We start from the raw sequence: 72089 nt of genomic DNA, 5'->3' as shown, positions 1-72089 counted from the left end.
TGCTTTGCATTTCCATCTGACTTAATTCCCCTCCCCCTGTCTGCACCCATACGAAACCAGATTAAGGTGGTTGAGGACCCTGGTGCAATTTCAAGAATATAGCACCCTTCTCCTAGAAAGGAATATATGAAATAAGGTATCACAAAATAAGTCTTGTTCTGTCTTTAAGACTAACACATTTCTTATAGAATAAGCTTTCATGGACTACAAAAAAATACTTTGAGCATACATATATATGATTACACTGCAACACTTATTGATGCAGATCTGTTTCATCCCACTCTTAAGTTCAGTTCTCCACATTAGTTTGCATTTAAAAAAAAGCTTCATGAAAATTCATCAGCATTCTAGTGCAAATTTCTCTTACTTTTGTATGCAATTTTGCCTAATGTACTCACTTTGGCAAAGCAGCTTCTTCTAATATAATGCAGTTGTGTATGTCATTTCCACATATATTATGCATTATGGTGCACACTTTACCCTCGTATATTCATTTGTGTACACATTACATGGCTGGAGACCTGCACTGTGAAATCTGGAGAACTGCCGATTTCAAAAGATGGCTGTGTTTTAGTTTGCATATTGTTCCAGAAAGTGTGAATTAGGTTGGTTCACATTAAAAATCCATGTCTCAATATCTTTGTCTTACATCGGTCACGAGAACATGAAAGGGAGCAAGGCATTGGCTTGGCTTTCACTGCAACTGGGGCTGAGAGCCGTGTGCTGTTATGGAACATCTGCTATTTTGGTAGGCACTCACTCCCCAGGTCTTAAACCATATCCTGCCCTGGACGGCTGAAGTAAACCAGGTGTAAGTGGTTTTGATGGCTGAGCCAAAACCACATCTTACTGAGAGAAACTGTCTTTGACATGAAGGCTCAGTTCTCAGTAGCCAGCGTACCCCTCCCCCATCCATGTTGTTGCTGGGAATGTTGACAAAGGCTGACAGCCCAGAAAGGTTGGATTCCAGATCTTGAAAGCCTCTTTCACAACATAAACCATCAAAGCTGGGTCAAAACCATCAACCAACATAATCTATTCTCAGCCATGGCAGCCATTCCTCCTCAATCACCATTTCATGTTTACTTATCCATTTTAAAGCAGGCAAAGAAAGACATGCCATTGACCTCAGGTGATGTGAATATATGTGTGCATCTATATCTTACATACCGCCCTTCATCCGAAAATCCCAGGATGGTTCACAAAATAAAAATACATAATAATAATAACAACAACAACAACAACAACAACAATAATAATAATAATAATAATAGACAAAACCAATAACCCACCTCCCACAAACACATTTAAAAAAGTCATAACCAAATGCTTGGTTGAAGAAAAATGCCTAAGGATATGTAATGAATGTGTTAGGTGAGTCTTCCTGGGAAGAGTATTCCACAAACAGGGAGCCACTGTAGAAAAGGCTCGTTCTTGTGTTGTTGCCCCTGGACTACTTATGGAGGAGGCATATGAAGAAGGGACTCAGAGGATGATAATGAGGTCTGGGTCAATTCATATGGAGAGAGGCAGCCTTGAGGTATTGTGGTCCTGAGCTGTATAGTGCTCTATAGGTCAAAACCATCACTTTGAATTTGGCCCAGACACTAATTAGTATTGTCATTTAAGATAAAAGCCAAGATCATCGTATTAATTTGCAAGGCCCTAAACAACATAGGCCTAAATCCTTAGGGACTGCTTAAATACCTATATCCCAGCTTAATCACTAAGATCATCTGATAGGAACATTGCTGGCACTCCCCCAGTTTGGTGAGGCTCATCTGACATTGGCATGAAACCAAGCCTTCAGTGTCATCAGCCTTGACCTCTGGGATGCTCTCCCAATTGAGATTCCACAGACAACTTCTGCTGTAATTGTTAAATGTTTGCTGAACATTTTTTATGCTTTGAGGCTTATGCAGACAGTTAAGAATAATAATTTCTGTAACCAGTTAGCTGGTGGTTTGTGATTTTAATTTGTGTGCGCGCGCTTTAATTTTGTGTGCATGTTGTAAACCACTTTGGTGTTTGTTTTTTAATAAAAATAAAAATAAAACTGCAATATATAAGTACTTTTAATACTGGAAAATAGGGACACTTGGAGGGTCTGTGATGCTTGGCTTTACTGATGCTACTTCCTTAATAATGTGTGCTTTCACTTGGCCTGCATTTGCTCCAGTTAATCCTGCTTCAAATGTGCTTCTCATTCTCTCATTACTGGATTGACTCTTCACCTACCAATGCTGGTTTTTCCTTGGTCCTCGTCCCATTTCTACCATCTGAATTGAATCTATGGTGGTTGAGCTTGGCCTTGACTACATCTTCATTGGTGCCCTTGTAGCAAACTTCTTGGATGCTGAGCACTGGTCCTTGTGAATTATGCCTGTGCACAATTGGACAGGGGTATTCCCCACTCATGGAAGTGAGAGCTGGACCATAAAGAAGGCTGATCGCCGAAGAATTGATGCTTTTGAATTATGGTGCTGGAGGAGACTCTTGAGAGTCCCATGGACTGCAAGAAGAACAAACCTATCCATTCTTAAGGAAATCAGCCCTGAGTGCTCACTGGAAGGACAGATCCTGAAGCTGAGGCTCCAATACTTTGGCCACCTCATGAGAAGAGAAGACTCCCTGGAAAAGACCCTGATGTTGGGAAAGATGGAGGGCACAAGGAGAAGGAGACGAAAGAGGATGAGATGGTTGGATAGTGTTCTCAAAGCTACCAGCATGAGTTTGACCAAACTGCGGGAGGCAGTGGAAGACAGAAGTGCCTGGTGTGCTCTGGTCCACAGGGTCATGAAGAGTCAGACACAACTAAACAACAACAACATTCCCCACTCACTCAACTTGAGACATACCTACGATTGTGCTGCTAATCTTGTTTTCAGATCTTGTCCTATGAAAAGCTGAAGGCAATAAAAGCCCCCTATCACTCAGCCTATGATGAATGTGTACTCTCCTTCTCTCAAGCACCCTTTTCTAGAGCAACTGAAACCCTTTAACTGAGATTTCATATTGCTGTGTGAAACTGAAGTTCTGAAACAAGTGTCCATCAATGAAAGCCTTTTGAAAACTGACTGCATTAAATTACAATTATTTGCACGTGACTCTCTAATCTGCATTCACAACCAGCCTGGTCCTATGCTAATATTATGCACACACAAAGCATAGTCAAGGATTCATAAATGCATCCCAGCATTTCAGTGGTCTCCAAATCTGGCACATCAAGGAAGATTTTCTCGTTGCATCTTGCAAAAGCCAACTTCCTTATCCTTGCAGTATGTGTGCAATAAAGAGCTCTTTTGTGATTCATTCTGTGTTCATTCACTCAGTAAATAGCCCCTTATTGCCTTTTTTTTTTTAATACTACAAAGCAAATGAGATTATTGCTTAAATTGTCCCATAGCCATCAGCTTCTGTCCTCTGGCTTGTTTTTGTTTTCAGCTTTTCTATTGTGGTTTGAAGGAAGGGAGAAAAACTTGTTTAAAATTACCTCTCCCAATAAATCACACTAACAATGAAGGGAGCGTTTCTGCAGGGTGACAGATTTGTGGCTTTTTATGCTTGTAATGATGATGATCTGCTTTCTTGCTGAAATTTCCTTTTGCTTTTATTCTCCAAAACTCCGAGCGCGGCGGCATTATAGAAAGCTCTACCAGGAGGAGACTTGGGAGGTTGTCCCAAAGACATGAAGTTATGCCTTGTCTTAGCCCAGACTGGCAATTCCTGCATCATACTGACAGCAAACTCATTCACTCAGTGCCAATCCATATAGCACCAAAGGCACTATCCATACAGGAGATTAGCAGGCTGGGTCTGCAGAAGTATAAAAAGGAACTGCTTCAGGGGAGAAATTAACATGGTTAGCCTGCTGGTACACTGACCAGGAGCTGTCCACACTACAACAGGGTGATGTTTGTTATTTGGCTGGTGGTTATTTAATCTGCATTTTTATTAGTGATTGTATTATATCTGTTTGAAACTTGCCTTCATGGCAACTTGTTCTGAAATTGCATTTGCAATGAAGAGTGGGTCAGAAATGTTTATTATTATTATTATTTATACCCCACTCATCCGACTGGGTTTCCCCAGCCACTCTGAGTGGCTTGCAGCATATCTAAAAACATAATGAAAACACCAAGCATTAAAAACCTCCCAATACGGGGCTGCCTTCAGATGTCTTCTAAAAGTTGTGTACAGTGGTACCTCAGGTTAAGTACTTAATTCGTTCCGGAGGTCCGTGCTTAACCTAAAACTGTTCTTAACCTGAAGCACCACTTTAGCTAATGGGGCCTCCTGCTGCTGCCGTGCCGCCAGAGCACGATTTCTGTTCTCATCCTGAAGCAAAGTTCTTAACCTGAAGCACTATCTCTGGTTTAGCAGAGTCTGTAACCTGAAGCGTATGTAACCTGAAGCATATGTAACCTGAGGTACCACTGTAATTTTTTTATCTCCTTGACATTTGAAGGGAGGGTGTTCAACAGGGAGGGTGCCACTACTGAGAAGGCCCAGTAAATAATGTTGTTGCAGGCCCCACTGGACTTTTATAACCATCATCAGCTTGACTCCTGGTTTTAATCATTTGACCTGGATTACGGTAGTGTTTGTAATAAAGCTCTGCATGGGAGGGTGGAGGTGTTCAAGCTCAGATGGAGAAGAAGCCCATTCCTGATGTACACTGATGTTTTCTCAGCAATGCCCTGGCAATCTCGGTGCTGTGTGTGCTGCCATCTTGCAGTGTCCTGGTTTTCCTCAGCCATGGCCATTTTAAAAGTAATCCCCGTGCTTGCATGGTGCATTAGCGATGGACACTAATGTAGCAGATAAAGAGCATTTTTCTTCCGTCTTTTCCAACTCTCTAATGTTAGCAAAATGTTTCAGTGATTATTTATCTATTTATTGAAAGCCAGCACTTGGTCAGTTCAATATTCAGGATGTGCCATTTTCTATGAATACCTGAATATTATGCAATTGCTTTTATGTTTCATTAGATGTGAATAGTTGTCTTCCAACTTTCCTTGAAGATGAAGATCCTTTAAAGTGGCAGAGGGTATGTTTCGAACTGGAAGGCAGAAATATTTTGAAAGCGAGTAATCTCTTTGAGCAATATAAACTGCAGTCCTCATCCCAAGTACCTGGAACTAAGCTCCATTGAATTCAATAGGACTTAATCGCTATAAGAAGAACCCTGTGAGGTAGTCAAAATAAAAAAATTCCTTCCAGTAGCACCTTAAAGACCAACTAAGTTAGTTCTTGGTATGAGCTTTCGTGTGCATGCACACTTCTTCAGATACACTTCAGATACATTCTTCAGTGTATCTGAAGAAGTGTGCTTGCACACGAAAGCTCATACCAAGAACTAACTTAGTTGGTCTTTAAGGTGCTACTGGAAGGAATTTTTTTATTTTGACTATGGCAGACCAACACGGCTACCTATCTGTACCTGTGAGGTAGGTTAATCTGAGAGCCAGGGACAGGCCCAAGGTCACCCAGTGAGCTTCACAGCTGAGCAGGCATTTGAACCCTGGCCTCCCAGGTCCTACTCTGAGACTCTAACCACTGCACTACACTGGCTTTTATAGTAGTTATACCTAAATGTGTATATATGTTAGGTTCCCCACTTCCGTTCTAGAACCAAAACAAGTTCTTGCCCTCCAGCAGCCATGGGCAGGAGTGCACTCTAGTGATGCTAATTAATGTTTACAGGGTGCTTTAATAATAATAATAATAATAATAATAATAATAATAATAATAATAATAATAATAATAATTTATTTGTACCCCGCCCATCTGGCTGGGTTTTCCCAGCCACTCTGGGGGGCTTCCAACAGAGATTAAAAAATACATCAAAACATCAGTCCTTTAAAACTTCCCTAAACATGATAAAAAATGCATGTTTCATCATGATATAGAATTGGAAGGTTTGGAAGGTTTTAGTGGAAAGAATTACTGGTTCAAATATTGCATTAAACAAATCACAATGCCCCCTGGCTCTTTATGTACTGTTGAACCTAATTTTTAAAACAAACAAACAACAAACAAACAAACAAACAAACAAACAAACAAAAATGTCTTAAGTAACTTCAAGATTCAATCAACTCCCTGTTTCTACCACCACACAAATGACAACAGGGTTGTGTCATTCCCCCCCCCCAAAAAAAAACCTTGAATGTATTCTGGACGGGCTACCTCCAACATCCTCCCCTTATTCAATCAGCAGCTTCAGGTCCTTCTCTTTTTGCTTCTTGCTTGAAAACCTGGCAGTGTCTGTCAATAAGCCATAAGTGCCAAGCTAAGAAGAACTGCTGTCATCAGACAGAAAGGCCTCTAAGTCCACTTCCCTAACAACCCATTTTAATAACAAGAGCAATAACGGGATTTATTATGCATGCGCTCTCCGCAATCATTTCTGAAGAGAAAATTAGTTTGAAGCCTTGGGCGACAGTTGAACTCTCCAAGGCGCTTAAAATAAAATAAGGAACGGGGAGGGAAATATATACATAAAAGAGGGGGGGGCGGGCGGGAATCACAATAACCACCGAGCTAAAGTGCAATGTGAATATTTATCGGGGCAAGCAGGATGCTAAACTTTATCTGTTACTTGAAATCCCCCCCTCTCTCTCCCTTCTACCCCAGCGCCCCCCAAACTGGTGAGGGAGAAGGACAGTTTGTCACTCTGAACTCTGGTCGGTTTACTCATGCTAAGCTGGTGCTTAATGCCCTTTGGCGCGGAAGACACCAAGGCGAGGATCATTGCACCGCATAAATTGTGTGGCGGGCAAGACCTGGCGTTCCAGTGTGCTGACGTGCAGATTTACTGCACAGGCCAAACTGCAATAAATTCTAGGTGCCTCTACACCAGAGCGTAAATCTCCGTTGTGTTGATAGGGAGTTAAGAGCGAAGGCAGGTCTCCGTGCTGCAAGCCAGGAGCAATGGATTAACTCTTTGCCAAGGCTGGCCCCCAGTAGGAACCAATATGTGGCTTTGTAAGGCCCTGTCATGCATGACTTAGGGCAAAGAACCAGATGTTCAGAAAATCACTGGCAGTCATAATTTGAGGTGGCTTTTCAAAGAAAGGGGACTTTCTGCAGGTTGTTGAGCTCTATTGCGGCTGACTGTAAGGGATGGGTTTCTATAATGTCACTCTTAATCTGAGGTTTTAAAAATCAACAGAAGTGCTCTAGGCTCTCTTCTTAACATTGTTTGGCCGTACGATCTTTCCCCGCCTTCAAGATCATCAAAGGACCAGGGGTTCAAAGACCTGCCTTTAAGATCTGTAAGACTGGCAGGGCCTCTTCGCTGGTGACCCCATAGCTGTGGAATTCCTGCCAAAGAAGCTACATATGACCTTCTCAGTGCTAGATTTTAAACAGCCCTCAAAAACATACTTGTTCCATGCTGCTTTGAATTAGGATGTTGAACTTTTTAATAGTGCTCTTAAAAAGCAGAGACATCACCTTGCCAACAAAGGTCCGTATAGTTAAAGCTATGGTTTTCCCAGTACTGATGTATGGAAGTGAGGGCTGGACCATAAAGAAGGCTGATCGCTAAAGAATTGATGCTTTTGAATTAAGGTGCCGGAGGAGACTCTTGAGAGTCCCATGGACTGCAAGAAGAACAAACCTATCCATTCTTAAGGAAATCAGCCCTGAGTACTCACTGGAAGGACAGATCCTGAAGCTGAGGTTCCAATACTTTGACCTCCTCATGAGAAGAGGACTCCCTGGAAAAGACCCTGATGTTGGGAAAGATGGAGGGCACAGGGAGAAGGGGACGACAGAGGACAAGATGGTTGGACAGAGTTCTCAAAGCTACCAGCATGAGTCTGACCAAACTGCGGGAGGCAGTGGAAGACAGGAGTGCCTGCGTGCTCTGGTCCATGGGGTCACGAAGAGTCAGACAGGACTAAACAACAACAACACTGCTTGAGCCCCACATTCGGCATAAGATTCCTGCATTGCAGGGGGTTGGACTAGATGAGCCTCGTGGTCCCTTCCAAACCTACAATTCTATGACTCTTGTTAGCTGTTGCTAAGGATGTGGGAGGCAGTGGCTTCGATTCTAACTTGCCTTTGTCACAATTAGTGCTGTTTCTGTTTCTATGCAGTCCATTTCCCACCCAATACTACATTGTTCATCTCACTCTTTGCTGTTAACATAATGTACATATTTTTTAATGTAATTAACATAAGTTATGAAATTAAAATAATTAATGATGTAATTATTTCCTTACCATTTCAGGGCAAAGGCAATTCATTTCATTGCAAAGCAAACACCTTTTAAATTGTGGAGGGAGGAGAGTAATAAATTACGTATCGTTTGCAGATTGAAAATAGCAACAACCATAAATAATGACTGGTAAAATGGGTTGTTGTTGTTGTTGTTTTTACAATCAAGTGGTGTATAAATTGTATATATATATTATAATAATGTTACTTAAACAACAGAGTGTGCTATATATCAGAATATGGAACACTGGTTGAAAGTCCATTTTGACTAATTAGTTTTTCATTCAGTCCCATACATTCAATGCAGCATTCTTGGGAAGAGTGCTAGCACCACACACCTGAGGAAATGAATCCAAGTCCTCCATGTGTAATACTAGTCAATAAACGTTATTTTGCTTGTTCAACTGCTTTTTCTGTTTGTAGATTGTTACTTGTAAGCTAACAACTTGCTATTTTGTGTGTGTGTGTGTGTGTGCGTGCGTGTGAATGAGAGAGAGAGAGAGAGAGAGGGAGGGAGAGGGAGAGGGAGAGGGAGAGAAGCATACAAACACCTTATAACAGTATACAATAAATACAATTGCCCAGGCAAAATGGAATAAACACCACTTCCATGAACTGTAATTTATACTAGCTGCATTTTTGTGATATCTATTTTCTCAGGGTTTAATACAAAACCATTTCCACCTTTTGGGTCTTGTTGTTTGTGTGTGAAGACCCCCCAAACCACCCCCAAATGAAGAACACAATAGGAACAGATTTTAGTTTAAGGTTTTTGGCATTCAGTTTTGGGCACAAATTTATTGATTACAGCATGTGAGCCGATGCTTAGGCATTGGCTCCAGACTACCTGTACCTGCACGGTGGCAGGAACAGGACTGACACTGGGCACTATCATATGTCAGTAAGGGAAAGCATTCTGGGGAGGCAAGAACTCCTTCGATCTCACAGCTCACCTCAGATGCTCCCAGGGGCTCTGGCACAAATCTGTGACAATTTGCTACATGGTAGGCAAAAACCAAGTGGCACCAGCCAATCAGCCAAATGGCAAAATTCCCACTGGGCCCCTATGCCAAAACAGACGACCCCTAGACAGGCATAGCAAGGCCATAAGAACAACCCTAAATATAGGGAGAGGAGGGTGGGTGATCCGCTGCACGTTTGAAGAAAGTGAAACTCTCCAGCGATGTGCAACAGCTTAAGTAGCCCCTCAGCAGCCATTAGCCAACTGAACTGACCAAATTTCTGCCCCAGCAACAGAGGGGCAACCAATGGGGTGTTGTGGCCATCCAAATGGTCCCGCCCCACAACAGGGAGGTAGTTTCTGGTGATTTCACTGCAACACGTGCCCTCAATGAAGGAGGACCCAACTTATGTACTATTATCTAGGAATCCTCATTGTTATTTATCCTTCATTCTTACTCTGTATAAGGCAACTTCCCATGATGAAATTTCAAGAGACCTTCAGCCTGGAGTTAAATGGAGGGAGGGTGAAACAAGGAAAGAGCAACACATTTGTAATAGTTTTTTCCATTTAATTTCATGTAGACATAGACTTGGATGGTATATTTTTCCAGGCAGCTTGTCCTGAACCACTGAAAACGCCGTAATAGTCCAACAATGAGACCATAAAAGCTGCTCTTGATTTAGTTTTGATGCTCTTTCCTTTTCGGAGTATGGTCCGAAGAACTCGTTTGAAAGCTGGGGATCCCTTGTAAAACATGTTCAGAAGCCAAAGAAAACAAAGTGTGGCTGTTGTTTAAAAAGGCACTTCAAACTTGAAATGCAGGACTACATAAAAAGGCCATCGAGAAAGCTGGGTTTGTGCCTAACTTCTCCCAGACTGTTGCCTAACCTGTTAAATCCCATAATAAAAGTCATGACATATAATGAGCTGGAATTTTGTGGCTGTTTGGTGGTGCCCCTATCTTTAATGTCAAACAGCATGTTCTTTCTCAACAGTTAGCTTTAATAAGATGGTTGATGTATACTATTTAAATACCAATTGATTATTTAAAGCTTTTTTATTTATAACTGCCCATTATAAAGTCTTCAGACACACACACGCCAATCAGAGCAAGAGGCTGGTGGATGAATATTCCTTCGCAGACCCATCATTTTATATGGAAAAAATGAGGTTCTCTGCTGCCACAGGATCAAGTTAACTATTTCTATGGGTCATTTCTTCCTTTGATTAATACTTCTGACTTTCCTTTACATTAATGAGATATATGGATCCTACTGGGCAAAAGAAAAACCACTTGGTCTTGATGGGTTCCGCTGACACTGGAGAACCATGACCTACAAATAGCTTGGTTGGTGTAAATCCCACACACACCAATTCTATTAAGCCAGAAGGCAACAGTTTCAGACTCGCACACTTGATTTGAAATCAGAAATGGCTGAAAGCAATGGGCACAAATGGAAGGGGTGAGTGGGAGCAAGGAAGAAGGAATAAAAAGCCTTGCCCTTGTCTTATATGGTAAGCTATCCCCATTTCCTGGAAGACAAATATCTGGCTATTGTGGGTAATGATAATACGAAAGCCTTTAGTTTAGACTCCTGTAATACACTGTGCATGAAGGTAAAGGTAAAGGGACTCCTGACCATTAGGTCCAGTCGTGACCGACTCTGGGGTTGCGGCGCTCATCTCGCTTTATTGGCCAAGGGAGCTGGCGTACAGCTTCCGCTGTTTAGCTTCCCGCCAGAGCGGTATCTATTTATCTACTTGCACTTTGTCATGCTTTCGAACTGCTAGGTTGGCAGGAGCAGGGACCGAGCAACGGGAGCTCAGCCCGTCGCCGGGATTCGAACCGCCCACCTTCTGATTGGCAAGTCCTAGGCTCTGTGGTTTAACCCACAGCGCCACCCGTGCCCACATTGTGCATAGAGATGCCTTAAAAAGTGTTTGGAAACTGCAACCAGTGTACAATGAAGTTTTGAGTTATCAGTTGGAGGTTTTTCACAAAGACAACATGCTGGATCAGGGTGAATGAGAATGAGCAACTTTCCCCCAAATCTACAAACAGTTTCTAGTTTTTCTGATGGGGAAAAAAACATGTTATTTAACTTTTTTTAAGGATGGTGCAGAGGCAGATTTAGGGGAGTGTGTCTGGTGTGGTTTCACTGGGTGCTGGGCCTAGGGGCTGCCGCAGGGGGTGCCACAACTATGAAGTAGATTGGGAGACGAGGGACTGGGTGGAAGGGATTGTGGTGTCTCACAGGGCACTGCTGAAATTTAAGACCCTAAGGTCTACCACAGGGGTCTGTTAAATATAAATAATGGTATCCCTCCCCTGCCCCCCAGGAGTGAACTTGACTTGCCCACAACCCTGCTGCTGCGAACAGACTCTGGCCTGTTCTATAAAGCCCTTCCACAAATTGATCTACTTTATTATATACTGGGGTGGATAGATTTCTGTTTACATTTTCTGTATATTGCTGTTGCGTGTCAGTTTCACATGCATTTAGTCTTAGATCCATTCCACCTGATTTTTTTTTAAAAAAAAACAAAAGCAAAAATTACATTTATATTGTTCATGTTTTATGCATTTCCCCCTAAAATATGCATGTTGTACATTTCCTTCCCAAAATATGCATTGTATGCACTTTTAAAAATATTGATTTTGCTCCCAAATATGGATTTATGTAATATTTCCTCCATAAAATACAAGCGAAACTACATCATAAAATTTGGAGGAGTGTGCAGTTTGATTGTTAGATACATTCCAACCCACATGTAAGTCCTGGAACCATGAATTAGGTCCATTTGCTTTAAAATGCAGACTAAGTGAAATTCTCCTAAATTCCCCCTTAAATATACTAGAGGTCTGCTATGCTTTTCTGGGCAAGTCAATGTACAAACAAATATTATTCACTCTTGTTAATTGAATGGTGAGCAACAACTACTTACCTACAGTACTGCCAGAGGATTATATGAGAAGTGGAAGGTGAAATCACTTCACCAAAAGTAAAACACTGAAGCTTTTCCTTTGTAGCATTGAACATTCCTGTAGGGCTTCATACATGTTCCTTTTCATAGAGCGTTTCCTTAGCTGGGTGGATTATTGTGTATCACCTCTCTAACCTCTGACATTAATTTTCATTGACTGTGGAAAGAAATTGTCAAATAAGTGGGGAGAGGGGGGAAAATTAAAAAGAAAGAAGAAAGAGGGTGGTGAAACCTTTGTAATCCATAAAAGCACAATTCTTAAAAGCACCTTGTGGTGTAAGTTGTTGTTCACAACACAGAATATGTCAGAAATATAGGGCTGCTGCTAATTGTCACGAGAAATTATAGCCTTTCGAACCTGGGAGCTACAAATCATGTCACTGGAGCACCAAGCTGCTCCTTAATGAAAAGAAGTCTTCCAAGATGTGGAGAAACTTTCAAGAATCTCGTCTCATAGGAAATGTGTGTGAGAGGGAGGGAGGGAGGTGCAGAGATGGCAGGAGAGGGGGGGCGGGGAGGTAGGTGTCAAAACTGTGTCTTGGCTGTGCAACCGAGAGTGCCGTTGAGGAGCCATATGACTGATTGCTACTCCATTTAAAAACCAAAAACCCTGCTTCTAGAAAACTAGCCTGTTAGTGATTACATATCATCCTGTAATCTAATTTTCTATCTTGGGTGTATTTTGTACGGAGGAGAATTCAGTTATGGGCTACCACCCACAGAATGAAGTAGCCTTTACATTTCGCTGGACCATCCTGAGCACAGAAAGCTGGTTTAACTTACACCAGCCTATGTTAAACTGGCATAAAGTCCACTGGTTGCGGGGCCATTCAAGAGGCCCAGGGAGTGACTGATGCCATCTGAGCCAGCCCTGGCATAGTGGAGTGGGAGTGAGCCTCCAACACAGAGAAACATCTCAGTTAGCATTGCTATGGGTGCAGCACACACCTGTAGACACTCAGGATAGAAGTCCCAGGCACCCATACCAGGTGTGTGCAAACTGCAAGATCGCACAAAGATAGTTCATGAGAAATATCTCTGAAATGCCAGCGCAGGAATGCAGGCAATCAGGAATGCTGCAGGCACCTCACATGCAGTAGGCACAGTCACCAAACTCCCTGCCAATTGCACAGCCACAAGCACCAACAGCACAACGCAGCACAGCCAAGTAAATGTATGCTGGTGAAGATAATCCACACATACACACACACACACCATTCCAGATCGCACAAACATCACGCAGCTCCCAAGCACCCCAGGCAGGCCCACGGGCCCACAAACTGATGCACAAATATGGAAGAATGAACTTAAGACAGGGAAAATGAGAAACCGAGTGTGGATCACATCAGGTAAGTCCGCTTCAGAATCTGAGTGGGGTAGGAATCCTACAACCCCGCTACCACTGTGCAAATCAGTTTGTGCAGTTCCCACCTTTTAGTGTTATCTTATATGTGTGCCTGCTCCTCCACTTTATGAAAAGAGCAAGCATCCAAGTTAAGCCTTTTGCTACTTTCACATTGAATCAGTTCCAGTCCACCTATCATGGGACCAGTCTTGGCCCAGCTTCATGTCATATACATTTACTGTTGTCAACCGCAGAGCAATCGCTTGATAGGGTAGCAATCAGACTGTGGCTAAGATTTCTGCAGAGTGGTTGCCCACACCACTTTGCACGCTGATTGCCATATGTTTGTTGAGTACTCCCAAAATACACATGACATGCAAACTAGCCCCCAAAAGGTCATATGTAAAAGCTGCGAGGCAAGTTGTTTTGTCCATATGAAACTGCTATTTTTTAACAGTGGCTCCAAAACAGGCGTATTGGTGATGCTCAGCGAAATATTTCAAGCTTCCTTCCAGGCCTTAGTAATTGCTCGCCAGACACTGCAGGACAAGCTGCCTGATAAAATTCAGAGTCTGTAATGAGGCAGACAGGCATGATAACACAGCAATAAATCACAGCCTTTACAGTATATTCCCTGGACGGATGGCAAAGAGGTTTCAGTCAGAAGTCAAGACTGAACCTGTAAGTACCATGTTACACTCTCAGCCCCATCTGAACCCCTGTCTTTTCTCCATCTCCCTCTCTAGTGATGGAATACGTGTCATATGATACAGCCTCATCATCACAGCTCACTACAATCAAGGTAGATATTGACCAAGGGAACAAGTCCCTTTGGAAGTGTCCTATAAAGTTTGCATAGAAGATTTCTGTATGCGGTGGTTTACAACAACACAAAACTAAGTGGGAATATTAACCAGCAAGAGTGTTTGTATCATTATTATTTATTTATGAGTTTTTATAATGGTTTATATATTTATAATAAAGTGTGTGTGTGTGTGTGTGTGTGTGTGTGTATATATATATATATATATATATATATATATATGAAGAAAGAAAGAACTTCACTTTGTAATGCTATTGAGAGCAAAAACATAGTTCTACCCACTCCTGCTGACTCTAGGGTTTTACCCAACCCTCAAATGTGTCCTACCCCCACCCCATATGAATCAAATTGACTCCTGTTACGTGGCTGAGGGACTTCACTTGCATAGCCTTCCTTCTGGGTTCAATTTCTTGGTCCTGCTAAGGGATGCCACTAGAGCAGGGGTAGTCAATATGGTGCCCTCTACATATTACTGGACTACAACTCCAGTCAACTATGCCCATTGGCCATGTTGGGTAGGGCTGATGGGATTTGGAGTCCAGTAACCTCTGGAAGGCTCCACATTGGTAGAATGAACTGATGGATACAGCATATATGTGCAGTATGTTCAAGGTGCAAAATGCTTTAGAATCTCCGTCTTATCTGTCCTCATGATCCTTTGAAGTAGCCTACTGTTATTCCCATTTTACAGTTAGGGACCTAAGTCTGTCACTGCAGAGTGCAATCAGTCTATGGCTGAGTAAGGATATGAACCTAACGTCTATATCCTAAATCATATATACTGCGCCACACTGTCTAGAAGAATGTTCATTTTATCATGGCTTTGACAGTAAAAGCACTTTGAGAATTAATCAGCCAATAGAGATGTTCAAAGTAAATTTTTGTTACTTGTCAGTAGTAGCCAATATCTAATTTTTAACTAGATCCATGCTCTTCTCTCATCACAGTCATTCATATCATACTGTATACTAAACAGCAAATTCAAGTGTGGTGTTCTGACAGCTAATTTGGAGGGACCAAGAAACAAGGAAGTATCTATGTGCAAGAAGTTGGTCAATTGCCTACTCTGCGTGGGCTTACACTCCCTCTGAAGCAGCGGGCTCACACTCTGTGGGTGTTTCTGCATCCACTTTTGTCACTGGAGACCCAGATAGTCTCAGTGGCTAGAAGAGCCTTTGGTCAATTGCGACTGGTGCAATAGATTTGGTCTTTCCTTGATGGGAAGAGCTTGGCCACTGGTTGCTTCAAGATTGGATTACTGCAATGTAACCTATATGAGGTTTCCCTTGCACTTCATCTAGAAGCTGCAGTTAGCCCAGAAAGCTGTGACACAATTTCTGGCAGGAGTGAGACTTTTACAGGATATATAACACTTCTGCTCAGATAACCAGCACTGGTTATTACCTGCTTAGCTGCCGATGTTGCTATTAGTACATCAAGGCCATAATAGCTTGGGATCAATTTACTTGAAACGTCACCTTACTCCATATATTCCCACTTGAGCATTTTGGTTTGCAGAACTGGCACTTTTACAGGTGCCACCATCTCTGGTCTGTGAACACAATAAATAGATTCATTTATTCAGGTGCCGCCTACTACTTGTTCTGCACTTGGAAGAAATCAATCTTTTAATGTGGCAGCATCCACACTATGGAACGCCCTGCCTATTGACATCAGGCGGGCCCCTTTGCTGTACTCTTTTTGGTGCCTGGGGCTGATGGGAGTTGTAGTCCAAAACATCTGGAGAGTGCCAAGTTGAGGATGCCTTGTTTGTAGTATTGATATATTGTCAAGCAGTGAAGGTTGGTCCATTCAGGTAAGTGGGGCACTGCCCTCAAACAGCCCCACCACCTGCCTACTTCCCTTCGTTACAACCAGTCCAAGGGATAGCTCTGTTGGCCAGCCTCTTCCTCCTTAGTCTTACTGTTGTAAGATTCAGTATGGAGGGGGTGGAGCCTGTTAGTGGCCCTGGTTCTGCCTGCTGTTGGCTCTGCCTCAATCTATGGTTAGTCTCATTGACTTCCACCCTACCAGTCTCAATGGACCTCCACTCTTGTTGAGTCATACCAAAACTGGGAACCCTTCCTGAGCCACACAGGAGACTCTTCCATCTATCCAATCCATCCCCAAGTTTAACTTCCAGAGCAGGAAGTGCTTGATATTACTTTTGTCTCCAGCTCTATTTTAAATTCTTCAGGCATTTGTTTTATTGTTCGATGTCCGCTTTGGCCATCACTGCAATATGTATGATTTAGTAGAGTCAGCTCTCTCATCAAGTTAAAATGCATGGAGTGGAATTTCCTTTACAGCAGTATACATAATAAATCACTACTTTATTTCTGCCATTAGACATCATCTTGTTTGTACACACAAAGCCAGAGATATGCTAGACTCTACTACTCCTTATTCAGCTAAAGTTTCTGATTAGCTATACTTAACTGCAACACCTTCAGTTGATGATTAAGGCTGCAATCCTAACCACACTCCCCTGGAAAAGTCCCCTAAAATTCAATGGGACTTACTTCCAAGTAGGCATGGTTGGAATTTTGCTATAAGTCACAAAAATATTGTTGGAAGTTTGCTGTGAGTCACAAAAAATCTACAGTGTTGAAGAAAAGGTTCATGAACAACCGCAATAATCTTCAGGCTTTTTATCAGCCGGAACTCACTGGAACTCAGTTCTGGCACATCTCAGAGGTGGCCATTGCCATTCCAAGAGAATGAGGGAGGTGTTCATGGTAAGTTACGGCACCTCTTTCTCTAGAAAAATAGCACTGCTTCTGGTGTTTGTGTGAATTAATGAGGGTTAAAAGTTACTGATACAAGAGTCAGACTCGGCTTTGGGAGACCAGAGATCAGTTAGCCATGAAGCACAATATGTGACCATAGGTAATCTGAATCCACCCATTGTTTTTCATTATAGAAAAGAATGTGAGTCCTTCTGATAGGTTTTTCCATTAGCAACAGAGAATCCAAGGCTACATTATCAATACCTATCCTCTCGATGGTACATAACTCTAACCCATCCTTGGAGGAATCAGACTCCTGGATGATGGATTCAAATAATTCATCAAGAGAACAAGGCAGCACAGTGTCCAAAGATAGCACCATCAAGAGACAAGTGGTTCAAAGAGGAAATTCAGTAATATTAATCGAACTAAGAATATTCAGTGCCAGGAGGCTGCTCTGCAGCAGAAGTTTGGCAACCAGCAAAAACATCATTTATCTCCACACTGATGTGACTCTTTGCAGCATCAGGAGTGTTTTAAACATTTCCTTTAAACAGCATAAGGGAAGCTCCCACTTCCTAGCAGACGTGTGGAATGAATTTTAAAAAACCCTCTCTTAAAATAAAATAAAAAATCCAGGGGCACCTTTCCTCGTAGATCCTGGTGCCAAGTGCTCCCAGTGCCAAGTGTTCCTTCTGTGACCCCAATCTTTCAACAGAATACGCAATTTGGGAATGACATATTTTACTCTAAAGGGATTTCAAAGTGCAGTATGGAATCAGGTTGCAAGTTTGCAGTTTGCACCGAATCTGCTAACTGATGCAGCAGTTCTATACCTACTTACTTGTGAATAAACCACACAGAAATCAGCTATGCTTACTTATAAATAGACCTGTACTGTACTGCATTGCACTGTAACTAGCCAGATCAAATAGCTAAGCATGCATGTAAGTTCAGCTAATATTTCAAGATACTTCTCCAGTTTGTTAGGTCTTTGGTAAATAAGGCCTACATTTCCCCCTATAGATATGTAACATCTGCAGAAACATGATCATTTAGTATGGCAGCACCTACATTTTGGAACTCCTTGTTTGTTGATATCAAGCAGGCACCTTCGCTGTATGATTCACTGCACATTTTTGTTTAGACAAGCCTATCCTAAAGCTTAGAAAGTTGATGTAATTTTTATCTTTTTTAGCATCTTAAATTTTGTATGTTTTAAAGTATTGTAATTTTTTATTGATTTTCTTGTTTTATCTTTTTGTAAACTGCTTTGAGTACTTTTTTTAAACAATCAAGCAGTGTATAAATTTTACTAAATACATAAATAACACCTATCTGTTTATTTATTAAAAATATTAGCCCACCCAACATGTGGGGCAAAGGCATCTAAGGGTTAATACAAAAACAGAAACATACCATTTATAAATAGTAAAACAATAGCCAATAAACTAACTTAGAATGCAGAACAACAAATGAAATAGCTTAACCACTGCATAGAGAGAGAGAGAAATTGTTCCTCTGGACTAGAATGGTTTTCCCTAGGACAAAAACAGGAACTAAGCTAAATGTAATTTCTGGTGTAGACCTTTGCATTGTCCAGGCACCATCACCAAGAAGGCCATATCTTGCAGACAGTGGTGTGGTACAAAGTTCTACTCTACTTTATCTGAAATAGAAAGTGCATCATAAAACTGAGATCTGGAGGTCTTAATCTGCATCGTCATTAGTAAAATAAAAAAACAAACACAATGAAAGAATACATGAAATCTCTGGATGCTTGTCTATGCCCTCTGAAATGAGAGAGAGAGAGAGATAACTTTTCCATGTATTATAAAATCATTTCAAGAAAAGCAGGGTTGGCTTAAACTCTTAGCATCACTGCTAGGTCTCTTTATTGAGAAAGCCTTTTGCATGATGGAAAACGAAACTGCTAGCATTGATTTTCCTCTGTCTAAATGACAATGGTTGCCAATCTTCCTATTACTGTAATTGCTGGCTAAATGAACTATAATTGTATTAAGAGGTAACTCTGAAATATGTATCTGCCCAGTTCAGAAACTAAGACTTTAAGAGAGGGAAGCTTGCAGGATGTGGAAGGAATGGCTGCTTTTTGATGTCACAATCAAATCCAGTGGGAGACGTAGGTTATTCTATCAGTACAGTTATTCTGCCTCTCCATACTATTATTTCATGCCTCTGAAAGGCAGTGTGCAGAAGCTGGTATAAAAGCAAGACAATTTTTTCCTTATATTTATATTCTGCTTTTCAGCTAAAATTGGTTGCCAATTTACAACAAATAACATTCATAAAACAGCTATCTGCAAATATTGGTTTATTTCCATTTAAATCTGTCTTTTTCATCTTAAATTCAGGTTGCCGTATTTCTGCATTATTTTGATTTCCTAAAAGTCCCCATAAAATCCACCAGCATTTTAATATACATCCTGCAAAGTACAGTGGTACCTCTACTTATGGACATGATCCATTCTGGGGTGCCGTTCACACCCTGAAAAGTCCATAAGTAGAGTGCTGCTTCTATGCGTGCACATGATGTGATAGAGCGCTCCTGCGCATGCACGATGCACGCAGATCACTCCTGTGCATGCGTGAAGCAACGAACCCGGAAGTAAACACCTCCAGGTTTGCCGGGTTCGTAACCTGAAAATATGCAACATGAAGCAAACGTAACTCGAGGTATGACTGTATGCACAATTTGAATGCAGTTTTGTCAAATGTATGCATTTTTGAAAGCAATTTCCCTGAATCGAATGCATTTTGGGGTGCTTTTTTCACCAACAGATGCATTTGTTATGCACACTTTCTCCTAAAAATATGGACTGGAGATGAGCCTAAGATTTCTGCTGACCCCAGAGCTGATGGTAGCAGAACAATAGAGGCAAAAACTTTGGAACTGAGGCAAAGAACACCTGTTGGAAATCAGGACCTGAGAAAGGGCATGTGACATATTGCAGGTTGGGAAAATATCAGGAGGGTTCCCTTTAAAGTCAAATTGTAGTACTAATAGCAGATTCTATTAGGTTAGTAAGAGGCAAATCCTCTGTTGAACTGGACTTACTAACTCTGTATTTAAAAGCAAGAAGAAGCCAAGCCTTTGTGGGAAGAGGAATTGACCAACAAGGGAGAACAATAGTGCAATAATGTATAGGAGTATTGCTATGGTATGTTTTCAACATGTTCAGTGTATGTGATTGAAACATCTTTATGAAAAACCTTGTAAAGTAGACAACATTGTCATCATATGGAAACAGTCACCAAGTCAAAGATAGATAGATCTATTTCTTTATATTATTTCTTTAAAATATTTTACCCTGCTTTTCAGCCAAAAAGGCTCCCAGAGAGGTTTATAAATATCAATAATAAGAGACCCTTAGGCTTACAATATATTGATGTGCGTATCATCTAAAAAAAACCATGACACAAAAGGAAAAGGAGCTGGCAGGAGGAGAAAAACAAACTCACTTTGTTTCATTACAGAGTTATTAAAATGACCGGCTGCAATGCAAAACAGCTCAAGGAGACGACAAATCAAATGTTGGCAGGCAAAGTCTCTCTTGGTTGTTCTCTCTTACCTGTGAAATGTCTGTTTTGGGTGGGAATTACATATCCCTGCAAATGTGGGGGCCTAGTCATTTCTAGTAATGGTTTCTAATTTTGGTAGGTATTCCTGTAATAAAACATTGCATCCTCTCACTATGCACTGTCTGAATGAAATGCAACATCTCTGCCACCCTTGAGGCTTCTTCATCTGCCTGCCTCACTGGCATTGTTTGAAACGCTGGCAGAAAACTCAAACGGGAGAAATTCCCTTGCAGAAGCATCTCTCTCCCTTTTTTCCACGTTTAACTGAGTCATCTGTAAGTGTTTTGGTAGGTCAAGAAGGCAATTAAAATGCCTGCCTATCGTTTAAAAAAAATCTTGAGTGGTAATACTTGATAAAGCCATCATTATCTTGGAGTAATTGACCACATCAGATAATTAAGATACCTGAGGCAAAGCTTCGCCCCCTCGAAGGAAGTTCAGCGATATTAGAGCAGAGCCAATTTAGTCAAGGTTGTGTTAATGTTTCCATTACAAGACTTCATTTTGCAAGGGCCTGTAAGCTCTACATGAAAAGGCAGCTATGGGCAGAAATGCAACACAGGAAGCAGTGGAGGTTTTACATATCGCCGCCTTTGATTTCTGACATTGCAAGATCAAGTGTCCTGATTTAGGATCCTGGTTCAAGGATAGATGGGGAACCGTGAAAGATGCACCTGGATGTGGGAGGAATAGAATATGAACATATGTGCTGCTTAAGATTGAATTAGTGAGTAGGGGCTCGTGAATCTGATTCAGTTTTCATGTAAAGGCAAATCTACCCAATTCACACTTGCTGAAACAATAAACAAACCAGAAATGCCACCACTCTTTTAAAATTCACCCTTCTTTGAATTTTGCAGTGCAGTTCTCCAATCTAGTCATGTGTACAGAAATGCACAAACCAGGGCAAAGTGTGCATAAAAATGCATATATTAGTAGCAAGGACATACAAAATGGATTTTATTAGGGAAATTTGCTTTGTAAAAAAATATGTATATTGGGAGAATATTCACTTTAACATTAGCATTATCATTTATTAAATGTGTATGCTGCCCTATACTCATAAGATCTCAGGGAAGTTCACAGCATAAAATTACAATATAAAAAGCTGCTGATGGATGGTGAATGGAAGTGGTTTTCTAAGTCTCCATAGAGAAGTCTTCACTAGTTCTTTTATCCCTGGACTGGAGATATCAGGGATTGAATCCTCTTCATAAACACCATGCACTTTGCCAATTGTGCTACAGTAAAACCAAATTATCCCCCTTTGCTGTTCTTGCCTAGGATGGAATACCTAGAGAGTCAAAAGACTTCACCATGGCTATTTCTTACTGCTTGCTTACATCTTGTACCTCACTTATACGGTAATAGCAGCAACATTCATGATTGCCTGGTTTTGTACTATACAAATGTGCCCAGCTATTTTATAGGTTGATGTGCAGAATTTCCTTATTTCCTATAAACGCTCACCGATTGCAGGGAACCACATGACCAGATCACCCAAGCTTTTTGTTTGGTGAATGCCATCTTGAGTCAATCATTTCTTGCAAATAATTTTGTTGTATCCCAATCTATACCTAAAGCTTGAATTCCCATGCAAATTTCCAGCACAGTTGGTGTTGTAATGGTGTAGGCGAGACTCCTTACGAGGTCTTCGCTGCGAGATCACATTCACCCGGTGCTATACCAGCTGCACTGGCTCCCGGTGGAGTACAGGATCAGGTTTAAGGTGCTGGTTTTAACCTTTAAAGCCCTATACGGCCTAGGACCCTCGTACCTACGGGACTGCCTCTCCTGGTATGCCCCACAGAGAAACTTACGGTCTTCAAATAAAAACATCTTGAAGGTCCCAGGCCACAGAGAAGTTAGGCTGGCCTCAACTAGAGCCAGGGCTTTTTCGGCTGTGGCTCCGATCTGGTGGAACACTCTGTCACAATAGACCAGTGCCCTGCGGGCCTTGACATCTTTCCGCAGGGCCTGCAAGACAGAGCTGTTCCACCAGGCCTTTGGTCAGGGCACAGCCTGACTCCCTCCCTCGGCAATCTTCGCGGAGCTCTGGCCCAATGGTTGCCAGTGGCTTGAATTAATTAATTTTATAATGAATGATTTTAGAATGTTGTTTATGCTGTACTTTTGTATTGTTTATTGTTGTTAGCCGCCCTGAGCCCGGCTTCAGCTGGGGAGGGCGGGATATAAATAAAATTTATTATTATTATTATTATTATTATTATTATTATTATTATTAGGTCCACTGAAACCAGCTGCAGTCAGGGAACAGCCATACAATGCATGGTTGTCCATTATTTTCACCAATATGTGCATCTATTATCTCTTTTGCCCACTTACTTTGATTGGAGAACTGCATTACAAAGTGTCAAAGAAGTCGAGAATTTAGAAAGAGAGATGTGTTTCTGTTTGCATATTGTTTTGGGAACTGCAAATTTGATAGGTTCTCATTAAAATGCAAGCCGCATTAACATATCCCCTATCCCAGTCTCAATGCATGCTCAACAGGCTGTCCAAGCTCTGCTTGAAAACATACAGAAAGGAAGAATCTACTACCCATTTAGGTAATCCGTTTCATTATTTATGTATCTATATTGACTGTAAATTTGATATTTTTGTGTGGTTTGCTTTGCTCTTATGGCCTGTTGCTTTGAGCCTCTTCTCAGAAGGAAAGTTGACTGACATAAAAATATGAAATGAAAAATAAGAAATTATATATAAACTAGTCTTGCTAATGCTGCACATGGAGGAATTTAATTACATTAAGGGGGCAAGCTATCGGGTTCTGTATTCTAGTTCTATAAAAACAATTTTGCTTTCAAAATTTTCCAAGCACCAATTTAATCAATGTTTCTCCCAATATCTCCCCTCCGCTCACAGCAGGCCCAGTTAAGGTTCTGGGTGACCAACTCTTTTATCCGAAGAGGAAGGAAACAACCATCTCAATTATGCCTTATTCTTCCCTGCTTGTACTTTTCTGGTATCTAAATTTGCTTTCCAAAGGTTACAGTTTCCCTTTTCCCTTTAATTTTTACAATACATTGTTTCTGTAAAACATACAGGGGGAGAAAACGATTTCGTGGCTACTGAGAAAAAGATCAGAGGCACCAACCTTGTTTAAAAATTCCATAATCAATATGGGAAAAAAACCTTAAAACCCCAGGAAACCCCTAGCTTCACAAAGAAGTCCTCAGTTCAAAGATAGTTGTTCAGGGATGAATCCCCAGGATCCATCTGTCAATAGGAACCAGGTTTGATTGGGTGAGGAAATAAGATTCTCTCTCCCCCGCCCTCACTGCCATTGAGAAGCAGACAACTTTATAAGTGCAGGACAAGGTGAAACTACAAACAGGTCTGCAGAGGATGAGAAGGACGAAGAAAGAATGAAGCTGGCAAATGCTATGACTGACTGACCAAAATACCAACATCTACATTCTTAAAGATTGAGAAGCAGCTGAAGACAAGTTTTGTGAGTCACCTTACAGTCAAGGAAAATGGTTGTGGTTTCAGACTAAACACCTCTATTGTTTAGAGCGGTGGTGGCCAAACTTGGCCCTCCAGTTGTTTTGGGACTACATTTCCCATCATCCCTGACCACTCGTCCTGTTAGCTAGGGATGATGGGAGTTGTAGTCGCAAAACAGCTGGAGGGCCAAGTTTGGCCACCACTGGTTTAGAGCATGGGTAGGCAAACTAAAGCCAGATCTGGCCTAATCGCCTTCTAAATCCGGCCTGCGGACGGTCCGGGAATCAGCGTGTTTTTACATGAGTAGAATGTACCCTTTTATTTAAAATGCATCTCTGGGTTATTTGTGGGGCATAGGAATTCATTCATTCCCCCGCCCCCCCAAAAAAAATATAGTCCGCCCCCCCACAAGGTCTGAGGGACAGTGGACCGGCCCCTGCTGAAAAAGTTTGCTGACCCTGGTTTAGATAATTACCCCATATGTACCCACTAAACCATTTAAATAGGCAAAACTGACACTGCTATGGGACCCACATAATACAGTACATGCTATACATTTATAAGAACTCGGTATTTTAGTGTGGCAGCACCTACACTTGGGAATTCCCTGCCCTGCAGGGACATTCACTGTATTATTTTCAGAAACTACTAAAACCACTTTTTAAAGATGATGATGATGATGATAATAATAATAATAATAATAATTTAGATATTTAGAAAGTTGGTGCATGTTTTAAACTGGTGGTTTTTTTTAGTATATTGTTGATTTTATTTTTTTGAAAGTTTTAAATTATTGTTGTTCATTCTTTTCTCATTTTACCTCCCCCCCCCCCTAAACATTTCTTGGTAGCGGCACCAGCCCTATGGAACGCCCTCCTGTTAGATGTCAAAGAGATAAATATATGACTTTCTGAAGGCAGCTCTCTATTGGATTGCTTTTAACACCTGATGTTTTATTGTCTTATTTTATATTGGAAGCTGCCCAGATATAAGTAAATTATTTATTTATTAGCATATTTCTAAACCACCAACACATTAAAAAATATGGTAGCACGGAATAAAATGGTTAAAACTCAATAAAATCACAAAATAATAAAATTCATAACAAATGACCAACAAATGTGCTTTTTAAGCATACACCTAAAATAGTGTACATCGGACATGTGCATGCAAGAAACCTGCAATCATGTAGGTTGATGAACTAATGAACTGTGATTGGCTAGAGCTTCCCGTTGATTGTTACTCCGTAGCCAATCTGGATTGGCTACTGTGTAAGGAATGAAATCGTCCGGAGCAAAAAAAGGGGGAAGGGATTAATTGGGTGTAGATAGTTCAAACCTATGAAAATGCTGTTAAAAGTCCTAGGCCTAGGGATAACTAACTGAATGGACAAATGCAAAGGGAGACATGGCTCCATCTTTATGTGAGAGGTCAGCAAGAACAGCTTCTTTCATCCATGTATGCCAAATTGTATCATCTGTGTTACAAATAGATTCAAGCTCCCTTTACCTTTGACTTGGAGACCATGCAGCCACCCATGTTGTTGGACTCCAACAGCGATGGGAGAGAAGTCGATTCAGGGAAAGTTACCTACTTCACGCTTTCCAAAACAGTATGACAACCAAAACACAGCCACCCTTCAAAATTCAAAATTTGCCTGCCTCTGAATTTTGCAATGTAGTTCTCCAGTTCTTCATTTTTGTAATATGTATGAAAATGTACATACTAAGGCAAAATGTGGATTTAAATGCATACATTAGGTACTGAAAAACAGCATATAACTGTTAGGATGTTATAGTTGAGAAAATTGCTTTACAAAATGTCTATATTAGGAAAAAATCATACGTTGAATTTATATTAGGATAAATTCACACAAAAATCCTGGTGAATTTTCAGAAGAACTTTTTTTAAAAAATTTGCAAACTGATGTAAAAATGGGAAGAAGTTAACATGGGAAGAAGTTAACATAAGATTAGGAAAATGAGAATCCAAGAAATCAAAATCAACATACAGTGGTACCTCGGGTTACATACACTTCAGGTTACATACACTTCAGGTTACAGACTCCGCTAACCCTGAAATATTACCTCGGGTTAAGAACTTTGCTTCAGGATGAGAACAGAAATCATGCTCTGGCAGTGCGGTGGAAGCAGGAGGCCCCATTAGCTAAAGTGGTGCTTCAGGTTAAGAACAGTTTCAGGTTAAGTACGGACCTCCAGAACGAATTAAGTACTTTACCCAAGGTACCACTGTATCCACATCCATAGACTCCAGCTCTCATCAGCCCTACAGTTAGGAAGGAGGGAAGTCATCGTCCAACAACATTTGGATAATCCCAGACTCCCTATTCCTGCTCCATTGACCTACACAATCTTGATCACAGTGTGCTACAATCAAAAAGGAAGTGCTCTATAAAAAGAGGCTTTGAATTAAATGTATTGATCCAAGAGTCACTACTTTACAGGACTGGCCAATTTCTCTCACACAGTATTGCAATTCCTCCAACGGTTTGCAAATGAGAGGGGAGAAAAGGATGCTTCCCTAGACTTATAAACTTTTCTGTTTCTCTTCAGCACTAAGGGCCACACTAGATGTTACATGAAATGCATATTTGCATTTAATTTGCAGGTTTTATGCAAATAGAATCAGCTGATTGGCAGGAATTAGGGGGATTTAACCCTTTCCTCCCTTGCTTCAGCTGTGAGAACAACTCCTCTAATAGCCGTGCATCAAGTAACTATTAAATTCATAGGTACTGTTGAAAATTTGGCAACCCTGTTGAGCAGAAATCTGTCCTTCATCCATGAGAGTTTCTTTTTTTACCATAAAGCTAGAAACGTTCACCCCCCCCCCCATTAATTGTCTGCAATGTAGAGTGGACAGAATCAAAGGAGGAGAAGTCTCCCACATATTTAGTAGTTGTGGAAAAGAGGGAATTTCAGTAGAACTATTAGAGGTGCAAGAGCATCTCTGACCATGCTATTGTAATGTTGGCGTAACACACCTAACTTTTTATGAATGGGATGTGCCTTCTCTTGATATGTCACCTAATCTGTGTTGATGCTTGTATTTGTGGCCCAATATGCACATGAGCAATATTTGCAATATTTCGGTCGCTTTTGTGTTTTTGTTTTCTTGCTTTGAGGCAAATTGCGTGTGACATTTATACAAGGAGCAATAAAACTGATGTAGCCAAAGTATATCCCTAAAGCAAGTTCAGCCATGTCTTTTTCCAAACTCGGTTTGAGTTATCCAGATAACCGTCTTTCATGCTTGCCGCCAATTATGCCAAATAGTCTTGGAAAATTGCCTACAGAATTGGCTTTCCCTGGGGAAGATTTGCTTTCACAGAAAACAGAGACAATAGGAGTACTTGAGAGACAGGAGTAGGTTGAAATCTCACTGAGCACAGGTGGCCCTCATTTAACTTTCCTCAATGGGACCAGGCTTTCTTAGCCCCTATCTGGTTAACAACAGGCCGGCTTCAAATGCTAACAAGAACAGTTTTGCTCTAATCTAGCTTAGTCTATCAAATCCATTGATGTTGTGCTTATCACCAGCGTTGATCAGCAGCAAGAGCCTCTCTTCGGAGCTTTTATCCCCATCTGCAAGAGGGAGTTTTTTAAAGGCTTTACCATAAGGTGCTAATTCATCTGTAGTAATGTCATCCTGATAAGGGTGCATGATTTTCAGCCTGTTGAGTGTGCTCCAGTTGATAAAATGTGTGCACGGACTTTGCCACAAGATGCTAAGCAATCAGAACAAGCAACTGACCTGAGCAGAGACAGATGGCTAGGCCTTCCATTAGTTCCACCTTTTTCCAGTCTGCAGACTACATTGCAAAGGTTACACGAGTTAATAGCCTACTGACAGGAGGTGCAGATATCAGCATAGTCATGTTCTTTTCTTGCTGTGAATTGCAGAACTGGGCTCTTAGCATTGATTAACAGGCTGATGTTTCCCAGTACCTAGATGACATAGCTAGCAGCTATAACATGCTATTGGACATACTATGGACCTCTGCCAGCTAGAGTCTATTAAGTTTTAAATAAAAAGGAAGGGCTTTTTCTCTCTCTCCCTCCCTCCTTCACACACAAACATTCCTACTTGTGCTTGTAGACTCAGGCTTTTCAATGATGCCACTGCCATAGCTCTGCATTTTCTTACAAACCTTAATTATTTTTGTAGCACATCAAAGTGCATGGTGTTTTAGAAGATATAAGCAAACATGTTCTTGACTGGTGGAGTTTGCCAAAACTGAGATTAGAAATGGCCTTTCTTCCAGATAATTACCAGACCCTTGAGTTCTCATAGTCCCAGCTAAGGATGCTGTAGGAATCTGTGGAAAATATCAGGATGATTTTCTTCATCTGCCCATTTGGCTCACATCTTGGCACAGACTCCTGTTGAAGATGGTTTTTTCTCTCAGTTCTCTACCACAAAGGTGTTTTTTAATTATTTAATGTGTGCATTATACATAAATAGTTGTATTTACATATTCAGTTGACACAAGCAGTTCATTGATGCCTGCATTGTTCATTGATGGTTTTTTATCATGGAAAGTGGTCATTTTTGTTACCTGTGGACTTCATCTGTACTCCCCAGTTAAAGTCCAAGCCTCTTTGTCAAAGTGGGAGAACCACCTGGACAAAACTCTCTCTTTGTTTTTACCATCTAGCCATCCTCTAAATGTTTGTTTTAAAATTATTGTTGGCAGCCAGTGCAATTATTCAAAACAGCAGCATCATTGCAGTGGAATGGAAAGTATCACTTTAAACTGCAAATGATTGTTGGAACAAATTGAGGCACTTTCATACATCCCCAGCTGCAGCAAGTGCTCAGGAATGAAGGAACCCGGAGAACCACAGGTTCCCTACCCCTGATTTAAATTGTAGAGAGGAGACAACAAATGAAAGGGAAGGCAATGGATGCAGAGATAAACAGGAGAGGAAATGTGCATTTATTTCAGTGCTAAGACTGGGCTCACTCAACAGGAAGAAAGACACGCACACTCTTGGCTCGGGTACAATAGTTGCATTTATTAAGGGGAGTGTTGAGAGTTTCCAGTTTACTGGTTATCTCATTCTGCAGCCTATTCCCTACAAGTCCTTGCTACTCAGAGCTCTGAATGCCAACATCCCGGTAGTCCTTGCACAACCATGCCCCAGATTTCCTCCACTCCCAAGTCATACTTTGCCTTAGCATGCTCCTGCTTGGGCTGCAGCTTGCAGCACTCCTCTTTCAATTCACTGTGGCTTTGGGCATTAGCTCACTTGGCAGCAGCCTCTTCCCTTCTCCTCCAGGAGTCTCACTCCTTGGCCCAAGGGCATCCTCTTTAACCCATGCAGGGACACAATCAGTTTTCATTGAATGTGGTGAGAGAGTTGCGATTGCTACCAGAAGTTTTTGCACCGTGCTAGGTTCTGAACATCCTAAAGAACTCTTTCATGGAACATGAGTCACTTGAGAAATTACTTGCTGCTGTTCAGACCATGGGCACTTGTTCATTGTATCCCAGTATTTTATTTATTATTGCATTTCTAGCCCACCTTTTTCTCTAGGGAACTCAAGGCGGCAGGGGTGCCGACTTGCTCCCCACACTGAGGGGCTTGGTCACATGATGTGTCACATGACGCCACCTGGCATGCACAGGGTGGGACATGCGGAGGGCAATCTTTGGGGGATATAAGTGGGAGCAAGTCGGCATCCCTGCCACCTTGAGTTCCTTCGAGAAAAAGGTGGGATAGAAATGCAATAATAAATAAAATCCTGGGATATAATGAACAAGTGACCATGGTCTGGTAGTCCTCCTGGTGTCTTTTAACTATTCAGTTGACTCTCATAGGATGCAAGCTGAACTTCTTCAAGAATCACTTGAAGAATGCTTTAACCTTTCAAGCCTCCATCTCAATTCATACTGCCTCAAGTAATTCTACAGCTTCGCAGAGGAAACCAGAACTACTTTTATTTTTAGTTGAGCAAACCTTTAACATTTAACAGTCAGGTGTTTATTTCACTCCCTGAGCTGTCTTCCAGTTCAAGTAACACTTAAAAATGGTCCTCATCTCAGGAGGAGAGAGGGGAGAAACCACGGTGTTAACTTCCAGGCTCTCGGAATGGGGTACCCCAAGGAACACACACAAACTTGCATCCAGTGCCACAGCCTCCTCCACCCCTTCTCATTAGGAAGCCATCAGGAAATAGCTTAGAGGCAGGGAATTTTCAGAGAAAATATTATTTCTTCATCTGCCCATTTCTCCTCCCTCGCAGGTCGTATGGCTAAATGGCACACAGGAATTTGCATCCTCCAAAGGCACTCAGCTGAATGTCTTTTCTCATGTTGCTTTCACATTTGAAGTGTGGCAGGGCCCCAAATCTCTTGCCTCTCAAACGTTCCAGGAGATATTTGACCTTTTACTGCAACAATGTCTTCTGCAATTCAGAGCAATTTCAACTCGAAATAGTGGCTACTGGAACCGCAGCGAGCCAGTCCTTTTCAGCATTCTCCGTTCGAGTCTTCCTTGGAAATTCAGATAGGGTGCAGTCTGCAAAGTGCTCAAGGGCATTCAATTTGCAAAAGTGACGAAGGGGTGGAGGAAGAAAAGGGGAAAAGGGAAGTGCCCAAAGCCAGCTGCTATTGCATAAAGTTTCGCTATTCAAACCAGATGCTTGCATGCCTTCCTGCCCACACTGCCTTAGCCCGTGCTTACCCATTAACATCCTAACAGGATGTTTCAGTTTTATTGCCACGAACCATTTTAAACAAAGGACAATGAGTGCTGAGTGCTAACTACAATCACCACCAGACAGCACCTGTAGCTTGTTCCAACTTCTACTCACTCCTCTGCTTGCTATCTTTTTACAGAGGATGGAACAGGGGTCAGCAACCTTTTTCAGCCGTGGGTCGGTCCACCGTCCTTCAGACCTTGTGGGGGGCCAGACTATTTTTTTGGGGGGGGGGGAATGAACAAATTCCTATGCCCCACAAATAAGCCAGAGATGCATTTTAAATAAAAGCACACATTCTACTCATGTTAAAACACCAGGCAGGCCCCACAAATAACCCAGAGATGCATTTTAAATAAAAGCACACATTCTACTCATGTAAAAACACGCTGATTCCCAGACCGTCCGTGGGCCGGATTGAGAAGGCAATTGGGCCACATCCGACCCCCAGGCCTTAGGTTGCATACCCCTGGGATGGAAGGAATTACTCCAGGATGCCCTGCTTCTGAGGCTAGATCTAGACACATCAAAGAAGCATTTTAGTTAAACACGTTGTAAATTTAAACAGGGAAAACAGGTAGAGACAAACGGGACTCCACAGCACTGTCTGGCGGCACAATGTTATATTGCACATAAAGGTAAAGGTAAAGGTACCCCTGCCCATACGGGCCAGTCTTGACAGACTCTAGGGTTGTGCGCTCATCTCACTCTAGAGGCCGGGAGCCAGCGCTGTCCACAGACACTTCCGGGTCACGTGGCCAGCGTGACGAAGCTGCTCTGGCGAGCCAGAGCCGCACACACGGAAACGCCGTTTACCTTCCCGCTGGTAAGCGGTCCCTATTTATCTATTTGCACCCGAGGGTGCTTTCGAACTGCTAGGTTGGCAGGCGCTGGGACTGAGCAACGGGAGCGCACCCCGCCGCGGGGATTCGAACCGCCGACCATGCGATCGGCATGTCCTAGGCGCTGAGGTTTTACCCACAGCGCCACCCGCGTCCCTATATTGCACATACAAAGCATATAATTCACTTTTTTTTTACCAGTCTAGCTGAGTCCTAAATCATCATCATTGGATGGCCACAGCTGGTGACTGTGACTGTTGTGACTTTCTGGGTTTATGTTCCTAACAGTTGTACAAAACCAATTAACAAATGCAACTGCACTTCTTTCTTTAAAGAGAAATTCCAGGGACACATGTTAACAAAAGCATTATGGGCTTGTTTCCAACCATGAAATATAATTATATGTTGACAGAGTTTGACGCCCCATGGATTTGTATAAGCTTTGCAGAGATAAGTGTTCTCTTTTAAAAGGTATGGAGAAAGTCCCCTTGAGACACATCATAGGCTTGCGTTGCCAGATGTGTGATCAGCAGTGCTGATACAGTCGTGCAAACATTTCAGTATGATTTTCACGAGGATCTCCCCCCCAATAGCCACTCTGAGTAATGCACCTTCCCTCTCTCTGGTGCTGTGCAATTTTTGGGTGGGTGGGGGTTAAGAGCTGTAAACTCGTAATCTGGTGAACCGGGTTCGCTTCCCCGCTCCTCCACATGCAGGTGCTGGGTGACCTTGGGCTAGTCACACGTCTCTGAAGTCTCTCAGCCCCACTCACCTCACAGAGTGTTTGTTGTAGGGGAGGAAGGGAAAGGAGAATGTTAGCCACTTCGAGACTCCTTCGGGTAGTGATAAAGCAGGATATCAAATGCAAACTCCTCCTCTTCTTCTTCTACATGAAGTGATGAGCACATCCACATACAGTAGAGATTTCTGCACTCCTAAACACAAACACACACAAACACACACAGAGAGAGTTTTCTTTAGGAGTTACATTAACTAGTATAGATCCTATCAGAATAAGGGCTAGTCGATTTTATTACTCTCATCGCTTGTATGGAACTTTTATAGGATAACTGGCTATAATTTAGAAGTAGGAGAGCAGGGGAAAAACAAGTGCCACCCCATGTGCCAGTGTTGCTCTCCTCTTCCATTACTTCTCCATAGTTATCAGACTTCTCATGCTGAATTTGGCCTCATAACACTATAGGGCTAACAGCAAAGTTTTTTACTTTACAGGCTAAATCTGTGCACAACCACAGAGAAGAGAGGAAACCTTTGGTTTTTCACAAAGGTAGCACCTGAAATGTGATCCCAGCATCCTCCCTTTCACACACATACCTTTGCTGAAGCTCTACAGCTGTTCACACTGTATACTGGCTGCCAGAGTTGACTAACCCATTAATCTCCCTGTAGAGAGTTAGCCAATAAATTGAAAATAATTAGTTGGATAGGCTACACAGCAAGGAATCAGACAGTGAAAGCATGAAGTGAGCATGCTGAAACAAGATGTATTAAGACATGCAACAAAAGGAAGGCAGGGAGGGAATAAGGGTGGAGTGAGAAAGTACATTGTCTGGAATATTGATTGTGTGTGCTTGAATATTAGATGCATACATATGTAAATTGGTTGACAGGGTTTGTTTGAAGAGACACTCCTGACTGACAGTAACAGAAAACCCAATGGAACCCTCAGTCAGTTATGGATCTTTGTATAGCGTCTGACTCCAAACGAAGCTGAAATAATCTATAAAGATGTGAGCCAGATATGCACAAAACAAATGATGCTATGGAGGACTTAAGTTACAGGAGAGTAGATTTGGGTTGAACATTAGGAGGATTTAATTTTAACAAGCATAAATGCATACTGTCTGATTGGTGGTGCACCTGGTTTTCCTACTGTATTGCATTTATTTGCTGGGTTATTGCATTTATTGATTGTACATTTGTGTTTGCATTTTCTATATTTTTATTGTATTTGGATTATGGTTATATATTTTTACAAGTGAAAGCAAAGTATGGCTGGAAGCACATAGAAATGGACTTGGATGAGGACTTAAGTCCTTTAGTGGCTCTTGGATTAATCTGTTGGCCTCAGTATGAACAGCAGGTGTAATGCTGATATTTAAGAAGGGCAGGACATGTGTGAAAGGACATGGAGGCTTATGACAACCATCACTTTGCAAAGGTTCCAGAAGGCAGTACCAGACATTCATGGAGGAAAATGATTGTCTAAGCACAGACCAATCTCGCCAGTGTGGTGTAGTGGTTAAGAGCGGTAGTCACGTAATCTGGGAAACCGGGTTCGCGTCTCCGCTCCTCCACATGCAGCTGCTGGGTGACCTTGGGCCAGTCACACTTCTGTGAAGTCTCTCAGCCCCACTCACCTCACAGAGTGTTTGTTGTGGGGGAGGAAGGGAAAGGAGAATGTTAGCCGCTTTGAGACTCCTGAAGGGGAGTGAAAGGCGGGATATCAAATCCAAACTCTTCTTCTTCTTCTTCTTCTTCTTCTTCAAATGCTGATGTTGCATCACCTGTTAGGTCCAAAACTGTAGGAAAGCAATAAGAAAATAATAGAGGACGAAAGCTACTTTCATCTGTTCCAAGGACTCTCATAAAACTGATAATCTTCAGACATCAGGTCTGTGAATCGGCAACTTCTCACTATTGTTTCCTTATGCTCTCCCCAAATATGTTTGCTTATCATCTACAATGATCAAAATACCTTGAGGGCAAGGCATGGTGCTTTCTCATGATGCTGTACAGTGTACATTACAGACTCATAGATTCTGTTCTAATAAACCAATCAGTTATCAGGAGGTGTTTGATTCATGTTGCTAGCAGCTTGATCCAAAGCTGACATGCAGAAAGGCTAGGAAAGGCTGTCCTTTAACCAGGAGGTTCCATCCCAAATAATGTTTGCTCAACAAGTCTGCCAACAGAACAAAAGCAGTGTTTAATTTAGTTTATTTGATTTTATCATTAAACTCTCTCTTTTGCCACTAAGACATACAATAAAAATGAAATGAAATATAAAAGCAACAAAAATAGGGCAATAGAACAGGAATCATAGAGTTGGACGGCACCATGAGGGTCATCTAGTCCAACCCCCTGCAGTGTAGGAACCTTGTGGCCAACGGGGGACTCAAACCCAGAGTGTCATGCTCTACCAACTGAGCTATCACTAACTCAAAAGGTTGCATTATTAACAAAGACTTCAACAACACAATAAAGCAATTTTCAATTTTTTGCTGACTGAAAGCTAGTCCATTCTTTAAGTGCTTTTAAAGGTAATGGGTAAAGGGACCCCTAACCATTAGGTCCAGTCGCAGATGACTCTGGGGTTGCAGCACTCATCTGGCTTTACTGGCCAAGGGAGCCGGTGTACAGCTTCCAGGTCATGTGGCCAGCATGACTAAGCCGCTTCTGTAGAACCAGAGCAGTGCACAGAAACACCGTTTACCTTCCTGCCGGAGCGGTACCTATTTATCTATTTGCACTTTGTGCTTTTGAAGAGCTAGGTTGGCCAGAGCAGGGACCGAGCAACGGGAGCTCACCCTGTCGCAGGGATTCGACCTTCTGATCGGCAAGCCCTAGGCTCTGTGGTTTAACCCAGAGCACCAGCCACTTTTACCATCCATCAAAAGATGGGAAGAGAGGGAGCCTGGGGTACCTGAGCTGTGAGTGAGCTGAGGCATGATGCCACTGTTCAAAGGGCCCTCTCTTGTCCCTGAACACCTGATCTGATGCATGGATGTATGGAGGCAGGACCTCTGAAGCCAATCAGATGCATTTCTGTTACCAAATACTTTAGTTCCCTCCTCTTGTGCTGGTCCCGGGGGGAATTGTAGTCAAAGATCAGTCCTGAGTCACTAGCCTGGAAACAGTTCACAAGGAGCGAGACGAGGTCCGAAGCAGGAAGCCGGGCGGGGAACAGGAACACTGGAAGGTCAGGTCTGGGTCCGGGTAGGAGCAGGTACTCAACGACGACATTGCTTCCGCAACCTGGGACCAGGCTGACTGGCCTTTATCTTCTCTGAGGCCAGGGGCGGTCCCGGCCCCCAGGAGACCCGCCTCTCCTGGCCTTAAGGCGAGCACTCCTCCTGGGAGAAACCAGTTCCCTTCACCTCTCTGCCCTGAGCCTCTGCAGTTCAGGAGAGGCTGAAGAGTTAATGGACCCAGGGGGAGACTCACCTGTAGGCACTGAGTCCTCAATCACCTCCGGAGCCAGAGTGGATTCACAGCATGATTACTAATCATATAATTAATGTCACATCTACTGTAGCTAGGTCCTTGGTATGTAGGATCAGTGAGTGTAGAATGTAAGTACTTATGATCACATATGCATAGGCAAACTTGGCCCTCCAGATGTTTTGGGACTACACCTCCCATCATCCCTGACCACTGGTCCTGTTAGCTAGGGATGGTGGGAGTTGTAGTCCCAAAACATCTGGAGGTAGTCCCAAAACATCTGCCTTGAAACATAGGACAACTGCCCCTCCGCCATTCTTAAATTGCAGTCTCCTTAAAGGATATATAGCAATGATGGGAATTAATATAAATCAACTGTCTGAGCAACCTTGACAGGGGAGTCCTGTCTGGGTGACAAAGCAAAGAATGACTCCGACACTCTCCTTGGATTCCCTACAAGTCTAAACAGCTCCAGCAACTTCGGCTCCCTTTTTCTCAAGTGAGCCACTGCACTGTTCTTTAGCTGAAGAACCTACCCTCTGGGGCCGTCTAAGTTCTGCATGTAGAGTCTTGAGAAAAAAGAGACAACAAGACTCCCAGACTGGCGGGCAAGGTTCTCTCTGACTTTGCTTAAGATGCTGAATCAGAGTTTCACCTGGAGGGAGGTTAAAGTGGGGTGGTAGGGGGAGGACATAATCATGCTTGTCAGGTGTCTGCAGAAAGACACAACTTCTGTGCTTTCGTGCATCTGGAAGGCAACTCTCTTAGCTGCAGTTCATGTCTCCCCAGCTGTGGTTAACGTCACTGTCAGGCCAGGCTTGCTGGTTCTTGTTGCCCGCTTATACCCTAGGAAGAGGAGACTCTTTTGAACAAAACCTGAAAGCATAATGAAGGTCTTCATCCACAAAGGCTGTTAAAAGGGAATAAATTATCCCTCTCTGAAGTCTATTTAATGTCCTGTCAAAATATTTTTGTTGCTACTAAAATGGCTACTTAACCCTCAGCTATCTCAATCTTCGTATTTGCAGCAAAAGTGGGTGAGTGGGGGTGAATTAATCAGCACATGAAAATGAGTCATGGAAACATAGGAACCTGCCTTGCACTGAGTCAGTTTGTTGGTCCATCTAGCTCACTATTGCCTCTCTCCCATTGAACTATGGTCATTTGTGCAAGCCAAATTCATTCAGTAGGAGAAAGCCTAGTCATCTTTTTGTAGTCCTGATAACCAGTAGCTCTTTTATCTTGCAACTAGGAAGTCTGCACAGGAAAGGCAACTTTGAGAGATAACAGAATTTCGATGAGGCAAATCATTAACATGTTCTAAGTGGTAATAAATACTATTTAGTCCATCAGGAAGCCAGGAAACATCTCCCTCAGCATAGCCCAGGAAGGGGTTGGGGATAAGGCAACTGTACCACATCAAAGCATGCTCCGTGTGTACACTACATCTTGTTGCATAAGGCCACAGCTAATTAATTCAGTCCCATAAAGTAGAACACAATCCAATAATGAACTCCAAGGGACTGCAAACAATTGCATTTTGCATTATAATTCAAAAGGGAAATTTGGTGTGCACGGTTCAGAGCATTGATATCTGGCCTATATACTTATTGCAAGCTGGATATTACAGCACCAATCCCATCTTTAACTCCACAAGAGGACTGGTGAGTCCCTTGTTTGCATAGGAGGAACGTTGGGAGCTCAGCACACAATTTGCATCTTTAGTATGAATCACCATGCACACCCTCCTCCACTCTGAAGTCCCTTTATATGATCACCACTACCTTGTTTCTGTTGCCTCCTACTCCTGACATACCGTAGGGTAAAATGACCCAGGCATTTCTTCCTCCTTGTCTCCTTTAGTGTTTGAGATCTTCCCTTGAAGGCTATATAGGGTTATAAAGGCCAGGACTAAGCCGCCTGAAAAACAGTTTCTATGCAAATGCAATTCTGGTTCTAAACACAGCATAAGCGGTTTCTATAGTATAGTGTATTTTAAAATAGGGTTTTAGAGTTTTTAGGGGTTTTTGAATGTTTTATGTAGTTCTGTAGCAGTTTTATGTAGTTTTAATGTAGTTTTATGTAGTTTTTCAATTTCATTGTCCTGCATGAGACAATGATAATAAAGATATATCGTATATCGTATACTTGGAAACAGGAGTCGAATCCACATCCTAAACCCCAGATTAGGACTTCTTTATTCACTGGCAAGGAAGGCAATAGCATCCCAAGTCCTCTGCCCTCACCAAACAAAGTCACTTCCAGTTTGCCCCAGTTAGGCCAGGCCTGCTGTCATTGCCAGGTGCTACCGGTCTCTCACACTCAGCATGATAATGCACTACATAGATTTCCTGTTTGTATGTGTTAAAATGCTCTAAGCTCAAATCTCACTGCCATAATAATGAATGAATGAATATCTAAGGCTAGCAAGCTGTTTGTATAATAAAGCAAAAGTTACTAGTAAATATGAGTAGTCGTATAAGCCGAATAGCTACTAGAGGTCGTGATCTAATGTGATACAGAGGACCTGCAGATGAGAGCTGAGTGAAGGGTAGGGACCAAAGTTGGGTGGCACTGTGGGTTAAACCACTGTGCCGCTTGGGCTTGCTGATCAGAAGGTCAGCGGTTCGAATCCTCGCAACAGGGTGAGCTCCCATTGCTCGGTTCCGGCTCCTGCCAACCTAGCATTTCGAAAGTAAAGTGCAAGTAGATAAATAGGTACTGCTCCAGCGGGCAGGTAAACTGCGTTTCCGTGCGCTGCTCTGGTTTCGCCAGAAGCGGCTTAGTCATGCTGGCCACATGACCTGGAAAAACTGTCTGCGGAAGCAGACAAACGCTGGCTCCCTCAGCCTTTAAAGCGAGATGAGTGCCACAGCCCCAGAGTCGTTCGCGACTGGGCTTAATTGTCAGGGGTCCTTTTACCTTTACCTTTTGCACCAAAGGTACCTCCCCTCCCCTAACACCCCATATATCCCTCCTCTCACATATACCCATAGGAAACAGCTAAATCCTAAGATTATTATTTTTTAAGAACTGGAACATTTGCATGATAGCAAGTTTGAGTTAATGTGGCCTAATGGTGTGGGGGAAGGTGCCTGCAGTGATGTGACAAACCACATGTACTCACGTATCCAGCTGCATTATTAGAGGCCAGCTGACCTCAGTAGCTTGGAGTAACTTTTATGACCTTCAGCCAGTAAGTCAGCTACAGACATTTTTAGACTATCATAGCCTGATGTCATAGACTGGCTGGGTGCAGAGGGGTGGGGGTGGGGACACCAACTGGTGAAATTTGTTTAATATATTCTTTATTATACTATAAAACATTCCAAGACACCTTTTACAAAACAATTCATAAATGAATTAATTAAACCATAACAATGATGGTACCATTAAAACTGGAAAAATAATAGACCACTTTCTTTCCCAAATCGCAAACAAATCACATACTCAAAGAGGAGCATGATAAGAGTACAAAAGGAAACCGCAATGTTTGAATGACCTGAAAATTATTTGCTTTATATTGTCATTTGTTCTCCCCACACACTCCATTTTCTCCTGTGCACCAAGGGGAGTTACAAATGTTTAAAGAATATCACACATTTTAAGAGATGTAAAGAATAGATAAATAAGCTTCTCCTGTCTGTAACTCAATTCCCCTTGGCAACATTTACAGGAAAAGCCTGAGTAAATAAGATAGATGGCCACAATGCTTTGAAGATCAGCTAACCAACATTGGCTTTTTCAGATGGCCTAACATGACTAGCAGAGGAAGGCAAGTTCATTTGTTATTCATTCCCTGCTTTTAAATATTTATATCCCATGTTTCTGTCCATCAAGTATCCCCAAATTGACTAATAACAATAGAAACAAAATTATAACAAAAAGACTGTTGTTATGAACAATAAGGCAACAAAAGGAGTACATGAGAGCAATACCTTTAGCGAATAAATTCAATGGTCTGCTCAGTTAGTACTAAACCCACATTCCTGACTGAGCCTTGTTTCCCTAAAGCTGCAACCCCAATCTCATTTGCCTCAGAGCAAGCCACATTGAATTCAATAGGACTACTTCCTGAGTAGGCCAAATCACGACTGCCTTAAGTGAGCACTGCTTAAGAGTAGATATCAGCTGAAAATTATCAGAAGACATTTTTTCTCAGAAAATGTATGAGATTACCCCTCCCTTTCTGTCACCTAGTCTGTTTTATATTTTAACACTTATTGGATCCATCTGAGGTGATCACCTGGGTGATGGGCCATGAAGAGAACAAAGGGGAGGGGCCTCTGTCAGAGATGACAAATGGGTGGGGCTCATCCCTCAAGATAGAGATAGTTTGGAAGACAAAGCCAGAGTTTAGAATTGAAAATGGCGGTGATGTGACCTAGAAGGAAAGCAGCAAGCAGAGAGAGCCATGCTGGCTTGAATCCAAGAATGTGGGTATGGGAGAAGCAAGACTCTCATATGCTGTGAACTCCCCCATTGTAGGCTCAGGTTATGTGTGTGTGTGTGTGTAAATAAACCATATATCATAAAGACACTACAGTCTCTACTGTTCCTCACAAGCCCTGGGTAAGCAGCTGGAATCTCTGAAATCGTATGCCACTTGGAGAGTGGGGTGCTATGTAACAATACATAGACCCTGTATTTGGAATACTTTCAGAATATGTGCTAAGAATATAGTTTTAGGGCACAATCCTATACTGCTCCATGGGTCATAGGAAGGATGTGCTAGATGGCAGAAGATAGCAAAGTTTCTTGTTCTCCCAACATAATTCCCAGTATAGGGGCGAGTGGGGGCAGAGAATGACTGCACTGTAGCTGGTGAACTTACTTTCTCTCTAGCTGCCTACCCGCTCCCCACCCACAACTGTATATTGTGGCCAGCATGAGATCAGCAGGGCCTGGGATTGGGTAGTTATCCCATCTTGTATTCTACCACTTTCATTGCCTTTCAATTTCTCTGCACATTTTTAATACATATTAAAAATACTTAGATATTGCAGGTTTTTTTTAATTAAAAAACCCAAAGTGGTTTACAACATGCACACAAAATTAAAGCACACACACACACAAATTAAAATCACAAACCAGCAGCTAACTGGTTACAGAAATTCTTATTCTTAATTGTCTGCATAAGCCTCGAAGCATAGAAAGTGTTCAGCAAACATTTAACAATTACAGCAGAAGATGTCTGCTGAACCTCATTGTGAGAGCACCCCAGAGGTCAAGGCTGATGACACTGAAGGCTTGGTTTCATGCCAATGTCAGATGAGCCTCACCGAACTGGGGGAGCACCAGCACTGCTCCTACAGATGATCTCAGTCAGTGATCAAGCTGGGATATAAGGGTTCACGTGGTCGCGAAGGATTCAGGTAGTCCCCCCTGTCCTATGTTGTTCTGGGCCTTGCAAATTAATAAAAGCATCTTGAACCTGGCTTTTATCTTAAATGACAAATATTAAGCCCACACCCCGCTTCTTGGCAGCAGCATTTAGAATGGGTGTATGTCTATTGTCAATTGTGTTTTAATTTTTCACTTACATTTTTGAATTATATTACTTCTTGATGTAAGTTGCCTTCTTGACATAAGAGTTCTTTTGGTATAAGGCAATGAAAACATAAGTACATTAATAGTGGTGATAATAATACACCATTCAATGATGAATTGAAATTTCACCATCAATAAGCAATTTATTACCTTAAATAAATTCCCACCACTTTTAGCAGTTTTACAGGTATGATACAATATGGTTTTATATGAGCTGCTGCATTGTTAGAGAAGGGGAGCTTTATGACTGATCGGGAAATTCAGTGCTCCTTTAATTAAAAACAAAACTGAACAGAGAAGTCTTGTACCAACATGTTGCTGTCAGCACCCTGCTAACTATCCGAAGTGAACTGTGCATATCCCTCCCTCAGCTACAGAGATCCTGGTGCCAAAAAGCGCTGCTTACGGTCCTTTTAAAGGCGCAAGCAGATTATTTCTAATTTGTATCTCAAATTAGTAGTACCCAGTAGTAATAACATCCACTGTCAAAACTGGAGATTAATGAACAGTGAAACTCCACAAGGAGAACAGTTTTCATCTGGGGTAGAAATGAAACCAAATACATTTTCTTCACAGTATGAATTAATGCTTATTTTCCCCTTTTATATGCCATTAATGGAGTAAATATTTTGGAAAGTGTTGTTTTTTTTGTTTTGTTTTTTGTTCACTAAGCATTTGGATACCTCTCAAGATGTGATGACCAAGTTTTGCACAATGGATAAACAAATTAACATTTCTAAGGTAAAATCAATATAAATATAATTTATGCCAATTGATTATTTCAGCAGCAAAGGGGTGTCAAATAATTCCAAATACAGTGGTACCTCAGATTACAAACACTTCGGGTTACAAACGCTTCAGGTTACAGACTCTGCTAACGAGAAAGTAGTACCTCGGGTTAAGAACTTTGCTTCAGGATGAGAACAGAAGTCGTGTGGCGGTGGCGTGGCAGCAGCGGGAGGCCCCATTAGCTAAAGTGGTGCTTCAGGTTAAGAACAGTTTCAGGTTAAGAATGGACCTCCAGAATGAATTAAGTTCTTAACCCGAGGTACCACTGTTAAACTTTTGCTTAATATAACTGAGAAATGGAAGAAGTGTGCATTTTCAAATTGAATTATTTCTGTCTTCCCTTTCTTAATGCCTTTAATTCTTTACACTTTCTAATGTATTTCCCCATCCTTCTCTTATTGCAAAGCCCATTTTGGGGGAGAGACATGGGTTCATTGCACTTCATAGCTTTAATTTGCTAAAATGCAATTGAATCTCACCTGCAAGAAAGGGACAATGTGGAAGTGTCCTAGGGTTGTACGTAAACCACATATAGGAACTGTAGTTTGTTAAAGGAGCTAGGAATTATAGTTCACTGAGGGGTGAAAACTGCTATTTGATGAGTTTTCCCTCAAACCAGCACACACAGAGACAGATTGACACACAGAGAGAGATTGACACACAAACACACAGACAGAGCTTTCTAAAACAATCCTAAAACTATTTTTATATAATCTCCCTGGCCTATAGGGAAGATATAACAAATGTGTTATTCAGCTTGTTCATGTGGGATGGCTTCCCAATCTCTTACTTTAGTCACACAAAAGGCCAGATTCTCTTTTTCTGCATATAAATTCTAACAGTACGCACATCAAATCTGACACTGGAATGTGCCTGGAGTTCCTCTATGCCATTAGTTTATTAAAGCATTTTTAAAAATTAAAAGGGGGGAAAGTCTCCTTCTCTTTCTTTCTCTGCTCACAAAACCTTCATTGTTCAGCTCTTGGTGTTTTTCTGGAAGCAACCAAACCACAGTAAGTTAACCTAAAGATGCACTGGGTTGCATAATAAACCTTTTTATCCATGTATTATCATCTGGGTGGAGTTCCTCAGTGCTGCTGGAGAAACACAAAAAGCAGAGACAAATTTAACCCAAGTGAGTCTATAGCCAGCTTGAACTGAAGACACCACGGTTCCAATTTGAAAACACTGCAGAGTAAAGGCAGTTTCTCTGTGTGTTCCATAATATATGGATGCATGGAAAGAGTGTGGAAACTCTAAGGGAAACTGCAGGACTCTAAGAGCCACCCATTCATGCAATGTTTCAAACCGTGATCAACTCCCGCCTGGAAACTAATGTCCCCACTATGGAAGGATAGGTAGATCCAGAATTGGCCTCCACAGTCACTTACAGACTCACTGTTAAAACCGTGTTTATGGAAGACAATTGTACTCGGCTACGAGTGATCGCCAAAGAAGACATGTACAAGCAAAGTGCTCTCTCCATGTGGGAAAACAAAGTTCCTGAGTGCATGTGGAGAGCCCTCTGTGCTCCAACTGGCATCAGGCATGTGCATGTATGTGTTCAATATATATTGAAGCATTTGTTTCAGTGAGTTTTGAGCAGTCACCACACATAGTAGCAGCAATGTGTTGGAAGAAAGAGTCACATATGCCACACAGCTTGCCTTATGTTCCCTGAGTTAGCCTGCTGCCCTCAGGTTTGGTGGAGGCTGCTGTCCCATGATCAGTGTTGAAACCAGAGTCATCTGTAGCATAAGGAGGCTTGCCCTTTATTTAGTTTACTATTTATTTAGGTATTGAAATGTTGATATGCTACCTATCACACAAGTATTACAGCAGAATCACAGTATACAATAAATATTAAAATTGATTGATTGATTGATTGATATTTATTACGGCCATTGGCCCGTCACACGACAATTTCCCATACCAACATATATGTACTTAAACCTCCAAAACTAAAACAGCCAAAACTTACAAAAAAAAAGACAAGAACCAAAGCAAAACAAAAACAAAAGATCAACATCATACATTACAATAAATTTGCAAAACATAAACATCACCCTCTGCTCATAAATTAATAAGAGACATCAATGGTGATATCACCTAATTACATCCTAAAACAAAGATCATAGTTTAAAAGGATTATCCGAGCCGCACAGGAGTCCGTTTTTCTTCTTTAGGGATAGGACGCTGATCAAAAATCTGGCAACCGTAAGTGATCTTAGGGGGTCTTCATCATTTAGTAGATATCTCAGTTTGGCTTCATTCGAATCATCGGCGATTCCCTTTAAAAATTGAGCAAGAAACTTGCTCCTGGCCAATGAGTGAAAAGCACAATCAAGGATTATGTGATATATTAAAATTCAAGTATGATCAGTGGTCCAAATCAATTAAAACTTGCAGTGGCAAGCAATCAGCAGTGGCCAAAATAGCTATTTACCCAGCTCTGGGGTGGGCAGCAGTTGCGGCCTGTCATGGGCCTCCCCTATTCCTCAAGCAGATGTGATCCCAGAGTATCCCGTTAGAGATGTCTAAGTGGAAGTTTCTGTCCAGAAGCCAAGTGGGAGCTGACAAGCCATAGAGCTTCCAACAGTGGCCAAGGATGGACCACCTCAGTTGACCTGTGTCTTGAAGTGGTCCATATTCCAGACATGACTCTGTTCAAGCTTCAGCTTTCCCTTGGAGGACTGCACTGGCGGAGGAAGGGTTGTGTGGTGGGTGCGGTCCGCCCCTGGTGTCATCCCTGGGGGGGTGACATCACTGCACCCCCCCAGGACGCTCACTGTGGGCGATGCCCCCCTGGGATGCTCGCCCCGCCCCCCGGATGCACACCATGTAGTAGTAGTAGTAAACCTTTTATTAGAGGGGCTGATAATGGATATACACCCAGTGCCAGAGTCAAATCCAACCTACATATGTAATCAATAAAGTTATGGCCAGTTTTCAATCCCAGAAGGTGGTCTTGTCAAGTTTGTTCCAGCCACCACTGTTATTGCCTGGGAAGGGGGACACTGACAGGAGGTCTGCAATGAAGTAAAAGCATACAGCAGAAGTGTAGCAGTGGTAATAAATACCATACTTCTGGGGCAGGAGGGGGGCATCCAGGGTATAGAGAAAGCCCTCTTCCTGATTGTGATTTGCTCCACACAGCAAAATGTATTTGATCATATGTAAAATTAGCTGGTTGGAAATTGAACATCATCATGCCAATCTACAAAAAAGGAGATAAAACCCTCCCCCAAAATTACCGCCCCATTAGCCTGCTGGATATCCCCTCCAAACATCATCATCATCAACAACAACAACAACAACAACAACAACAACAACAACAACAACAACAATAATAATAATAATTTATTTTTACCCCACCCATCTGGCTGAGTTTCCCCAGCCACTCTGGGCGGCTCCCAATCGAGTGTTAAAAACAATCCAGCATTAAATAGTAAAAACTTCCCTAAACAGGGCTGCCTTCAGAAGTCTTTTAAAAATAAGATAGCTGCTTATTTCCTTGACATCTGATGGGAGGTGTTCCACAGGGTGGGCGCCACTACCGAGAAGGCCCTCTGTCTGGTTCCCTGTAACCTCACTTCTCTCAATGAGGAAACCGCCAGAAGGCCCTCAGCGCTGGATCTCAGTGTCTGGGCTGGACGATACAAATGTAATCTGTATGCTGCCTTCATTGACCTATCTGCTGCATATGTAAAATATATTTGTCACAGTGCTGTTGTTTTTCAAAGAATGCAATAGGATTCAGAACAGCATCTAGTATAAAGTACTAGATGCATCACTCTTCATCAGCTATGAATTTCTTGGCACAAGACAAAGGATTGCCAGCTTCTGACTTAAAGAAAGATCTTGCTTGTTGGTGAATGACTCCAGGGCAGGCAGATGTTCTCCAGGTAAGATTATACCAACTCACTTCAGCCACCTACTTACATGCACATCCATACATGCAATGTACACATGCCACTGAGCTGAGCAGTTCTGGGGCTCTCATGAATAGCAAAATGATACAGCTGAGCCACCGAATGGGGAGATGCCATACCTGTGGAGCATCTCCCCGCCCTGGAGCCATTAAGAAAAACAGGAGCCTCTCTGCTTTGGGTGGAAATGACTCTCATACTAAATCCAATGAAAACATGTATCTGACAAACAGCTAATGGTTTTTCTTTTCTTTTGAGCTACAGCCAAAATGAGGTTGGAAATTAACTCCCCCCGCTAAACACACCCACCCACACCCTTCCTTGAATTTTCAAGCAAAAGTGTGTGTGTGTGTGTGTGTGTGTGTGTGTGTTTCCCTCATTCAAACCTTCCCTCCCACTATCCCAGGTTGTGGCTGTGTTGCTTGATTTAGTGATTTTGGAAAGCGGCTGGCAAAATATTTAATTCAGTTCCTTAACACTTAATTTGCCAAATCCTTTTGGCTAGGAAGATGTATAATAGCACATTTTGAATAAATAAAAATAACTAGCATTAATTGTCTCCACTTTTTAATGAAAAAGAATGAAAGTTTTGACATTTAATACCTTAAAAGTGAGAGTTGTCTATCCTTTTCCTCTAGTGACCACAACAGCAAACCCCAAACCCAGTTACAGGACTTCATGTACTGAACTTTTCAGATGAGGCCAATAATCTACATCTAATCTTGACTGACCTCTACCCATCCACAGGCTGGGTTAACAGTTAGAAGTGCCATGAGGCATTTTTTCTTTCTTTCCATTTTTCTGAGAAATTACCTAATTTGCAATTCTTGAACCAATATGTGAACCAAAACACGTGTATTCTCTGCACCTTTCTGAATTTTGCAATGCAGTCTCTGGCCAACTAATGTGTACAAAAGTGTATATATCTGGGGAAAGCGTACGTGGAAATACATACAATGATGAAAACCATACAAAGCTGAATGCCAAAGTGTGACTATTAGGGGTAATTCCCACAAAAATGCTGATGAACTCTCATGAGGATTTTTTTTTTCCAATTTCAAAAATTCACAGGTTGTTGTGGAATTGTGAAAAGAACTGAATTTCAGATTGGAAAAACAAGAAATAGAACGAAACAAAAATTGGCATAGAACAAAAATACATTGTGTACCCCCTCTGAGAGAGGTATCCAGAGTGACAACATGAGCACGGGCCTTCTCACTGGTGGCTCCCCAACTGTGGAATGGTCTCCTCTGAGAGATTCCCCCGGTGTCCCCATTACCAACTTTTAGGTGTCAAACGAAGATGTTCCTGTTTACCCACATATTTAGGTCTTAACAGGAGTCACAGGGCCCAGTTGTAACCCTGCCATTATCTTTGGTAGGGCAGGAAAGCATTTCTCCTTTTTACGTTATTGCAAAATGAGCACTTTTAGTCAGTGGGTGTTCTTTTTAAATGCATTTTTGTATTATGTATGCTTTTATCATGGTAAGTTGCTTTTGAGACATTTTAGTAGCAAGCAACAAATAATCCTAATACATCATCATCTCACCATAGTGGGAAAGGCTATGGCAAAGTGACCTGTGTGCCTGTTCAGTCTGCTTTCCAAGTGCAAATTGTTGATGGGCAACTTCAACGCCTCTGCCCTCCCTTCTTAAGAACTGGGAAGCTCTTCGAAGCCTCATCTAACAGAATAGGCTAATGTGTATATACCATGATTCTGTACAACAGGGGTTGTCAGTGTGGCACCGGGGCTACCCATATGCTTACAGAGACTTTCACTGGCTGCCACTGCAAAACTAGCTATGGATGCTTTGGATGTTGGACACAGGTTGCAACTGGGCAAGGTCTACCTTTAATAACTGGGTAAGGGGGGGATCAACAGGCTGTGTCTGAAGAAGTAGCACCTGCTGATGTTAACAGTTCGGGAAGGACCCTATTTGTACTGAATCTGGCAATACAATGCAAGCAGCTCCTTAAGTCAAGCTTGGAGAAATTGCAAGTTGATTGGTCCATTCTTACCTCTGGGGCTTGTAACTTTGAGCCTCTGCTGAAGCTCTAACATCTGTAACCATACAATTAAGTGAGATTATCCCATTTTTTTCCCTATTTATTTATTGAAAGAAAGCAATTTTCTAAATCCCCACGGGGCCCAGCAAAACTTGAAAATGTGAACCCTTCAGGCTCAGAAAAAAGCAAACATGTGAACACACACACTGGTGTATGGTATTAAGACTCAGTCAAAACTTTCGTGATTTTTCAAACCATGTGTTCTGATCTTTGTTGGGCTGACAAAATTTAACACTCTTCCTTATGTACATAACAAAAGGGGGGATCTGCATTGGTATGGCATGTACGGATACGGTTATGGTTATCATTTAATTGCCAGTAATAAGCTTATGCCTCTAACATTGCTGCCTATCACTCCCCTCTCTAAAAGCAAAATTGATTTTGTGGCCTGGTCCTTGGAAACGCTGAAATCTTAAGCTGCAAACTTCTAGGTTTGTCCGGATAAGAAAATCCCATTCCCAGTGACCAGCCTAGGAGAGAAACCTCCCCAAGACAAAGTTCTTATACTCTGGCGCCTTTTACTCACAGTCTATTAAATTAAAGACTTTATGTGCTCTTTCACATCCTCGAGGGGCTTTGCGCTTCAGCAAAGGGCTGTTTTGCAGCCAGGAGCAACTAGTCACAATTTTTTATTAACACTGAAGCTCCTCACTGCTTGCTGCAGATTAACACCAAGACTGGAATCCCTTCAAGAATTGCCAAGAAAGCAGAATCTTATAATGCTACCAAAACCACCTTAAAAAGAAAAAAAAGAGAGAGCAGAGGGCACTCAGGAGGATATTATTGTTAGTTAGTAATTGACTCAAGCACACCTATTTTATAGAGTGGCTGTTTGGAAGAGTTTGAACTGCCTTCTTCCAAGTCTTCATTCTTGGCTGCTGAAATAAGTTGCACCAATCAAACAAAAGCTGTCATCTTCTGAAGGCTGTTATGCCCCGGAGTACCTTAGGAAACTTGAGAATAAGAAACATTGGGACTGGGTAATTAAAAAGCAAGATTCCTATGATAAGCAGTCTTGCAATGCCATTTATACCTCTGGTTTCACCCTAGTTGCACTGGTCCAAGATAAAACAAAGCATTCATAGGCAGCACCACTGAACGAATGCTACAATGGATGGAAGGAATATTCTCTTAGAATTCTAGAAACTGGAGTCATCCAATGTAGCTGCAAATTGAAAGATTCAGTATTTCTTCACACTGTCCACAGTTAAACTACGGATTTTGCTCCCATAAATTGTAGTGATGGTCAACAACTTGAATGGTGTTAAAAGAGGATAAGACAAATTAATAGGTGACTAGACTAGGGACGCAGGTGGCGCTAGGGACGCAGGTGGCGCTGTGGGTTAAACCACAGAGCCTAGGACTTGCCAATCAGAAGGTCGGCGGTTCGAATCCCTGCAACAGGGTGAGCTCCCGTTGCTTGGTCCCAGCTCCTGCCAACCTAGCAGTTCGAAAGCACGTCAAGTGCAAGTAGATAAATACTTCCAGTGGGAAGGTAAACGCCGTTTTTGTGCACTGCTCTGGTTCGCCAGAAGCGGCTTAGTCATGCTGGCCACATGACCTGGAAGCTGTACGCCGGCTCCCTTGGCCAATAAAGCGAGATGAGCGCCGCAACCGCAGAGTCGGTCACGACTGGACCTAATGGTCAGGGGTCCCTTTACCTTTACCTTAGACTATCAATGGCTATTAGGCTGCATCCACACCACAGTTTGTTCCATTTTCCTGATGTTTCAACATTATATTTGAGCTTTCACACGACATAAAAGCTACTTCTGGAACTATTGCCAAATGTAGCTCAAGTTTAGTGCTCATTTATGTGTTATTTGCTTACAGGGAAAAAAAAGAACACAACAGAGATCTATTGATGGAAAGAGCAGTATGACAAAGGGAATTATATATATATATATATATATATATATATATATATATATATATATATATATATATATATAAAATAGCTGTCAACTTTCCCCTTTTCTTGCGAGGAATCCTATTCGGAATAATGGATTTTCCCTTTAAAAAAGGGAAACGTTAACAGCTATGATGGGGATCTGTTGGGAATGCTCTACCTCTGGCTTTCCTGCATTCAGATGGTGGTTGGATTAGATGGTCACCAAATTTCCCTATAAGTCTGTGGTTTATTTCTGTATGCATTTCAATTTCTTAGCTGCCCTTCATCAGCTAGAATCCCAGGGTGGCATACAACAGCTAAAGCAATGAATACAGTAAAGTCACAGAGGGTTATAGTTAAATAAGTTTTACACAGAATAGACCCACTGAAATTAATGGACTCGGTTAGTCATGCCCATTAATTTTAGTTGGTCTATTCTGAGTAGGACTAGCATTGGATACAGCCTATATATATGCATGAAAACAGTAAAAGCCTAATGTTGCAACAGCTGAATTGCAACTTTAAACCATATAAAGCACATCTAGTGGCTTGAAGGGAGGACATTCCATGAGTGGGGTGCCACCACCAAGAAGGCTCTGCACCATGTCACCTGACAATGGGCTTTGCTTCTATGACAACACTTCTATGATATCTGACAATGGGCTTCCCCCTGCCTAGCTCTGCCTCCCTCCCTCTCCAGAACACGCTCTCTCTTCTCTTTATCTGCCGTCCCAGTGGTGAAAGAAGTAAAAGCAAAAGTGGCATATGGGAAGAGGAGAGGAGAAGAGGGAGGGAGGACTTTCCTTCTTTCTATGTCTGTCATTTGTGCTGGCACAGTGATTGGCAGCTGCTGTGTCTCAAAAGACTAGGGACCATGTTTGTCTCCTGAAGGATGCTGCATCTGAAATAGTCTTTGTGCTTTGTGATTGCTTGTTAATATATTCAAGCACACCAACACAAGCACCAAGCCCTGTTTCTTGCCCCAGTCCTGGTACCTGCCAATAACCCAATATGCACACCATCACGCTAGAGTCTTGCAAATTGACAGCAGCAGTCAAACTGAGCTGCTTCAGCTCTTGTCCATCTCCACATTCACAGCCATTTTCATTGTCTCTGTATATGAATCACAGCTCATTCACTCCTCTTAGCCAAATGATGCTCTGGATGGGATGTCTTAGCTCACAGCATATGGCCTGAGAAAAGAACGTTCTCCTAGGAGTACTAGATACTTCAGTAAAAATCCTCAAGAAGTCATTTATCGGAAGACTCTGGAGCCCTTTCAGGCTTTGCAGTCAGCAATAGATCCCCCTTCATTCCCTGCACAACTTTGCCAACCTAACTGCCGTCTCCAGCTGAACTGAACATCTGCTAACAAAATGGCAAATTACTAATGACGTGCCATTGATCATTGCTATTGCAAGCTAAGGGGAGTCAATTCAGATAACGTAGCACAAGAAATAACCAATTCCCACCTTCCAGAATTCCGAAACCCAAGCTATCTGAAGGCGTAAAATCTTCTCTAATGATGATTTGTCCACATTTATTTATAGACTGACTTGTTCTAAGACTAGAGAGAGATTGTGGTTGTTATAGCAATGATTCATAAATAAAAATGGATTTCTGTTCCCGAAGAGCTCAAAGATTAAATTATATGTGAGAGAACAAGGGCCATGAAAATAATAAAAGGGTAAGGAGCACTGCTAAGATTCTTATTGTTTCTGATCCCCTATTCCACCCTACTTTGAACACTGGCAATGGAGGGCTGCACATCTGACTACAACAGAATTGTGTAATATGCATGTGATAGAGCCCCTTGCATGATTACAGCACAGGTCTAATAGAATACATTTTAACTTTATGAAAAGCACTTTTGACACTTAATTAATCTTCATCATGAATGCCAAGGAGTCATCTATTTCTCTATTTCTCAACTTCAGAGACAGTACTTAGCAACGCATACGGTGTTGAATATCAAGTAACAATTGTTGCATCAAAAGTTGTAATCATATTCAAGGGGTTGGACCTAATGCCTGTGCTTTTGTTTGGCCTCTGGGCTTGTCTACATGGGAAAAATCTGATCTACTTAATCCATATGCACCAGGGATATCAAAGTAGCTATTATTATCTGGCATACGGGAGCACAACTTTTTCCCATTTCAGGATTTGTCTGTCCATATCAGGAAACACTCATGATTTATTTTTTATATACCCTCCAAGACTTTGTTTCCTTTCCAACAAGCAATCCCCTGACACCTACCCATGGCCACTCTGGATACAGCTAACATGCTAAGATGTCCTATATTTTAGCAGAGAGAGAAAAATTCAGCTTGCTTGTCCATAAGATCAAAGTCCACACAGAAACCTGGCTGAGATGAAAAGTGCAGTTTATATCTCTACTGTTGATTGCAGTCAGCTGCTTACCTGTTGATTTCAATAGGCATTCAGGTTTGGACTACAATACTGAGATTCTTTTGACAGCCATATATGCAGGGCTTTATTGCAGCCGGAACTCACTGGAACTCAATTCTGGCACCTCTAAGGTAGGCACCATTGCCATTATAAGAGAACAAAGGAGGTGTTCATGATGAGTTCCAGCAGCTCTTTTTCTAGAAAAATAGCACTGCATGTATGTGATATAATAAATGAATAAACTAATTTGCTTTTCAATGGATCAACCATGATGGGATAGGATTGGATGCATTCTGGACAAGAAACCAAAATACTGCATGAAAGAGAAACTCACAAAGGAAATATATTCTCCATTCATGACATCAATGTCCACAAACCGTATTTGCAAAATTCATTCAGATGACACTTGGGTTCAAATTGACAGCATGTCATCACATTGATTATGGCCACAGAGAGCAAGGAAGTGAAGAGGTGTGAGATAAGAATGTTGTACAGCTAAGAAAGGAGTCTAAGTCACAGAAAGAGGAAAGAACATGTGCAGGACAATTCAGAAGCTCAAATCATATGTCTCTGTGATTCATACTTTAGCTCACATTTTGTTATACCTGAATTCACCTGTATTATGATGTTCGTCCACATCAACATATTCAGTGAACCAACCATGCAATGGTAGTGCTGCCATATAGAGGGATGAAATAAGGCCACTCCCCACCCCCCAAAAAATAATAATTCAGGGATTTTACTTCATCCTTGGATGAATTCTTTGATTGCATCACCAAATTAGTGACTGGAGAGAGGCTGGAGAATCATTATTACCTTGTGAGATTGCCCCCAGTATTATTCAGGGATAACGAATGCAAACAAATGAAAGAGTTAACCTAATCCAAATGTATTCCTTCAACATTTGCACTGTGCAATCAGCAGACACTTTGCCTGCCTTGGTGATTGACATATATGAGAAACTATGTCACACAGTGAATTTTACTGCTCCTACTCTGTAAGGTCATACCATAGTGTTTTTAGAGAAGCATGACACTCTACCTTTGGGGCAATGAGTTAAATAAGACACATTTTTTGCCTCTTCCAGCCCTTTATGACTCTCTGCTCTCATGACTCTGAATTTGCTTATAGGGTGGTTGCCCAGCCTGTGTGACATGTCCCTTTGCAGGCGCAGCATCAATAAGACTTGTTTGTGACAGTTCTGCTCAGCAGCATCTGGGGAGCAAGTGGCATGTAGAAGTGCAGCCACTAAACTAGCAGAATTTCACCATCGATCTGGTGAAGCACTTGAGAGAATGGGAGTAACAGGGCAATAAAGCTTGCAATATATCTTCAAGCTTGGCTTTTGGCCTGTATAGATCAGAGCTGCATTAAGAACATTACAGCCTACCTGAATCTGATGTGAACAGACTTGGCTGGAAGAAAGAGAGGACCTGTTAATAATGAAAGAAATGCACACACACACACACACACACACACTGCATACAACAAAATAAAATAAAAACCCTACAATAAAAAGCCACTAATACAATACAATGGGACGCGGGTGGCGCTGTGGGTAAAACATCAGCACCTAGGACTTGCCGATCGTCAGGTCAGCGGTTCGAATCCCCGCAGCGGGGTGCGCTCCCGTTGCTCAGTCCCAGCGCCTGCCAACCTAGCAGTTTGAAAGCACCCCCGGGTGCAAGTAGATAAATAGGGACCGCTTACTAGCGGGAAGGTAAACGGCGTTTCCGTGTGCTGCGCTGGCTTGCCAGATGCAGCTTGTCATGCTGGCCATGTGACCCGGAAGTGTCTGCGGACAGCGCTGGCTCCCGGCCTCTAGAGTGAGATGAGCGCACAACCCTAGAGTCTGGCAAGACTGGCCCGTACGGGCAGGGGTACCTTTACCTTTTTAATACAATACAATACATCTCAGATTCTAGCCTGATCTGAACTATTTTCATTAAACTTTCTGTAAAGGTTCCCCCAGATTACCTTTTTACTGAGCTTTCATCCAGGTTTCATTGCACAATGCTTTTGCAGAGGTTAGATTATTTCTGGTCTTTATTGAACATACATTCTGATTGGCTTGCAGGGAAGTTATGCAACAATGGGCATTCATTCTCCATCTATCTTCATTTAATCATGACGTATCATCCCATTAAGTCCGCTCACCTTTTCGGGTGGATGGTGTTGTGGCCAGGCATTGGGGCCCTGCAGTGATCCGGCAGGGGGCAGAGATTAACGCTCCCCTCATCACTGTCCGGGCCACATTGCTGGTGCAGGTTGCCCTGCTGTCCAATCAGTGGTGGCAGGAGGCATGGCCATGGGAAACTTAAACTGGGGTGTGGCCAGGAGACCTCCTCTTGTGCCCTTTCGCCAGATCTCGCTACCCACCCACCCTCTTTTTATGTTTTTCTATGGCATGACCTTGCTATGGACAAATGTCAGCCACCATATTGTTGGGGCCAGGTAGGATTTTTTTCCACTGGGCAAATTGGCACCAGCCATTTGGTTTTCACCTGCCTTGTAGCAACTGTCACGACTTTGTGAGGCTAGGCATTGGGTAAGCTTTTGTTTGGATGGAGGGGAGATAGTAGCCTCCTCCTGCCCCTCCTCATTAAGAGTATCCTGTTAAAGGGATCCGGGATGTGGATTCTATCTGATGCCCAGACGTGGGCTAGGGCCATGCCATGACCTCAACAGGGACTCCTTGGAGTACCCTTATTTGATGTAAGTCATAGGGCTCCCCCTCTTGGTGGTTTAGCCTTAGATGGACTCACTGCAGATGGGTAGGAGTTGACATATGGCCTGGCTTCACCCAATGCCTAAGCAAAACCGCTCATATCTGTAACCAATGAGGTTGTGGCCTATTTGAACCTATAAACCTAAATACTTGTGTCCATGTTTTTATTATCCACTAGGGAACTGCAGGTCATGGGGCCTTGGCACGCAATCAGTCATTCATCCTACACTTTCCCTCACCACTTTCCTAACAGTAAAAAGCTTGTGTGTGTGTGTGTGGATTTGTTGGACCAAGGCAACAGTGCTTTAATCCACTTTAATTGTGGGAACAAATTTCTGCAATGCAATTGAATCTATCCTGCTAAATACTGACAGTCTGGAGGCAACCTCAAGGATTAGCGATGGAAATATATATTCAGACAGTCAAAAGGCACCTTTAGAGCTGGTGTTCAGAATTTGTGCATCCTTTGGAGGCCACTTTAAAATGAATCTACATAGAATGATGTACAGCAGCGACTGTGTGATGGCCATAATGTGTGCACAGAACAGCAGAAGCACAGAAAGACAACATGTCTGGTCAGCCTAACCTCATAAAACGGTGGCATGTTTACAGCCAGTCAATCAGTATTTAGGTGGGGTGTACAGAGATAATGTGGGAAAGCCTTTGAAAATCCCAAAAAGTGACAACAGTTTCAGATACATAGCAATATGTAAGACTTCTATGGGAGCTGGAGCTGGAAGTAAGAAACATGTGGCAAGGAAGTTTGATATTGAATATGATCACAGGATTGATTCAGTGCATTTCTGTTGAAAATGCACATTTGTAACACATTTTGATTCATTTTTAAAGAAGAAGCTGTATCACAAAATTGGGGTGTGTGCAAAATCCACAGAGTAATCATGTTCTGATCTGCACGTTAGTCAAAGAGGAGCAGAGCAGGCCAGTTTACCCTAGAATTCACAGAAATCAACTTCAAGTAGCACCTCTCCTTGGGGAGTGGGGGCAAAAGAGTCATCTTGGGTGTGTTACTTTGGGAAACAAAGTGCTGGGCCACATGGACTGTTCCAGTATGGTTCTTTACCCCGGCTTTGACAATTATGGCATTCTGTTGTGTGGAACCCACTTCTTATGACAAATTCATATTGAAGTGGACCCAATGTTATTTATTCTTCCCAGGGGTCAACCCACTGAAATTAATAAACACAACTATGGGCTCATCCAGTCTTGCTCTTGCCCCAACATTTTCCCCCAGGGAAACCTGATCTTTGCCACTGAATGGGAGCAAATGCCATTTGGGGTTTCTCTGGATTGACATTTACTCTGATTTATTGCTAAAGAGTAGATTTTCCAAGGGAAAGCTGTGGAACTGCTTGGACCCTTACCTAGAAAGTGTGGGACAAGCAGGAAACCACTCAGACCCATGCTTTTGAGGCACAGGGCAAGCACATGTGTGGACGAGCTGTACTTTAGGTCCATTAATAGCCATGGGTCTACTCTGGGTAAAACCCCATCGGAGACAACCCACTCTTCTGTTCCATTTGTGTTTCACAAGAGAAATGATTTTATTTGTTTTTCAAATTGCAAGTTCTGTTGTAACCCACCTTGGGACCTTATGGCGATGGCAAGTAAGAAATCAATCAATCAATAAATTCAGATGTGAATCTCATGGCTGCAATCTGGCAAAGCTTGTAAAAATAACAATGACACCCTCAGTCTTAAAGCTGGAACAGATAAAGTTTGCCACCTGAGTTTACAAACCACTGATGAGCCTTTTGAGGGGTACAAGCTGCATTTATCTGAATAGTCTTAAAATGACACTGCCATTTCCAGAGGTGGTAATAATGTAAAACAATATTTTACATTATTACCACCTTTGGGAAAGGTGGAACTGGTTCCCTGTGCTATTTTTCCAGAAAAAGAGGTGCTGGAACTCACCATGAACACCTCCCTCATTCTCTTAGAATGGCAGTGGTACCCACCTGAGAGTTGCTGGGACTGTGTTCCTGTGAGTTCCCCCTGGGAAAAAAAGCCCTATAGCAGTTCCCAACCCTCCATGGACTGTGTGCATAGAGCTCTGAGTGCAACCTGAAACATGTGTGAAGCTTTGCAGTTGAGCCTCCCTGCTCCCAAGTGCTCTAAGCCTTCCACACCCAGCCACTGCGGACCTGTTGCCAACATTCCTGCCCCTGCCCTTTTGAACATAGGGCAGGTGTGCTTGAGGAGACAGGTATGCCAACCTGGCCATGGCATGGACCAATTACAAACTGGCCTGCTTTCCTGGTGGGCTTGTTCCGTCGGTTGTTATGTTTCTTGTGTGCAGCCAGCCCTGTGATGCCAATGGTAAATAAGGAAACAGACTGTCGAGAAATTATACTGAGCTTGGCAAAGTTTGTCTGGCATTTATTAGGAACGAAAGCCTGCTGGCACCTAATGAAAGAGAGAGGCTGATTCCACTTGCCATTCAGGTTCCCTTTGACACACTGTTCAGTTTAAGGAGCCTGTTAGAGTGCGTTCAGCCAGGGGGGCTGAGCTCCTGAAGTGTTTTATTATTATTATTTTTAAATTGCAGGCAAAGGCTTCAAGTCAGACCTGAGAAGCCTTAATCCGCCTAAATGGAGTGAAACCTCCCCTGCAGATAAAAAGACGCAGTCGGGGCTCATGGCGAGGGAGAGCGGGTGACATGCCTCCTCCCTCGTCTCTTCCCCCCTTAGGGAAATGTGGCCCTGCAGGAGGAGTGAAGGGAACAGGGGAAGATCAAAGGGAACGGCTGAATTGCTGCCTCTTTCCAAACCCGAGAAAAGCTAAACCCATCATTACTGAAGAGAGGCGCTGCTAGAGATGAAGTGTGTGAGTGGGAAGCAGCAGGACGGCTCAAACTTTAGGGTTTTCCTGCAGACAGCAGAGGTGGAGCTGTGGCGCTTTGCAGGAGAGACGAGTTGGGAGGCTTCGCTGGCTCTTCCTCCTCCTGGGGCAAGCTCGACGCCAGGTGGATCCCTGAGACCCTCTCAGTTTCACAATCAACTTGGAAATGTGTGAGAACCACAGTCAGTTTCATCATATGATGGGAGATGTATTTGCTGCTGCTAACTCATAGAGTGGATTTCTCGCTAAACTGGCCCTGCCCTGGTTTATCCTTTGTGGGCCCTACTCTCTCTTTATCCGAGTCTGTGGACTGGGGCTGGCCTTGCAGTGGAATGAGAGGGATACAGTGCACCTCAGGCTCCAGCTGAGGGGAGGCTGGGAATCAGCAAAGAAGTTTCCTGGATGTAGTAATCTAGTATGGCAGGGAGAGAAGTGCTGTGCTAACTTCTAAGTGACAGGGAGGCATTCTGTTTTGTTCTTTTGCATAGGGATCCATTCAATATACCTTTTTTCTGCTCTGTATGTGTAGACCAGCAAAGGTCCGTATAGTTAAAGCTATGGTTTTCCCAGTAGTGATGTATGGAAGTGAGAGCTGGACCATAAAGAAGGCTGATCGCCGAAGAATTGATGCTTTTGAATTATGGTGCTGGAGGAGACTCTTGAGAGTCCCATGGACTGCAAGAAGATCAAACCTATCCATTCTGAAGGAAATCAGCCCTGAGTGCTCACTGGAAGAACAGATCGTGAAGCTGAGGCTCCAATACTTTGGCCACCTCATGAGAAGAGAAGACTCCCTGGAAAAGACCCTGATGTTGGGAAAGATTGAGGGCACAAGGAGAAGAGGACGACAGAGGACAAGATGGTTGGACAGTGTTCTCGAAGCTACCACCATGAGTTTGACCAAACTGGGGGGGGGGGGGAGTGGAAGACAGGAGTGCCTGGCGTGCTCTGATCCATGGGGTCACAAAGAGTCGGACATGACTAAATGACTAAACAACAACAATAACAACATATGTAGACCAGCCTTAGGATTCATTCATGTACATTAGGAGTGGGGAACATGAGTGGTCCCTTCAGACAGAGGTGCCAACTTCCTAGGGAGATGTGGGGGTGTTGATGTCACATGTGTGATATCAGGAGGAGCCGGGGGCGGAGCCATATGTGGTGGCCAGGCAGCTTCAATGACTGGTGGCTCTTTCTCTTCCTCCTACCACTGCCATTGCCTGGGGCTGCTTCCTTGCTTCTTCCCCCCTATGACAGCAGCAGGAGAAGGACCTGCAACCTTGGCATTGTCAGCACTATGCTCTAACCAACTGAGCTATCCAGTGCTATTCAGCAACATATTGAAGACCACAAGTTCCCCATCCCTGATGCGTATAATGTAGGGGTAATGTGATAGAGAAGCTCTGGGAATGGGGGGTGGGGGAGGCAACATGTACAAACCCCACCCCAATGTCCCCATCAACTGTAGCCTCAGACTGATATGAGAGCATTTTGTACTAGCTGTTTAGTGTGGGGCCAGTTTTTAAGTGGCAAGCTAAGTAACAGGAAGCCCTGCCTTTCAGATGCATCTATTTGATGGTGCTTCCTATAACGCCAGAAACCATCAAAGACTGTTCCAAGGAAGACAGCAACAAAGCGCTAGTATAGATATACAGCAAATATACAAATGGGGGGGGGATCATCTCTTTGAAGGGAAGGGTTAAAAAATGTTCATATATCCCAGCACATTTGGGAACTCATAGAATCATAGAATAATAGAGTTGGAATAGACTACAAGGGCCATCGAGTCCAACCCCCTGCCAAGCAGGAAACACCATCAGTGCACTCCTGACATATGGTTGTCAAGCCTCTGCTTAAAGACCTCCAAAGAAGGAGACTCCACCACACTCCTTGGCAGCAAATTCCACTGTCGAACAGCTCTTACTGTTGGACAGCTCTTATGAGGAACTCATGCTCTCCCCTGAAATGTGCTCTGCGTGGGGCTACCTTTGAAGGTGACCCGGAAACTGCAATTAATCCAGAATGCGGCAGCTAGACTGGTGACTGGGAGTGGCCACCGGGACCACTTAACACCGGTCCTGAGAGATCTGCATTGGCTCCCTGAGCATTGGTTCCTGAGCACAATTCAAAGTGTTGGTGCTGACCTTTAAAGCCCTAAACGGCCTCGGTCCTGTATACCTGAAGGAGTGTCTCCGACCCCATTGTTCAGCCCGGACACTGAGATCCAGCACCGAGGGCCTTCTGGCGGTTCCCTCATTGCGAGAAGTGAGGTTACAGGGAACCAGACAGAGGGCCTTCTTGGTAGTGGTAGACAGCTGCCCTTGGTAGACAGCTGCCCTGGATACAGAATTGACCTGCGCCTCCATGGACAGCTGTGAGTCCAAAATGACTCCCAGGCTGCGCACCTGGTCCTTCAGGGGCACAGTTACCCTATTCAGGACCAAGGAGTCCTCCACACCAGCCCGCCCCCTGTCCCCCAAAAACAGTACTTCTGTCTTGTCAGGATTCAACTTCAATCCATTAGCCGCCATCCACCCTCCAACCGCCTCCAGGCACTCACACAGGACCTTCACCGCCTTCACTGGTTCTGATTTGAAAGAGAGGTAGAGCTGGGTATCATCTGCATATTGATGGACACCCAGTCCAAACCTCCTGATGATCTCTCCCAGCGGCTTCATATAGATGTTAAAAAGCATGGGGGAGAGGATGGAACCCTGAGGCACCCCACAAGTGAGGGCCCAGGGGTCTGAACACTCATCCCCCCCCACCACTTTCTGAACACGACCCAAGAGGAAGGAGCAAAACCACTGTATAACAGTGCCCCCAGCTCCCAGCCCCTCTAGACAGTCCAGAAGGATGTTATGGTCGATTGTATCAAAGGCCGCTGAGAGATCCAGCAGAACTAGGAAACAACTCTCACCTTTGTCCCTAGCTTGCCGGAGATCATCAACGAGTGTGACCAAGGCAGTTTCAGTCCCATGATGAAGCCTGAATCCCGATTGGAAGGGATCCAAATGGTCCGCATCCTCCAGGTGTGCCTGGAGTTGTTCAGCAACCACGCGCTCAATCACCTTGCCCAAGAATGGAAGATTTGAGACTGGGCGATAGTTGGCCATACTGGCCGGGTCTAAAGATGTTTTTTTAAGAAGCGGTTTAATGACCGCCTCTTTCAGCGGATCTGGGAATGTTCCCTCACAGAGGGAAGCATTCACCACCCCGCAGAGCCCATCGCCCAGCCCTTCCCGGCTTGCTTTTATTAGCTAGGATGGGCAAGGATCCAGGAGACAGGTGGTTGGTTTCATGCGTCCAAGCAGCCTGTCCACATCCTCAGGGGTAACGGATTGAAATTGATTCCATGCAACTTGACCAGACAGAGCTCTAGCACTCTCTCGCCCCAGCCCTGCTCCCACGGTGGTGTCTAGCTCCTTCCAAATATGAGTGATTTTATCTGCAAAAAACTTTGCAAAATCATTGCAGGAGATCTTGGCGTCTTTACAAGGCCCCGGTGGTAAAGGTGGTTCCGTTAAATTGTGAACCACCTGAAAGAGTCTCCTGCTACTATTTTCTGCAGATGCAATAGAGGCGGTGAAGAAAGTCTTCTTCGCCGTCGCTATTGCAACTTGGTAGGCTCGACGTTGAGCTCTAACCTGTGTCCGGTCAGATTCGGAGTGAGTTTTCTGCCACCGACGCTCTAGCTGTCTCAGCGATTGTTTCATCACCCTCAGCTCCGAAGAAAACCACGGGGCTGTCCGGGCTCCATGCAATCGGAGAGGGCGCTTCGGAGCCAGATAGTCGATAGCCCTGGTTAACTCCGCATTCCAGCGGGCCACCAGGGAATCAGCTGAAAGGCCATCAACATGGGATAAAGCATCCCCTACCACTCTCTGGAAACCATTTGGATCCATTAAGTGGCGGGGGCAGACCATCCGAATAGGTCCCACCTCCCTGCAGAGGGGAAGGGTCGCGGAGAGGTCCAGTTGCACCAGGATTGCACCAGAATCAAAATGCCTCTTTAGAGCTCTGATCAAGTATTGGCACCATTCCAGCTCTCTCTCACACATACAGCACATGCAAATCAATATTCTCTTCCTGGAAATATTGAAATTATTACATTGCCCATGGTATTTGACTATGTTATGATGTCACTAAGGGCAAAAGAAATGCCATTTCAGAGTGAGAACGGGTAAGCATTGGGGGAGGGGGGAGGTTTGGGGAGCCTTCTCCCTCACCAGAGCCCCTTTTCACACCACAAATGTTCAAACATTGGAATCAGCCTCATGCCATTCACATTCTGACCTTCTGTGGCACATAACTACAGTGGTGATATAGGAGTATTGCCATAAAATGTACGCTTTAAAAGTTTCCAGAAAATGCAATGTATTCTGAGAATGCTGTCAAGGGAGTCCTTATTTTCTAGGAAGAGAGAAATGCTCCAGCTCAAGGCTTCTTCACACAACCCATCGTTACTGTAATGTTAAGTATATGGGGCTGCCCTTGGAGACAACTCAAAAGCTTCAGCTGGTGCAGGATGCAGCTGCCAGAATATTAACAAGTACATCAAAAGTATAGCACCACTTCTGAAAACGCTAAAAAGCATTTGCTTCCCAGTCACTATAAGGTGCTGCTTCGTACCTCTCTAAAGTCCCAAATAGCTTGAAAACCAAATGCCCAAAGGAGCGCCATCTTTATTAAATTTATTAAAATTCTATACCACCCCTCCTCTGAGAATCACAGGGCGGTTTACAATATAATTATGTCTCTTAATAGAGCCGCTATTTCAGGAATGCTACATTTAGTTAGGAGAAGTTGCTAAGCGGCTACAGATAAAAGAGGAAGGATCAATAGTACCTGCAAGAGTTTATTTTGCAGCAGCGATTGTCAGAGGAAACCCTGCCTTTAGGTGGCGAAGGCTTCATAGCTTGCTTGCCACTGCTTTGAAGACTGTAGGGAACTAGCTGAGCTGTGTCCATCTAGGTAAGTGCTGCTCTCTCAGATCAATTTCACCAGGTTTGCCTAATGGTAAGTCCCAAGCACCGAACGTTGAGTGGGCAGACAACTCCTTATTAATAATGGATTGTAATAATCATTCTTTCCATTCACAAAGAATGTTTCATTGAGAGGAAATGTACCCTGAGGTGCTTTACAAAGAGTGATCTGAATGCTGCAGCCTGAAAGTTTACACAATGGAATTTGGCCCAGCAGGATCACTTAATGCAGTCACCTCTCAGGGTTGAGTGAGAGCTGACACTGAATATCACTTCTCACAGCAGAATTCTATCAGTGCTCGTTTAGTACCCTCACAGCTCGAGATGTCAGCATGCAGCTAGGGGAAAGGACAAAGGGCTAAGGACGAAGGGAACTAAATTTTGAGTCCCCTCAGCCATCCATCCTTAAACCTTTACTGGGATCTGCTTGAATTAAGCATTTATCACCAACTCTTGAACATAAATGGTTTGCATTGACTCCATTCATTTATAGCATATGGCTTTAGAAGACACCTGACATTTAGAAGACATCTGAAGGCAGCCCTGTTTAGGGAAGTTTTTAATGTCTGACATTTTAATGTATTTTTAATCTTTGTTGGAAGCCACCCAGAGTGGTTGGGGAAACCCTGCCAGATGGGTGGGGTACAAATTATTATTATTATTATTATTATTATTATTATTATTATTATTATTATTATTTCCCAAAGAGAATCCTGGGAACTGTAGTTTATCACTCACAGAACTACAGTTCCCAGAACTCTTAGAAAACTTGAGTGCCTAGGATACAGTGGGGAAAACTGTACTTTAAATGTTCTTTAAATGTATGGTGGGCGTGTGACCCTAAGGAGAGAAGAAATCAACTGGAATCTTTATACCCCTGGCAACCTGTGATGCTATGATGCCAAAGGTCTGATTAGTGGTCCCTCAAAAGTAACACAAAGCCAAAAATCCACACACAACAACACATTTTTGCAGGCTCGTTTGTTGCAGGATCAGAAGCTAGACTACATCAGTAGATGAATCTCACTTCAGTGCTGGTGATGGGACAGCATCCATCCCGCTACCCACCCCAAGGGAAGCAGGTTCATTTTGAGGATGCAGAGCAGATTTTATAGTACACACTGCTCTCCTTCAGAGGCATGGCTGCTGCTGCTGCTGCTATCTGCCTCCCCAGCATCTGCTGCCTGAGACAGCTGCTTCACTCTGCCAGATGATAGGGCTGGCTCTGATTTGGACCCAGGGTCACCTGAAGTGCAGCTGTAAATGAGAAGTAAAATATTCTTATGGACTGGATGTTCTCCAGAGCATCTTTTCCAAGGGTCTCAACTGGCAGTTGGTGCCACTGTTGGAGAGAAGGACCAGAACTTATGGGGTATCAATAATTCAACTGGCTTGGCATTTTGTGGCACTGAAGCAGGTTAAAGACCCATAATTGGAGGGGGCAGGGTCTCATTCAACCTGGCATCCTCATCACTTGGGGCCATCTCCCACATGCAGTTACCCGAGAGGACAACATGATTTGTTCCTTCTGACGTTTAGAACACACAGATCACATTTCTTTCCCTTTTCTCTCCTCACCCCATCGCATATTGAGACAGTCTTGTATATGGACAACCTTTCAGCTCTCCCCCACTACAGATAATGTTTGTTTTCCAATTGGCTGGATTTGCCTCATGTTTTCAGAGCCTGTGTGTTTACAGTGAGGAGTTCTAAAACAAACTGACTCATCCTCAGCTGCTAAGTTCTGACATGCACTCTAGATAAGTAAACCGAAGGAAAGGGCGGAGGGGAGGAGAAGCAACCTTGCCTCTAAAGAGTCCCACCAATCAGAGGCATGATCATGTTCCATCAAGCAGTTTACCATTAAACCCAGCTGGTGCCAATCTGGCCAGTCCATTTCTCCCAGCAAAGCTAACAAAGCACTTATTTGTTATCCAGGGAACTACCTCTAATAGACTTCCAGTGAAATAATATTTGCTTTCCAACCCCACTTTGAATCCCACTCATTTTTTAAAAAGATTGCCTCCGGCTGTCTCTGCTGGTCTAATCTAATAGTTTCTAGTTTGTACAAGCAATGCGCTTTCAGCCAACTATATAAATAACTTAAAGAGAAGAAGACACTTTTACAGAGCACAGTGCCGGGTGCTACAGAACATGACAGATTAGCAAATGACGCCTCAGCGCAGCTCATCTGGGAAGCTCTGTCAGTTGAATATGAGCAATTACAATATTGTATTTGGGCTGAAAGGGCTGTCTGTCTTCGTACAAAAAGACTAACAAGAAAAATAATTCCTGTCTGCTTTGTCCTGCGCATGAAACTGATCTAACAGCCTCTTGTGTTGAATCTCGCTCGCTTGCTCCCGCCATCATTTCTATCTCAGAAGTAGGAATGCAAAAAAAGAAAAGCGGGGAATGAAGGATACCCAAAGTTTCCACTTCAGACTTTTTTAAACTTAAGCAAAGAAAGAATAATATTGGGAAAGGGGCTCCCTGATGTTAGCGAGAGAGAACATTATATCATTATATCATCATATCAAAGGACATTTGAATGCCACCTCCCCAGTAGGTCCAGTAGTGATTTTATTTATCTTAAAGCAATGTTGCCTCTCCTCACTAGAACATCCTGACTTATCCTAGCTCACCTGCTAAGGTCACCCCATGCCTGACATGTTCAAAGCAGTGCATAGGACACACCTTACATTGTTCAGAAGAGTTTGAACCCAACATTGATGAGAATTCAGGTGCCCAAACACCACAGAATGTACAAAACTTCTCAGCACTTTAGTGTAAATTTCTTCTAATAAACACATTTTATGTGCACCTTTGATTAATAGAAACATTTCTGCAATAAATTGCCTGTAATATAATATATGTGTTCTAATGCACATTTCCCCCTACTATATGTATATTTGTATATATTCTTTGATTGTATAATAGTATCACAAAATTTGGAGAAGTGTGAATTTTGAAGAATAGCAGTGTTTCAATTCATGCCTTGGTTCAAGAAGTGCAAATTGTTATTATTTGAGTTTATTTGTTATCCACCCTTCACTCTAAGGTCTCAGGGCAGGTTACAACAATTTGAAATACAGTTTAAAAGAGTTGAAAAACTTATAATTAAAAAAAACGATAAAGTGGGACTTGCAATTATGCAGCTCAGGTATCAAATGCTGGTACAAAGAAGTGTGCCTTCAGCATTTGCCAAAAATTGCATAATCTATATGACATGATCAAATTTGTCTATTTGTGGTTTGATTAAAAAAACCACAAACATGTCATTATTTTAAAATATCAAATTAAAAACAGATGCAATAAACTTAAAAGTGCTGGGTGCAGGAGATCCCACCTCAAATAATTACTGCTTCCCAGAATTAAAAAGTGATTGTGAGGAATTACTGTAACAGCCATTTTAAACCCAGCAGAGTTGTATTCCTACTGAGATTACTATATATTTCTCATCATCACCTGGGCCAAGCTGAGAAGATGCTGTTCCACACATCCAGCTGCAAAATCTTAAAATGAAGGCACCTTGAGCAGGACTTCCCAAGCAGCTCTCACAGGACAACGGAGGACATCATTTAAAGGACTGGAATTGGCATGCACAGGAAGAAGGTATTGAGGTGGTCCCTTGGGTGTCTTCAATGCCGCAGACAAAGAAGGAACAAGGAGGCAACTCCATGTCATAATGCAGGGCTGTTAGATGTGGAAGGGAGCCTCTTACCAAGGAAGTGCCCCCTACTAACCCTTGTCCTCCATCAATGGGCTTTGGAAGTTGACCCAGTAGCAGTACCAGCAGCAGTGGTGGTCTGAGTTGCCATGTCTAGCTGCCATTTTCTTTTCCCACAATGTCATTGAGCAGGGGAGGGAGACCTTTCAGCCCGAGGACCACATTCGCTAATGGGCAACCTTCTGGGGACCACATGTTGATGGTGGGTAGAGCCAGAGGCAAAACTGGGTGGGCCAATTGCTGGGACTCTCATCTTTGTGGATTACGTTCTAGCTACACGAAAGTTAGATATGGACACACAAACAAACACGCCCTCTCCCCATCCAGACAAGCAAGAGGCATTATTACAGGGCAAAGACATACTCATACCAGCCAAAGTAACTCAATGATGGTGCATAGCAGGGCCATTGAGGGATATGACCTGGGGAGAGGAGGCATGGCTAGCAAGGGCCAAAAATAGATGCTTGGAAAGCAGCAGTTGTGCCTGAGGCTCCTCACCCCTGTCCTATGTCAGGAGCATTATGAAAAATGAAAATGATGGCTAAATATAGCCAGCAAGTGATGTTCAGAGTATGGGCTGGGGGAAAGGGGGCTCAGAGTAGTAATCAGTTATCTTATCTCTTCCAGGATCCTAGAATGACAACCATGGCAACATGTGTTTTTGTGGGATAAGAGGAACTGAGGGGGGAGTGCATACTGTGAAGGCATAGAAATAGCAATTCTGCACAGATGGGCCAATTCCTAGTGAATTTTGTCCATGCATTTATATCCCAACTTTTTATCCAAGGAGTTCTCCCACACCTGATTTAATCCCCACAGCAAATCTATGAGCTAAGTTAGGCTGTGATGCAGTGACTGGCCCAGGGTCATTCAGTGAACTTCAAGGCTGAGTGGGGATTAGAATGCTGCTCTCCCAGGTCCTGTCCAAGATCGTAACAACTACACCACACTGGCGGTCAGTTGGCCACAGGGTAAATGCGCTTTTTAGAAGCATCCATCTCTCATTCTGAAACCCATGAAGCCCATTGCTGGTCTTTCCTTCAGTTATTGCATAAAACGTACTGTTACTCTTGTGAATCCAGGACAACTTGAATGGGAACTTGCAACAAATTTATCTTGCATTAAAAGGAAAAAAATGAGATGTTTCTTTCAGGGCTTATGGGAACCCAGAGCTGCCTGTGTGTGTCTCTTGCTTTCCATGCTGAAGCACAGGTTAAGAGCTCAGAGGCCCCCTGTTGCTTGAGGATCAGATCTGCTCTGCTGGAGCTTTGTATAAACTGAAGGCTTTGTTCTCAAATCTTCCTGAATGAAACCAGTCTACTCTCTCCAAACCAAAGCCTGCGGGCAAAAAGACCAGACATTAACCTTTTCTGTGCTGTACCTTTTACATACTCTGATAACCTTCATGCTTCACCTCAGCAGCAGCATGCTTCACTAGGAGCTGTTACTCATGATTGTTTCAAGGCTGCAATTGGGGGGGAAAGTTTAGTTGCCCATCACCAAGTTCACTGCAAGAGTATTTCACTGGTTTCTTGCAGTCTTGAAGGCAGAAATCATGATACTCCTTCACCTGCAAGAGGTTATGAAACTGCTGTTTGGTTTCACATTTAATCTCTTCAAAAGGAGAAAGATTCTAAGTCCCTTCTGTAAGGAAACTCAGAGGGTGGCAATATAGGTTTCATTAACAAATGAAAGATCCATCCAGTTGCCGCAGGAGCAAATATTTTTACCCCTGCAAAACTGCTGCCCTTGTCAGCAATCAGGCTCACTGACCTTACTCTTGTATAGTAAAGTTGCAAGCAATACAATAATGCTCACATTGAAAATAATTATACATTCTCCTGTTATTAATAAGAATATATATATGCAGCTTCTCTTTGACTTCCGTGGGAGTCTGCAGAGGGATAATTCAGCAAAGAATTTGCCCTACAGACCATTTCATATGGAAGATAGCTCTATTTCACAAGCCATGAATCCATTACACAGTCTATTTATAAACATGAAATTGAGATCAATGTAACCAGATTAGTTACATTTCGTGTTCAAACATAGATGATGCCGTGGGGTTTGTATGCTGTTGAAATTAATGTGTGCAACCCCTCTCCTAATGTTGTTCTCTCTGCTTATATCAGCAATGAATCCAGCCCACTATATTTTGGAAAATGTTTATTAAATAACGCTGGCCTTGCTACTGATAGCAAAATAGCTGAAACTCAGCGTGCCTCTTGAGATCTTTTCACTGACATACATACAGAGAGAAGGGATGATTACATATATGAATTCAGAGAGAGAAAGAGAGGGAATGAGAATGCTTCCAAACCTTTTAAGTTCAGAGATGTTTGTTTGCTTGTCAGTTGTAAAAATGTGCTAGATAAATGGAAACTGTAGCAGTTGGTCAAGTCTCCCCATCTCCTTCCCACTTCATCACAGATTGGCTCAAGGAGGGGAAACTTTTTTGCCAGAAGATGCTGAAAGAGTATTGCCTTCAGATAAATCCAGGACAGGCAGTCCTGTGGCTCTCCAGATAAAGATGGGGGGAAAATCCCTTTTACCCCTGACTGGCTGGGTTTTATGAGAGTCGGGTTGCAAGAACATCTAGATAGTGAAACATTCCCTATCTCTGGTTTAGATTGTGAACCTATGGGCAGAAAACTGTCTTGTTTCACTCCAATACATTAGAACCTGTCTTTTTTCACGTGTGCACATACAACCAGAACCGCAACACAATGCTACAGTGTGGAGCACTTGTACTCATTGACCCTCCATTCCATTTCCCTTCCTTGGTTGTCCATCTCCACCTCACCCTCTATTATTATTATTATTATTATTATTATTATTATTATTATTATTATTATTTCTTATTTATACCCCGCCCAACTGGCTGGGTTTCCCCAGCCACTCTAGGTGGCTTTCAACAAGATATTAAAATACAATAGACAATCAAACATCGAAAGCTTCCCTAAGCAGGGCTGCTTCATATGTCTTCTAGAAGTCTGGTAGTTGTTTTTCTCTTTGACATCTGGAAATAACTGTATGCCTGGATTCTGTCCCAAATTTCATCCCATGATTATCTGGGTCAGTGGGGTTGCAAATGAGCCCCCCCTTTGGAAGTGCTTAACACAGAAACAAGTGCTGAACTTCCATTAGATTCTGCTAGATTTCTAGAAGTGGCTTTTGTGTGAAAGATCACACAAAATAGAAAAATTACCAGGTAAGAAAAAGTTGGGATAAGGGAATAAATTGCTGTCTGAATGCAGCCAGACCAGTATTCAGATGATATGATGGATGAACTACCTATACCCTAAACCATAGCATGCAAGTGAGGTCTTCATGCTACAGAAACAACACACTAGGACAGATTTTTCAACCCACCTGCGTACTAATTGTGCCAGGACTGAAGCTGCCACAGGAGGCTTTGCATTGCTTTTATCTGAAAGCCTGTAAAACAGGTTTTGGGGTTTTCATCAGGCAGATGAGAGAGTCCAAACAGCTGTTTCCTGGGCAAAGAAAAGCAGTGAACTAGATCACATTCAAGAATGTGCCAGGAAAGTGCAACTTTTTTGAATTAACATGGCAATGGCAGAACCTGATGCTTACGAGCACCATGGCTGTCACAATTTCATTATAATCGAACAATTTTGCTGTCTGAAATGTATTTCCCAAACAAACTTTATATGGGGGGGGGATGCATTGAGAATGAAGTTTCTAATTGCAAAAGTGGGCAACATAGTACTTGTCTGACTAGCCCATATCTAGTATCTGAGGGTGCAATCCTAACTCACCATCAGCTGGGGAAGTTTTTGGAGTCGCAGGATCACCACTGCACTTGCAGCCCTGCTGTTCATGGCAACAGTAACAGAAGGTGTGGGAGGCATGATCGATTGAATCTGATGCTCTAGTATGATGGTAATGAGAATAACTCAAGATCCAGCAGATCCCAGGGCAGCTCAACCCTACCCCCCCCCATGCTGAGTATACCCCATTTTGGAATTTTCTGTGGGCTTTCACTGTTGGGTATCCCATCAGCAGACCTCCTACCTGTCTGTACATACAGTATAGTGACCAGTGGAAAGTATGCTTAGCTGGGAAATCTGGATGGAAGGACACCTTTGTCTAATCTGCACACACATCTAGTGCCGTGTCGGGTGTGTGTGTGTTGATTGCTCTGTAAGTATGCTTAAGGGACTGAGAAGTTCCCTTCAGACATTAGAAGAATACCTGGATGTTTTGCAGGGCTGTATGAGCTGCCTGCACCTTATTCCCCCTGTGGATGTTCATTTAACATGCAATCGAGGGAACCAAATCATACACTCAATCCAGGCAAGAGTCTGACTCGCCTTTAGGTGGTGAAGCTCTGTGTGTGCACACATTAGTGCACCCTTTCTCATGTTTGACAAACATGCAGCTTTCAGGGGCCATCCTGCGTTGCTGGACAGATGTAACAGCAGGTGGGTATAGATGTCTCTTTTAAGATCTTATACACTTTCCCACTTGTTGCAGTTTGTTGCTGTAGATGTCATTGGAAACATGGATGTGTAGAAGGAAGGAGGCATGTTGGAACACGACCAGTTAAAGCACTGGGACTTTTGCCAGTGACTTTAGTGGGAACAGGACTGGGAACAGCTATCATTGGGAACTTTCACAATTATTGAGCAAGATGGGTCAAGCTGTCCTGTGCAGCAACATGATACCAAATCTTTTGAGAAGCTGTTCACATCGGAATCCCCTCAGCACATTATGTCATTACATCCAGCAGGTGCTCCTGTGGAAATGCAATGTTATATGGAGTGTGTTGCACTTCCAGGGCTGGCCCAAGGCATTTTGGCACCTGAGGAGAAGCACAAAATGGTACCCCTCCACCTGACAGGGAAGAATGGGTAAATGAACACCTACATCAATGGGTGAGTGAAGATCTACACTGGGAACAAGGGGGAGTGGAGCAGCAGGCAGCAATGAATTCCTTGGAGGCCAGATCTGCTGTCACAGTAGAGCTTGCTGTGTGAGGTGGTCATCCCACCTTGCCTCATGGGTGGGCCAGCCCTGTGCACTTTCTTCTGATTTGATTGAAGAGCTATTCAGTGAATAGATGTGGTAAATCACTCAGAGCAACTGTATGAGAGGAACTTGCCCAGTATTTCTAGATGCTATCTTCTCAGGTAAGAGCCAGACTACATGTTACACTTATTGTGCAGGAAGCAGATCTTGTTTTTGTTTAATTGAGGGGAGCGACAGTTGTCATGGACATCA

At 42.9% G+C, this 72089-nt stretch overlaps 1 long non-coding RNA gene across 2 annotated transcripts; it reads right to left on the bottom strand.

Moving 5' to 3' along the window:
- Positions 1-31880: 31880 nt before the first annotated feature.
- On the bottom strand, positions 31881-49504 carry LOC310709150. Of its 2 annotated transcripts, none has more exons than XR_014527359.1 (3): positions 49050-49504; positions 34437-34643; positions 31881-32652 (listed from the first exon to the last, which is right to left on the bottom strand). It is a non-coding gene; the product is annotated as an uncharacterized lncRNA (long non-coding RNA). The 2 variants fall into 2 exon arrangements; XR_014527360.1 differs by lacking the exon at positions 49050-49504 and adding an exon at positions 33053-33121 and having other exon boundaries at positions 34573-34859.
- Between the last annotated feature and the right edge of the window lie 22585 nt (positions 49505-72089).

The sequence above is a fragment of the Podarcis liolepis genome, assembly GCF_965112155.1.
Source record: "Podarcis liolepis genome assembly, chromosome: 6".
NCBI classification, from domain to species: Eukaryota; Metazoa; Chordata; class Lepidosauria; order Squamata; family Lacertidae; genus Podarcis; species Podarcis liolepis.
The sequence above is the reverse complement of the archived record's forward strand: the minus strand, read 5'-3'. Positions and strand labels throughout refer to the sequence as shown.